Source organism: Amblyraja radiata, unplaced genomic scaffold, assembly GCF_010909765.2.
Source record: "Amblyraja radiata isolate CabotCenter1 unplaced genomic scaffold, sAmbRad1.1.pri S47, whole genome shotgun sequence".
NCBI lineage: Eukaryota > Metazoa > Chordata > Chondrichthyes > Rajiformes > Rajidae > Amblyraja > Amblyraja radiata.
The window spans coordinates 45001-98121 of record NW_022630153.1 but is presented as its reverse complement, the minus strand read 5'-3'; the positions used below and the strand labels follow the sequence as shown (position 1 = coordinate 98121).

Below are 53121 nucleotides of genomic sequence, written 5' to 3'. Positions count from 1 at the left end.
CCCCTCCCTTCACCTCCCCTCCCCTCATCCCACGCCACCACTCCCCTCCTCACCTCTCCCCAACTCTCTCCACCCTCTCTGCACGCAGAGTCCTTGCTGTGGCCATTCCCAGGCCTATTCTCACACTACATTCAACAGAGGGTCTTGCAGAGTGCCGCTGAGGGTGTGACCCCACGCTGCAAGCTCCAGCTGTTCCCAGCTGTGGTCTGCAGTTGGGTCAACCAAAACATCTGGGTGGCTGTGAAACAAACACCTGACATCGGCAGTCCTTCATGTCTGGCTGAACCTGTTCCTTCTGTCTTTGTTTCTGCAGCATTTCACAGCTGGGTCTGGGTAAAATGAAAAGTGTTCCGAATATGGCACCTTAATACGTTCAGTCCAAGGTACGTTTTTCTCCAGAGCCGGAGGCCCAGTGTCTCGTCTGCCCATACCCCTCTTCTCCAAGCACAGCCTCGGATGTATCTCCAGAATGTGGATGAGGAGGAATTTCTTTAGCCAGATGATGATGAATCTGTGGAAGTCATTGCCGCAGACGGCTGTGGAGGCCAAGTTATTGGGTATTTTTAAAGCAGATAATAATAGGTTTGTGAATAGTAAGGGTGTCAAAGGTTATGGAGAAAATACAGGAGCATTAGATCAGCACGATTGAATGTTGGAGTAGACTCAATGGGCCGAATGGCCAAATTCTGCTCCTATGCCTATGGTCTTATGGACTTAACATCCCGAGGCTTCACTGTCTCTGGTAAAGAACTGCCACCACCCGCATTGTCACTAACCACTGTGTGTAGGGAGCTTCCTGCAGGGGGCTGTGGGTAGTGGGCAGGGCTGTGATGGCCTTCTCTATAATGCCCAACACTGCTTCCAAGAGGACAAGGACCAAACCAGGCTGGGCATTGCTTCAACACTGCTGGAAACTCTGCTACTGATTGACAAGTGTTGGAGGGGCAAGTCATCCCTTGGGTGAGGGGAAGGGCCAGTGGAGCAGAAAGCCTCACAGGGGACTCATCTGACACCTCTTGAACTTATGTCCAGTGACAATCTGCTGAAGTGACATGTAGCCTCTGAGAATATGCTGAGTGGGAGAGATGGACACTGCGCCATGGAGTATTGTGTTCAGTTTTGGTCTCCTAATTTGAGGAAGGACATCCTTGTGATTGAGGCAGTGCAGCGTAGGTTCACAAGATTGATCCCTGGGATTGCGGGACTGTCATATGAGGAAAGATTGAAAAGACTAGGCTTGTGTTCACTGGAGTTTAGACGGATGAGGAGGATCTTATAGAAACATATAATTTTTTAATTATTTTAAATTATAAAATACAAGAAATCTTACTACCCTACGTTGATGAAGTTGTGTGGCACAGTGGCGCAGCTGGTAGAGTTGCTACATCACAGTGCCAGAGACCTGGGTTCGATACAGACCTCGGGTGCTGTCTGTGTGTGTGGAGTTTGCACGTCCTCCTTGTGACCTTGAGGGGTTTCTCTGGGTGTTCTGGTTTCCACCCACACTCATGGTGATGTGCGAGTTTGTAGGTGAATTGTCTTTTGTGCCAATTGTCCCGAGTGTGTAGGGGATGGAAGAGAAAGTGGGATAATATAGAACTAGTGTGAAGGTGATTAATGTCGGTGTGGACTCGGTGGGCTGCAGGATATGTTTCCATACTGTATCTGTGAACTATACTAGAACGAATGTCCATTCTTCCAATGTGGGATGAGATGAACATGTGTCTGCTTTGTTTCCTCAGACTATGTGGAGGAAGCATTGGCATGAAGACAGGTTCTTTGGTTATCAGTTCCTGAACGGATCGAACCCCATTACTCATCAAACAGTGTAAAGAGATTCCAGAAAAGTTCCCCGTTACAGAGCAAATGGTCGGCCCCTTTCTTGGGCCAAATACCAGTCTGCAGCAGGAAGTCCAGGTCAGTCACAACATGGCTCCGAACATCAGCGCGTACTTGGAGTACAAGCTCCGACGTTCCAGAGAAAACCAATCCTCGTCTATCCAACCTCTCCCTTGCACCTAAAACACTCTAATCCCGGCAACATTCCAGTGAACCCCCTCTGCACCCTCTCCAAAGCCTCCACATCTTTCCGGTAATGGGGTGACCAGAATTGCACGCAATACTCCAAATGCCTTCTCTGAATAAATGTCCTCTCTGAAGAAACCCGTTCTGAATCCATACGACCAAGTCATGCCTCTCATAATTTTATATACTTCTATCAAATCTCCCCTCAACCTCTGATGTTCAAGAGAAAACAATCTAAGTCAATCCAACCCCTAGTTAATCAAGAAATGTGCTAGTACTAATTAACTCAGCAGTCATTAACAAGATCATTTAGCAGCAGCATTTTAGGAACAAGACTGCATCCATCCTGGCTTTCTGTTGGATGTGAAACTTGCTTGCTGATACAGTCCACCAGTTATTTTCACATGTCTGGTCCTGTTCTCATTACAGAAAGGGAATATATACCTTGTTGACTACGAGATTCTGGATGGAATTAAAGCCAATTCGGAAGCTGGCCACAAATATCTTGGAGCACCAATGTGTCTTCTGTACGTGAATCCAATAAACGATCTACTCCCCATTGCCATCCAGGTACAGTCTCTTCCATCCTCACCAGCCCTGCTCCTGCATCCTTCAGCTGTTTTCTCTCTCTTCCTCCAGGGCTATTCTCAAAGTAACACCACTCTCACCTCTGCTGGTGAAGTTCTTTGGGCTTTGCATGTCTGAGACTTTCTTCTTCTGCCTTTCTCTGAATTGATCAATTCTAGGCCTCTATGGAGTCATCCAATGTGGAAACAGGTCCTTGGGCCCAACTTGCTCACACCGACCCACATGCCCCATCTACACTAGTCCTACCTGCCTGTGTTTGGCCCATATCCCTCTAAATCTATCCTATTCATGCACCTGTCTACATGTTTCTTAAACGTTGCAATAGTTCCTGCCTTAACTACCTTCGGCAACTCGGTCTATACACCTTTCATCCTTTGTGTAAAAAAGTTACCCCTCGGGTTCCTATAAAATCTTTCCCCCCTCACCTTAAGCCTACGCTGTCTGTGGCAATGAATTTCACAGATTCACCACCCATTGACTAATTAATGTTTTCCTCATCTCCGTTCTAAAGGTACGTCCTTTCATTCTGAGGCTGTGCCCTCTGGCTAAAGAAATTCCTCCTCATGCCACTGTCCTCAGTTTAGTTCAGTTTAGTTTAGTTTAGTTTAGTTTAGTTTAGTTTAGTTTAGAGATACAGCGTGGAAACAGACTTGGGTCTCTGGCGCTGTCAGGCAGCATCTCTACCGCTTTGTCACCTCTGCTCTCTGCTGTCATGTCACACTCATGTCATTCTTCTTGGCTTGGGTTTACTGCAAGAGTCACCTGTGAATTGTGTTATTAACAGAACACCCAGCACCCTGGGCCGGAGTGCCCGATATTTCTCCCGAGCGACAGCAAGCCGGATTGGAGTCTGGCCAAGATGTGGGTCCGCAACTCTGATGTACAGGTTCACCAGCTGGTCTCACACTTGCTCAGGACACACCTGTTTGGTGAAATCTTTGGCATCGCAACTTTACGCAGGCTGGCAAGTGCACACCCGATATTCAAGGTACTCCCAGGTCAACTAGCAGTGACCTTCTGAACAAAGCAGAGCTGTGGAGCAGTTGGTACAGAGAGCTATGGGCTTTGCCCCACTATGACGGTGAAGTTAACCTTCTCCACTCAAGCCACGGTCAATGTTCTTCCAATGTTTACAGCAGTTGTAGTCCAGAGTGAAGATTTGAATGTGGATCGTGCAGCACTGACACAGGCCCTTCAGCCCATCATATCTGTGCCGACCATGATGCCAATCTAGTCAATGCCCTCTGCCCTCACAAGGTCCATATCCCCCCCCCCCCATTCCCTGCATGACCGTGTGCCTGTCTAAGTGAACAGCAGAGCACATGAACAGGCCCTTCAGCCCAACACATCTGTGCTGTCCATGATGCCAGTCTTTGCCTGTACCAGGTCCATATACACCATACACCCCCCCCCCCCCCCCATTCCCTGCCTGAACATGTGGCTATCTAAATGACCAGTGCAGGAAAAGGCCCTGAAACCCACAATGTCTGTGCCAAACATGATGCCCAGACAAAATCTTATCTGCCTGCACATGATCCATATCCCTCCATTCCCTGCACTTCTATGAGCATATCTAAAAGTCTCTTAAAAACACTTTTGTATCTGCCGGCATCACCATCCTGGCAGCGCATCCCAGGCACCCACTGCCCCGCACAACTCCTTTCAACATTGGCCTCTCGCCTTCTTGCTTTGCCCTCTAGGATTTGATATTTCCACCTTGGGAAAAGGATGCTGAGTAAATAAAGCCTTTCACAATTTTACAAAAACATCCATCAGCACTTTTACATTTATTAATAAATAAATTAACATCTAGAATTACAAATGTTATATATCGAGGTACAGTCTTTGGTTTGTATGCGATCCAATCAGTTCAGATTTAAACAAAACATGAAAATCATCAAGTCAAACTCAAGAACAATGGCTGGAGCAAAGGGGAAGAAAATATTCTGATCTCTCCAATGAGAACTCTTGGTGTGGGGGGGGGGGAGAGTGTTTACCTTCCTTACAAACTGGAGAATGTAAAGGATCAAGCAAGCACCCTCCACCATGTTCCCCTCCCTTATTCCCCCATTCCCCCTCCCTCTACATGTCCTCACAATCCACCCCTCCCCCCTCATCCTTCATCAGAACGACTCTTGCACACGTCTGTGTGACGTCTCCACCAGTGGCAGAGTGTTCGCTCCCTCCGTCCCAGGCCCAGCGAGTGCACACTGGAGCACTTCACTTAATGGGGCCGGTTTGGGACGGCACTTCTCCCCTGTGTCCGTCCCTCTCAACGCGAAGCTTAACTGACTGGCGGTGAAGGACACAAAGTGCTGGAGTAACTCAGTGCCTTTAGGCAGCATCTCTGGAGGAACCTAGGTTGGTGACGTTTCACAGAGTGCTGGAGTAACTCAGCGGGTCAGGCAGCATCTCTGGAGTAACATTGATAGGGACAGCTCCACAGTGCTGAGGCCAGGCGCCAAATCTAAGACACCTCCATATACCCACCCCTTGACCGTGACCCATAGATGGCCCCAACACCAAGCCGTTATCTCCCAGACATCGACAATCTCATTGCCTCTGGCGATCTCCCCTCCACAGCCACCAACCTCATTGTTCCACAGACTCGCAAGGCCCACTTCTATTTCCTCCCCAAAATCTACAAGCAGGACTGCCATTGGCAGACGCATTGTCTCTGCCTGCTCTTTCCCCCACGGAGCTCATCTCCTTGATTCCAACCTATCTCCCCTCCCCAACCCCTTGTCCAGTCCCCTCCCACCTACATCCGAGGAGCTTCACACACCCTTCAACACTTTAATTGACGGTGAAGTTTATCTTTATCTTGCATAAAGTTGCTCAAAGTTACTTCAAACTTTTCACATTTCAGCTTTTGATGCCGCATGTGAAATATACGTTTCACATCAATATTGCAGCGAGGGATCTCCTTATCTCCAAAGGTGGCATCTTTGATCAGGTGAGCCTGATATTCCATATTTTTATTTGAAGTATTTAGGATATATTGGCTGTTCATAAATCCTTATTTCTCAGTCAGAGACTTGTCAAATGATACGACACAAAACAATCCTTTGACACAAGGAAGCACAGAATCTGGTCCACATAAAAAGACACAAAGTGCTGAAGTAACTCAGAGATCAAGCAGCATCTGCGGAGAACATGGAGATGTGACGTTTTGGGTCGTGACCCTTCTTCAGACTGATTGTGGTTTGAGGGGAGAGAGTTGGAAGAGAGGAGAGGGCAGGACAAAGCTTGGGTGAGGGTTTTTTATTAATTGGCAGATAGTTGAACAGAGATGAAAAGGCAGAAGGTGTGAAATTTCAAAGAGGATTGGAGTTGCGCATTGTAAAGTTAGAGGAATGAATGTATGTGGAAACAGAGGGGGTAAGACTCGTGAGAGCAGGTGGGGCCCGGGGGGTAGGGGATACGAGTGTGGTCTACATAAGACCATCAGATGTAGGTGCAGATTTGGGCTGTTTGGCCCGTTGAATGAATTACCCCCACACTTTTATAATGGCCGATCTGTCTTTGTCTTTCTCTCTCAACCCCATTCTCCTGCCTCTCACCGTAACCGTTGACACCCTTACCAATGAAGAATCCGTCAATCACCGCTTCAAAAATACTAAATGACATGGCCTTCCGAGTCTGTGGCAATGAATTTACGTTAACAGCCGACACGGATCAAATAGCATACTGCAGACATCGAGTTAAAGTTAATTTGACAGTCAGTTGGTCTTTGTTTGTGTAATGTTCATGGAATTTTCTTGAGTGTGTTGAGTAGTCTGATGGCCTGAGGGAAAAAGCTGTTTTTGAATCTGGTGGTTTTGCTCCGCATGCTGCGGTAGAGCTTGCCGGATGGTAGGAGGGTGAACAGTTTGTGTGCTGGGTGGGTGGTGTCTTTGATGATATTGGTTGCTCTCTTGCGACAGCGAGATGGTATAAGTCCTGGATTGCTGGTTGGGGTGATCTGGTGATCTTCTCCGCTGTCCTCACCACTCTCTGTAGGGGATATATAAGTATGATGACAGGGCACTCCTGGCACTATTGATGGCACTATAGCTCAACCCTTCATCAAAATATAGCGTTGACAGAAATTCTAGCACATCTGAGATCATCATCATCATCCTTTATTGTCATCATGCAAAGCAACAAATTTTACAGTGCAAAATGAAAAGACGTTTCTCAGGGAATATCGGAGCATCGCACATAAAGACTTAAACATTTCACATCTAAATAAAAACAATCCACTTCCTGATAAAAACAGTACGAATAGTTTAAAAAAATGTGCAGGTAAAAAGCAACATTAAAATACAATTTTAAAAAAGTCATAAAATGTCCAGGGCAGCTGATTTAAGTGACCTGAGCCAGTGCCAGAGTTATTACTCCGTGCCAGTAATTAAATTGTCAGTGCAAAAGCAGCAGAATCAGGTGGAGTGACTGTTTAGCAGCCTCACAGCTTGTGGCAGGAAGCTGTTTAGCAGTCTGGTTGTCCGGGCTTCTTGGTTCTTGGTAACTTGGTCCTCCAAAATATTCCAACTGGAATTTAAACTGGAGGTGGTGAAGGGAGGGGTTAAGCCAGAAAGGGTTATTGGGAAGAAAGTGCTACTTTAAATTTAGTTGCATCTGGCTGGGCAACCGTGGTTTGGTGGAGATTATTCCATGCTTTAATAATGCGTGGGAAGAACGAATTGCTGTACACATCTGTCTTTGTGGCTGGGATCACAAATTGGATCGAATGCCCTCGTCTGCTCCTAATTGATTTGGGTTTGGTGTAGGTCTTGTGATCTATGTCTAGCTGACCATTTAACATTTTGTAAAAACAGGTCAAACGGTGAGCTTCACGTCTGTCTTGGAGAGGGTTCCACCCCAGAGAATTCAGAAGTTTGGTGACACTCGCTTCTCTCTCATAGGTGTTTCGTAGCTTCGATGCTACGGTATCTCTTGCCTGATGGCAGGAGATCTAGATGTGTGTGGAGTGGGTGCAATCTGTCCTTTGCTATGCTCAGTGCCTTTTTCAGACAGCGGCTCTGGAACAGTTCTTGTACCGAGGGTAAAGGAGACGCCAATGATCCTCTCTGCTCCCCTCACTATCCTCTGCAGAGACTTCCTGTCTGAGCAGTTACAGTTGGAGTACCACGTGTTCATGCAGTACGTGAGTACAGACTCCACCGTGCCCCTGTAAAAAGTCCTGAGGATGTTGGTGGGAAGTGCGACCTGTTTAAGTTTCCTCAGGTAGTGCAGTCGCTGATGGGCCCGTTTGACAATCCCAGTGTTGTTCCTGGACCAGGTGAGACTGTCTGTAATTTTCACTCCGAGGAACTTTATGTTCTCCACTCTCTCCACCGTGGTGCCACTGATGTTGAGGGGTGTGTGTTTTGGCTGCGACCTCCTGAAGTCGACAATCATCTCCTTTGTTTTTTCTACGTTTAATTCTAGATTGTTGTTGCCGCACCAGTCCACTAGTTGTTTCACTTCCTCCCTGTACATTGATTCGTCATCTCCAATGATGAGTCCCACCACTGTGGTGTCATCTGCAAATTTTATAATCCTGTTGTCCCTGAATCTGGCAGCACAGTCATGTGTGAGCAATGTGAACAACAGCGTGCTGAGCACACAACCTTGAGGGGAGCCGGTGCTCAGCGTGATCGAGCCTGAGGTATTCTTGCCAACACGGACTGACTGCGGTCTCTGTGTCAGAAAGTCCAAGATCCAGTGACACAGGGCGGTGTTAAAGCCCAGCAGGATTAGTTTCTCCACAAGTCTCTGTGGGATGATATTGTTAAAGGCTGAGCTGAAGTCAATGTACAGGATTCTGGCGTAGGTGTTTTTGTTTTCCAGATGAGTGTGCACTGTGTACAGCATAGTGGAGATGGCATCTTCTGTAGAACGTTTGGGGCGATAGGCGAACTGGAGGGGGTCTAACGATGAGGGGAGGCTGGCAGTAATGTGAGGTTTAACCAGGCGTTCAAATCACTTCATTACTATGGGGATTAGGGCAGTAATCATTTAGGCAGGCCACAACTGATTTCTTTGCTATTGGGATTATTGTGGAAGTTATGTAATGTTCCCCCATAAGCAGAACACCTCCCATTTCCTGACATGAGAGATGTACTGTTTTTGGTACTATCCCTCCAGGCCGCAGTGATCACATCCACGGTATGATCGGATAGTCCAAGCCCCAGGTATGGCCTCCTCAGAATCTGCAAATTAACAGATCAATATGGTCATGTAAAGGATGTTGATCCCCAGTTACAGGGTGCACCAGTAGGTCACTATGTTTCGGAACAGCCATAAGAGGCTGTGTTATTATCTCCAAAACAAGTGAGAACCATGACTGTGTAGGCCAGTCGGGTACCACCAAAACTCCTGAGGCTGAGTCCTGCTTGATCTTGAGCAAGCACCGACTGATGAGGCAAAATGGGGAAATGCATATAAAAACATTCCACCCCAGTGTAGTGAGAATGCATGTACCGCGACTGCCCCTAGGTCTGGATCCCATGAAACATACTTGGGTAACTGGTGATTAATTCTGGATGCAAACAAATCAATATCTGGCATCCCATACCGGACAACAATATCATAATTCAACATCATGATTCAACATCCATTCTGTGTTGTCATAGAAAAATAAAACATAGAAAATAGGTGCAGGAGTAGAGGCCATTCGGCCGTTCGAGCCTGCGCCACCATTCAATATGATCATGGCTGATCATCCAACTCAGTATCCTGTACCTGCCTTCTCTCCATACCACCTGATCCATTTAGCCACAAGGGAAACATCTAACTCCCTCTTAAATATAGCCAATGAACTGGTCTCAACTAACTTCTGTGGCATTGAATTTGCGTGACCTGGTGTCTGCCACCATGTTGAATCTACCTGGTAGGTAGATAGCTGAAACCCAAATGTTTCTTGTAATACACCAATGCCAAATAAGATTAGCCAATCTATCACAAGATTCCGACTTGATTCCACCCATGTGATTAACATAGGCCACTGCCGTAGTGTTGTCAATCTGAAGCTGAACATGCAAGTGACGCATAGTAGTACAATAAGCTTTAAGCCCATAAAATGCCTCATGCATATTCCAACTGTCTCCACAGCTAGAGATGGTATCAGTAGCACCCCATCCTAGGGCACTAACATCAGTCTGTAAGACTACTGAAGGTTCCTCAATCAGAACTTTGCTGGAGCAACTCGAGATGTTCATTATCCACCACTGCACTTCAGCAATGGCTTCAGCTGGTAATTGCATGGGCCTGTCGAAATGACCTGCATGTATCCTGAGTGCCTTCTCCTTTGCACGTTGTAAATGTTGGTAATGCAAAGGTACAAACTGTGCAGCTGGAAAGGCAGCCACTAATTTGCCAATCAAGCTGCCCACATGTCTAATTGAAGGTTGTTGCTCCACCATGAGCTTGTTACAACCTTCAATTAAATCTAATCTCTTGCCCCTGGGCAGAGTCACTGACATGTGAGTTGAGTTAACAGTGAATCCCAAATAATCAATAACTCTAACTGGTATCAATTTGGATTTAACTGGATGAATGAGAAACCCCAATTTCTGAAACATGAGTTTAACAACTGAAACAGATAATTCAGCTGTTTTCCGAGTCTTTCCTATGATTAAGATATCATCCAAATAAGCCATTACAATATGACCCTGCTCCCAGAGAAGCCGCAGTACTGGTTTTAACAGTTTTGTAAATAATCTAGGGGTCGAGGTTTAGCCATTAGGCAGTGCTTTAAATTGTCATCATTGCCTCATCCAGCTAAATTTCAAATATCTTTAAGATCTATACATGCTATATAACATCCTCTGGAAATCAGTTGTGTGGCAGTAACAAAGGTTTCCATTTTGAAATGTTTATACTGCACAAAGGGGTTAAGGTTCGTCAAGTCAACGATGATTCGACATTCCTTATCCTTTTTTGATCTAGGAAAAATATTAGACATGAATTGGTGAGGTTGATAAACCGCCTTCTCAATTACACCTTTTTTGTATAATTTTTCAATTTCAGCTTGTACCTCCAAATTCTCTTTTTGTGGGGAAAATGAGTGCCCGGCTTGGTGTATGCTGTGTGGGTGAACGCAAATTGAGAAGGAATTCAATTCGAAACCCTTGTATACTGCGCAGTATAAACAGATCTGATGTTATCCCATACCGTTCCTTCAGAAACAAGTGTAATCTCCCCCCAACTAGTAGGTGATTCCCACTTAATATGTTCCGACAAGGACCAGACCCACCTACCTCCATGGTTACCGGTGGAATTTTCTGCCCCCGGTTTCTGGTGGGAAAGGACATGTTCGCCCGTGCCCCTGTTGGAGTGCGCCAGTGCGCATATTTGTGAATGGTTGGCTTGGTCGTTGACGGTACCCAGTTTCAGCAAACCGTTTGTAGGGATACTGCTGGTCATTGGTGCATAGATGAGTCCGACCGTTCTTGCCTCGTCGTCCAGTTCCTTGACTCTTTTTGCGAGGTCCTCAACGAACAGCAGATTTGGTGGCTGGATATTGCTGGGTTTGCACAGAGTCGCGAACTTTGGGTTGATGGTAGGGTGGATGGCGATCTTTCTCAGACAATTTACCTCAAAGTGTGCATTGCACATGAGGGCCAGGGCATCCTGCTGTACATCGGACAGGTGCCCTCCATCCACTGACCTGGTGAACGCTGTAATGCCTGAGGCGAGCAGCTTCAGTACCCTCTGAAGCCTCATTTCCTGAGCTCAGATGCCTACGCCCATATGACCCCAGATGGCGTGGTCCACAGCCGGCACTTTGAGCAGGACACAGTTAGCCGGGGTCTCATACTTTTTGGCAGTTTCATCCATAGTAAGCTCTTGAAGCTGGTGTGAAGCCACGTAGTTTATACTTGCGGCCAACTCATCACCCAACTCTTCCTGACTCTGTTGGGATGGCAAATCTTGCTGCCAGGAATGGTACCTCTGGCTCTTGCCCTTCATCCCTTGGGGTATGCTCCACGGCTATACCCTTCAAATTTCCTTTGAACTCCTGAAAAATAATCTTGACAAATACCAGCAAGCAGTAATATCTGCCAGAAATAAATATTTCCAAAAACGCGCAAAATTCCAAGGTCTTTTTTAGCACCATCGCCTCCATCATCTGTCCTGCCACCAGCACCAGCCTAACTGGGTCCCCTGCTAAGTGCGAGGAATTTACCACATTTTTCACCAGCAAGGTAAAGAATATAAGAACAAATATTTCCCCTCCAACTTGTGGCCTGGCTGTCTCATTGGTCTGCTCTTCAAAATTAGACCGTTTCCAACCCGTTACTCTACCCTCCCTTGTAAAACTGATCACCACCATGAAACCTACTACATGCCCCCTCGACACTGTCCCCTCTGCCCTCCTAAAGGACGGCATTACAACAGCTGGTCCCAGCATCCTCGCCATCTTCAACAGTTCTCTGGCCACTGGCAGTGTACCTACCTGCTTCAAGCATGCGGTGGCCCAGCCCCTCCTGAAAAAACCTAACCTCGACCCCACCTTGCCAAGCAACTACAGACCCATTTCTAAACTGCCTTTCCTCTCAAAAGCCCTTGAAAAGGTAATTTTAAGCCTGACCTTCACCAAAACACTATCCTGGAAACTTTCCAATCAGGTTTCAGGGCTCACCATAAGCACAGAGTCTGCCTTGTTGAAGGTACATAATGACCTACTGCTCACCGTTGACTCCAGCGACTGTGCAATCCTGCTCCTTCTTGACCTCAGTGCAGCATTTGACACTGTTGACCACACCATCCTAATTGACCGTCTCCGGTACGGGGTTGGTATTGATGGCACTGCCCTGAGATGGTTCATCTCTTACCTCAAAGGTAGGATTTCTCGACTAACATAAGCAACTCATTCTCCTCCCCCAGCAAATCTCTGCTGTGGGGTTCCACAAGGTTCCATCCTCGGCCCCATTCTCTTCTCCCTGTATATGCTCCCCTTAGGCTAAGTCATTGACAGGCACGGCATTTCCTTCCATTGCTATGCAGACAATACCCAACTCTATCTCCCCCTGAAGCCCAAAAAACAATCTAATCTGTTTAACCTTACCCACTGCCTCGAGGATATAAAGTGTTGGATAGCCCAGAACTTCCTCCAACTAAACGAGAATAAGTCTGAGGTCATCCTTCTCCGCCCCTCGGACTCAATGATAGCAGGCAGCCTTGGAAGCCTTACCCCACTACTCAAACCTCACGTCAAAAACCTTGGCGTGATATTTGACCCAGCATTGACATTTGACAAACAAGTCAATGCTGTGGTAAAAGCTAGCTTCTTTCAGCTTCGGACGATAGCTAAAATAAAACAATTCCTCCAGTTTGATGACCTGGAAAAGATCATCCACACATTCATCTCCTCCCGCCTAGATTACTGCAACTCCCTTTACACTGGCATCAGCCAATCTTCCCTGTCCCGCCTGCAACTGGTCCAAAACGCCGCAGTGAGACTCCTGACGGGCACCCGAAAAAGGGACCACATCACCCCGATCCTGGCCTCTCTCCACTGGCTCCCTGTGCGGTTCCGTATAAACTTCAAGACCCTCCTCTATGTCTACAAAGCCCTCGATGGGCTTGCCCCCACCTACATAAAAAGTCTTCTCACCCACCACTCCACCTCCAGGCCCCTCAGATCGGCCGACTTGGGGTTGCTGAATGTCCCGCGGTCTAGGCATAAACTCAGGGGCGACCGCGCCTTTGCGGTTGCAGCTCCTAGACTGTGAAACAGCATCCCCCTTCCCATCAGAACTGCCCCCTCCATCAACTCTTTAAAGTCAAGACTAAAGACCTATCTATACTCCCAAGCCTTTCCTGACGTCCTCTGAGTGAGGGCTACATGTATATATGTATGTAGTTTGTTTTGTTGTGCTATTCTTATAACAAATGTAAAGTACTTCGGCCAACAAGAGTTGTTTTTTAAATGTGCTATAGAAATAAATGTGACTATGGCGGACCAATTGAATAACTACTTTGGTTCCGTCTTCACTAAGGAAGACATAAATAATCTGCCGGAAATAGCAGGGGACCGCGGGTCAAAGGAGTTGGAGGAATTGAGTGAAATCCAGGTTAGCCGGGAAGTGGTGTTGGGTAAATTAAAGGGATTAAAGGCCGATAAATCCCCAGGGCCAGATAGGCTGCATCCCAGAGTACTTAAGGAAGTAGCTCCAGAAATAGTGGATGCATTAGTAATAATCTTTCAAAACTCGTTAGATTCTGGAGTAGTTCCTGAGGATTGGCGGGTAGCAAACGTAACCCCACTTTTTAAGAAGGGAGGGAGAGAGAAAACGGGGAATTACAGACCAGTTAGTCTAACATCGGTAGTGGGGAAACTGCTAGAGTCAGTTATTAAAGATGGGATAGCAGCACATTTGGAAAGTGGTGAAATCATTGGACAAAGTCAGCATGGATTTACAAAAGGTAAATCATGTCTGACGAATCTTATAGAATTTTTCGAGGATGTAACTAGTAGCGTGGATAGGGGAGAACCAGTGGATGTGGTGTATCTGGACTTCCAGAAGGCTTTCGACAAGGTCCCACATAAGAGATTAGTTTACAAACTTAAAGCACACGGCATTGGGGGTTCAGTATTGATGTGGATAGAGAACTGGCTGGCAAACAGGAAGCAAAGGGTAGGAGTAAACGGGTCCTTTTCACAATGGCAGGCAGTGACTAGTGGGGTACCGCAAGGCTCAGTGCTGGGACCCCAGCTATTTACAATATATATTAATGATCCTGGATGAGGGAATTGAAGGCAATATCTCCAAGTTTGCGGATGACACTAAGCTGGGGGGCAGTGTTAGCTGTGAGGAGGATGCTAGGAGACTGCAAGGTGACTTGGATAGGCTGGGTGAGTGGGCAAATGTTTGGCAGATGCAGTATAATGTGGATAAATGTGAGGTTATCCATTTTGGTGGCAAAAACAGGAAAGCAGACTATTATCTAAATGGTGGCCGACTAGGAAAAGGGGAGATGCAGCGAGACCTGGGTGTCATGGTACACCAGTCATTGAAAGTGGGCATGCAGGTGCAGCAGGCAGTGAAGAAAGCGAATGGTATGTTAGCTTTCATAGCAAATGGATTTGAGTATAGGAGCAGGTAGGTTCTACTGCAGTTGTACAGGGTCTTGGTGAGACCACACCTGGAGTATTGCGTACAGTTTTGGTCTCCAAATCTGAGGAAGGACATTATTGCCATAGAGGGAGTGCAGAGAAGGTTCACCAGACTGATTCCTGGGATGTCAGGACTGTCTTATGAAGAAAGACTGGATAGACTTGGTTTATACTCTCTAGAATTTAGGAGATTGAGAGGGGATCTTATAGAAACTTACAAAATTCTTAAGGGGTTGGACAGGCTAGATGCAGGAAGATTGCTCCCGATGTTGGGGAAGTCCAGGACAAGGGGTCACAGCTTAAGGATAAGGGGGAAATCCTTTAAAACCGTGATGAGAAGAACTTTTTTCACACAGAGAGTGGTGAATCTCTGGAACTCCCTGCCACAGAGGGTAGTCGAGGCCAGTTCATTGGCTATATTTAAGAGGGAGTTAGATGTGGCCCTTGTGGCTAAGGGGATCAGAGGGTATGGAGAGAAGGCAGGTACGGGATACTGAGTTGGATGATCAGCCATGATCATATTGAATGGCGGTGCAGGCTCGAAGGGCCGAATGGCCTACTCCTGCACCTAATTTCTATGTTTCTATGTTTCTATGTTTGACTTGACTTGACTATACCCACAGATACGGCGTCAGAATAAAACTGACACCTCATGCTCTCCTCGTCCAAGAGGGAGACATTAAGCAGCCCTGAAACAGGTACCGCTGGCGAGGCCCCCCGAGGAGATCCGCGCTGACACAACTCCTCCTGTTGGAGTGTATCTTGCTGGAGCATCCTCTCCATTAGGAGCTCCATCCTGGACAAACGTCCAAAGACGTTATCCATTACGGGAGGGGAACCCTCCCAGTTGACTCATCCGAGTCTACTGGCTGTGCAGACATTTTAGTGGCTTTCCGCCCCAATGGTGCAGCCACAGTGCTCTCAGACACCAAGTCTGCAGTCGCTGGTCGTACCGTTAGCAACTCGGTAGGTGAGCTAGGCGGCCGCCCGCTAACCACACTTCCACGGTCTTCCATAGCTCTTCTCCCGGCGGCTCACCTTGACTTCACCCTCGACGCTTTCTCCATACTCGAACTTGCTGAAACGAGAATTACCAGGCGCAGAAAACGACCTCTGAATAGGTTTTACACTTACCTGAGGGTTTTTAAAACTTACCGCTGGAGGAGCGACGCACCTCCCAGCCGGTCACTGCGCCATGCGTCAGACGTAATGACGGGGTTCTTCACGGAATCACTCACGTGACTCCGAAGTAAAATATGAGGTGCTGTTCCTCCAATTTCACTGGGCCTCACTCTGACAATGTAGGAGGCCCAGGTCAGAAAGGTCAGTGTGAGAATGGGAGGGGGAGTTAAAGTGCTGAGGAACTGGGAGATTAGGTAGGTATAGGCGGACTGAGCGGTGGTGTTCAGTGAAACAATCGCCGAGCCTGGTCCCACCATTAAACTTTTCCCCCTCCACCTTAAACTCTTATTCTCATCCTAACCTCTACTGCCCTCTAGTGTTGGATATTTCCAACCTGGGAAAATGGTTCTGACTGTCTAACTCTAACCTATCTCTGCCTCTCATAATGTTATGTACTACTATCAGGTCTCCCCTGAAACTCCAACACTGCAGAGAAAACAATGCAAGTTCCCTTGTAACTGACAGCCTCTAATCCAGGCAGTTTTCTGGTAAACCCCAAAGCCTCCACATCTTTCCTGTAATGGGGCGGCCAGAACGGCACACAACACTCCAAATGTGACCTGACCAAAGTCACTCTGGCCGGGCAGCTCAGTCACTCTGGCCAGGCAGCTCAGTCACTCTGGCTGTTGTGCGCTGAAGGCACTGGTTTCCAGAGGGCTAGTGTGGACATTGTAGACTGAATGGATTTTTGGACTTGCAGTTCAGTGAGTCATGGCTGGTGGGCTGGCAGTTCACCAAGTCATGGGTGGTGGGCTGGCACTTCAGTCACTTACAGCTGGTGGGCTGGCATTTCACTTACTCATGCCTGGTGGGCTGGCAGCCCAGTCACTCACAGCTGGTGGTGGCAGTTCACTCAGTCACCCCTCTTCCCTTCTCTCCCCACTCTGCTCCATGCCATTCCCCTCCCCCACACGCATTCAGTCCATCTCCCCTCAATCTTCCCCCATGCACTCTTAGTGGCTTTCCGACAGCGCAACCATTCCTGCCTATTAAGTTACTATTGTGATGAAGAGCACGCAGGCATGGCTAGTGGAAAAAGGATTTATTAAAGTTTAAAATGTGAATGACTTAAAATATAACAACAATTTAAATGTTAAAGATGAGATTTATTAAGTTATTTTTGTTGTGTCTCTTGCTGTGTTCTGCTGCTCACTGCCTCTTGATAACACTTTGGTTTTGATATAAAAAAAAGACAATTTTAATATAGAGAGATTAAGTGGTCAAATTTCAACAAAGAAAATCTGAGAATTTACTTCAAAAGTCATCATGGTGTGCAGGCCGCAAGTCCAACCTAACAGCACTCCTAGCCAATTTTACAGCATTTCAAGCACACACATACACACACATACACCCAAAGATCGTCCGGTTCTGGAAGGCGGAGGGGGGCTCTGAGCGAGGTGGGCAAAAATGACGGCCGCACGTGGCGGCGTTCTCTCGGAAATCACACCACAGCTAGTCAAAAACGGTAAAGATCAGACTTTTAGTAATATAAGATAGATAGGATCCTTTTAGAAACAGAGAAACATAGAAAATAGGTGCAGGAGTAGAGGCCATTCGGCCCTTCGAGCCTGCACCATTCGCCCTTCAATATGATCATGGCTGATCATCCAACTCAGTATCCTGTACCTGCCTTCTCTCCATACCCCCTGATCCCTTTAGCCACAAGGGCCACATCTAACTCCCTCTTAAATATGGTCAATGAACTGGCCTCAACTACCTTCTGTGGCAGAGAATTCCAGAGAATCACCACTCTCTGTGAGAATCACCACATCTCGGTCCTAAAAGACTTCGCCCTTATCCTTAAACTGTGGCCCCTTGTAGAACTGCATCATGACTTTCTACTGAGTTTTTTCATCTGTTGTTCCAGGCATTCTCTTCCGGAGGGACTGCCATCGTGCAGGTCTTGCAGCGCGGTCTGGAGCGCGCTACCTACGAATCTATGTGTCTCCCAGACAATCTGGCTGCTCGAGGAGTGGAAAAGATCCACAATTATTACTTCAGAGATGATGCTCAGAAGATCTGGCAGGCCATCAACAAGTGAGAGACCCCTAACCCTGCCTTGGATGTCTCCCCTGCCTACATCTGACACAGCCTCGACTATTAAAGCCATTTACAGTCATTGAGGGGACAAGGGGTTGGTAGAAATGAGTCCTGCTCCACACACACACCCCATCCACTGAGCAGTGACTAATACCTGAGGTGGTGCTGAGGCCATGTACAATCACTGCCTTTGAGTAGCATTTCTAACGCAGGGAAAATGCCAGCATGTAGCGGGCAGCATAGTGGTACAGCGGTAGAGTTGTCTGAGGGTGTTATCTTTGGGCATGGGGCATTTTGGTCATCTTGGTCAGCGTGGATAAGTTGGGTCAAAGGTCCGTTATTGTCACGTGTACCAAGGTACAGTTAAATGTGATTTACCATACAGTCATACAAAAAAAACAACAATGTACATAACTACATGAAGATTAAACATAAAGTTAAATGGCCATCACAGCGGTGTGTGAGAATCCCCAGGCACACGGTGTAAGCGGAGACTCACAGCCATCAGTTCAAAGGGTTTATTCCCGAGCTGTATGGATCTGTGTGAGGTGTTGCACTTTGTGAGGCCAAATATAAGTGGAAAGTATCCAGTCAATGGCAGGATCCTTTGGATCATTGATGTACAGAGGGATCTTGTGGATTCAAGACCATACCTCCCCGAAAGTGGCAACAAACGTATTTGGTAAAGAAGGCACATGATAAGATTGCCATAATTGTTGAGGGCATTGAGTATAAGAAGCAGGAAGTCGTGATGCAGCTTTATAAGACTTTGGTTTGGCGCATTGGGATATTGCATGTAATTCTGGTCGCCCCATTACAGGAAGGACGTGGATGCTTTGAAGAGGGTGCAGAAGATATTAGGGGCGGCATTGTGGTGTTGTGGTCGAGTTGACAGAGCCAGAGACCCGGGTTTGATCCTGATAATGGGTGCTGTCTGTACAGAGTTTGTAAATTCTCCCTGTGACCACGTGGCTTTTCACCGGGTGTTCCGTTTTTTTCCCACACCAAAGGCGAGCGGGTTTATAGGTTAATTGGCTTTGGTGAAGATTGTAAATTGTCCCTGTTGTGTAGGATAGTGCTAGTGTATGGGGTGATCGCTGGTCAGCGCGTTGGCAGAATTATTTTCCCATGTGTGAGGGCACAGGTTTAGGTAAGAGGGGAAATGTGCAAGTCAAGTTTTTTGATACTGAATGATGAGTGTTTGGGTCATGCTGCTGGGGGTGGTGGTGGAAATAGATGCTATATCAATATGTGAGAGGCAGCAAATGGAGGGCTTTGATTCAAGTGCAGGCACAAGGGGTTAGTTAAACTTGGCATCCTGTTCGGCATTGACAACAGTGTGGGCCAGGGAGCCGGTTCCAGTGCTATACTGGTCCATTTTCTAAACGTTAACAACGTTTCCACCTAATATTTAACTTTCCCTGTCCTTGCCTAATCACTATGCCTTTCCATATGCCCCGATGTTTCCTGCATCCTCGTCGACTCTCACCCCTACATGGCCTGTATCCTCCCTCCGTCTCCCTCCTGAGGAACAGCAGTTGGAGGGGGGTGGAGCAGATTTCTAGGCTGGAGTCGGGATGTATGAGGTTTGACGGGAGCTACACACAAGACTGGAACTGTAAGATTGGAGCCTGAGTCTCCAGCTGTTGTGCGGAGAGTGGCCCAACTGGGTAAACTGGTCACAATGCTCTCTTTGATCGTTACTCCAGCCATTTGTTTGATATCCTCATCCACAAGTCCTTCTATAAATCAGCCCATCCTGACTGACCTTTCCCACCCTCTGACCTGCCCTTCCCTCCCTCATTACCTTCCCTCTCCTCGCCCCTTGCATCTCGTCACTCACACAGCTCCTCGTTGCTTTCATCCGCTTGCTCCCCTGTACAGAAGCAAATCCAACAGTGGTCTCGAGTTTTCTACACCATCCCTCCATTAACGCTCTCCTTCCTTCCTTCAAAGGTTTACAGAAAACATCGTTGACCTTTACTATGAGAACGACACAAGTGTCCAGAGTGATCCAGAACTTCAAGCCTGGGTGAAGGAGATCTTCACCGAAGGATTATTGGCCAAGCAATCGTCAGGTACTCTTCAAATCTCGTCGTGTTGATCAGTGTCTATCGATCGACCGCTGTTGATATCCAGTTCTCATAAGGTCATAAGTGATAGGAGTAGAATCAGGCCATTCGGCCCATCGAGTCTACTCCGCCATTCAATCACGGCTGATCTATCTCTCCCTCCTAACCCCATTCTCCTGCCTCCTCCCCATAACTGCTGACACCAGCATTAATCAACAATCTATCTCTCTGTCCTGTCACGGAGCTCTGGGGCAGACAATCAGGAGGCAGTGCCCTCTAACTTCCTCTCCTCTCCTCATATCCCTGTGCCCTCTAGTTTTAGACTCCCCTACCCTGGGGAGAGATTGTGACCTCTCTATACCCCTCATGGTTTTATAAACTCGACATTAGTTTTGTTTAGTTTACTATTGTCATGTGTACTGAGGTGGAATGAAAAGCTTTTGTTTACATGCTATCCAGTCATAGTAAAGTCTATACATAAATACAATCAGGCAGTACACAGATAAACGGGACATCATCCAGAGCAAAGATATAACATTGAATTCCGATAGTCCGATTAAAGACAGTTCAAAGATCTCCAATGAGGTAGATGGGAGGTCATGACTGCACTCCTGTTGATGAGATGACCATCCAGTTGCCTAATTACAGCTGGGACGAAACTGATAGGGGGTAAAACATTTTACAAGATATAACATTACATGCACTGAACCTGGGACACATTTTTAGTTTAGCTTGGAGTAACAGCACGGAAACAGTTCCTTTGGCGCACGGAGTCCGAGTCGACCAGCGATCCCCGCACACTAGCACTATCCTACTACATACCAGGGACAATTTGCACTTCAACCAAGACAATTAAACTACATACCTGCACGTCTTTAGAGTGTGGGAAGAAAATCTCGGCGAAAAGCCACGTGTTCACGGGGAGAACGTACAAACTCCGCACAGACAGCAGCTGCAGTTAAGATCGAACCCGGGTCTCTGGCACTGCAAGCACTGTAAGGCAGCTGCACCACCGAACCGCCCCTATTGACAGAATTAGGCCATGCCGTTAGCTTTGTGTTAGCGACTCTCTTCAGATATCCCCTTGAATTCTGGATAGGTACATGGATGTGCAGGCAAATAAATATTGGTCTTTGCATCATATTGAGTACAGACATTATTTGCTGAAGGACCTGCTACTGTGCTCTAAGGTTCTATGTGATAGGAAATAGTAAGATTAAACGTGAACTTACCAGTTCGAAGTTTGATCATTATTTTATGAGGAGTACGTTGAGGGAATACGTGAAGAACCCCGCCAGGACGCATGCGTGTCATTCTTCAAAGCAGCGGTGTGAAATCACAGATAACTGTAATGACTAAACATAGTAAGATTAGAGAAGAAGATACCAGTTGAGTATATGATCAAGGGTGGGAGCGGAGGGCACGTATTCCCTCAACGTTACTCCTCATAAAATAATGATCAAACTTCGAACTGGTAAGTTCTCGTTTAATCTTACTATTTTACTTCGGAGTCACATGAGTGACTACGTGAAGATTTTAAAGCTTTGTGATTCCATGCCGTGGAAACGAGTCCATGCATCACATCTGTCTTGATTATGGGGAGAATAGTGTTACATAGAAACATAGAAACATAGAAACATAGAAAGTAGGTGCGAGAGTAGACCACCAGGTCCGTCGAGCCCGCACCGCCATTCGCTCATGGCTGAACACTAAACAGACACACTTACCCACAAACAGTAGACACAAGACACAGAACACAAGACACTACCCTCCCCTTTATACCGCTATCACCCCTCTCCACCCCAAGAACCTCGTGATCTCCTGGGGGAGGCAAAAAACCGGATAAAAACCCAGGCCAATTCGGGAAAAAAATCCGGGAAATTCCTCTCCGACCCCAATCCAGGCGATCGACACTTGTCCAGGAGATCACTCAGGTCTTACTATACTAACCATACCGAGGTCCATATCCCTGCCCTCTCCCCGTAGCCCCTTATCCCCTTGGCAGCTAAAAAACCATCTATTTTAGTCTTAAATATATTTAAAGTTTCTGCTTCCACTGCTCCCTGGGGCAGTGAATTCCATAAATTAACCACCCTCTGGGTGAAGAAGTTCTTCCTCATCTCAGTTTTAAAAGAGCCCCCCCTTATTCTGCAACTATGTCCCCTAGTTCTAGTTTCCCCGATCATTGGGAACATCCTAGGTGCATCCACCCGATCAAGGCCCCTCACGATCTTATATGTTTCAATGAGATCGCCTCTCATTCTTCTAAACTCCAAAGAGTAGAGTTCCAGCCTACTTAACCTTTCCTCATATGTCAATCCCCTCATTGCAGGAATTAATCTTGTAAACCTTCGCTGCACTGCCTCCAGGGCTAGTACATCCTTTCTTAAGTATGGACCCCAGAACTGTACACAGTATTCCAAATGTGGTCTCACTAATACTGTGTACAGCTGCAGCAAGACCTCCGTGTTTTTATACTCAATCCCCCTAGCAATAAAGGCCAAAACTCCATTGGCCTTCCTGATTGCTTGCTGCACCTGCATACTAACTTTTAGTGATTCATGTACTAATACCCCTAGATCCCTTTGCGTTGCATTACAACGCAGCTCCTCCTCCTTTAGAAAATAACTTGCCCTATCATTTTTTTTCCCAAAGTGAATGACTTCACATTTATTAGTATTAAATTTCATCTGCCAAGTTGTTGCCCACTCACCTAGCTTATCTATATCCTTTTGCAGACTCTTCCTATCCTCCTCATCCCCTACTTTTCCTCCCATTTTTGTATCGTCCGCAAATTTTGATATATTACACTTGGTTCCCTCCTCCAAATCATTTATATAAATTGTGAACAACTGGGGTCCCAGCACCGACAGTTAACATTATTAGACATCAATGCGATATTGAAAAACAACGATAAATTTATTAACACCAAATTATAGCCCCTATTTATGGGGTAAAATTATATTACAGAACTTAAAATTGTTTCTGCAAATGTTCCAGGTTCAATTACTGATTTGTTATAAAATCGTTGGAAAGTTTTCTCGGTTGACCATCCTGCTGTCTTGAGGATTTGGTCCATAGGAACGTCCAACTTCATAGCTGCCGATGTAGCTGCAGCCCTGGTGGAGTGAGATTTAAAAATGTTAGTGTCTACTCCAGCCTTTATTAGGACCTGTTTTAGCCATCTCGAGATGGTCTGGACTGTCACTTTTTTGTGTGGCTGTTTGTAGCTGATTAAAAGTGCCATTTCTTTGCCTCTGATGATCTTAGTATACTCCAATGCTCACATCCTATATTTGGGAGTACCTGGTTCTTGGGGGATTAACATTAAAAATGCCCCTCATGAGTTTAGTTACCAGGGGGTGTGTCCCAACAGAATGCTGCTCTGTTCCTTGCCACAGGTATGTTGACAGAGCACTTCTGGCGCAGTTGATGGCACTATAACTGAGCCCCTCATCGTAATGGAGGCTTGCCAGGAATTCAAGAACAGACGGGATGTTCATAGATCTGTGGGTGATGTTATTGTTGTGACAGTGCATTTCCCATTTCTTGATGTACACCAAGCACTGTTTTTTGGTGGACTGTCTGTGGGCCGCTGAAATAATATCCACTGTTCGGTCCGTCAGTCCCAGGTGTAGTAGAGGTGCTTTCAAACTCTACAAATTAATAGGTTTATATAATTATGACATGGGTGGCTTTCCCTTGTTACGGGATGAACCAGTAAATTAGGTCTATGATGGATGGTGATGCATGGTTCTAATACCATGTCGAGTATCACCGGGAACCATGGTTGAGTAGGCCAATCGGGTACTATCAAAATACCAGGCGCAGAGTCTTGCTGTATTTTCCTTAATACCCAACTGATGAGGCAGAAAGGAGGGAATGCATCAATAAACAATTTCCCCCAATGCAGCGAAAATGCATCTGTTACTGCTGCCCCAGGGTCTGGTTCCCATGAAACATAGTTCGATAACTGATGATTGAGCCTGGATGCGAATAGATCGATATCTGGTGTTCCATACCGTGCTGTAATTTCAGCAAATACTTTTTTATCCAACATCCATCGGTGTTTTCATTGAATTTGCGTGACCTGGTGTCTGCCACTAAATTTAGTTTACCTGGTAAGTAGGTAGCTGATATCCAAATATCTCTCTGGATACACCATTGCCAAATTGTATTGGCCAGATCGTCACATGATGTCGATTTGTTTCCACCCATATGGTTGATATATGCTACCACGGTGGTGTTGTCAATTTGTAGTCTAACATGTTGGTGATATAACCCAGAACAATATGACTTAAGGCCATGGAATGCACCTAACATTTCCAGGTAGTTTATGCCCAGTGTTTGTAATAATGATGTCTCCTGTGCATTCCATCTCCCTCCACAGCTGGAGATGGAATTGGTAGCACCCCAACCAAGTGCACTGGCATCAGTTTGTAGTACCATAGGCGGGTTGCTGGTAATGATTGGATTGGAACAATGCCCAATGTTATCTTTCCACCATTTTAGTTCCATTATGGCCTCTGTTGGTAGCTTCATTGGTCTGTCAAAATGACCACCATTAATTTTGAGTGCTCGTATTTTAGCCCTCCACTGTGGTTGAAGGTGTTAATTTAGATTTAACTGGATGGATGATAAACCCCAGTTTTTCAAATAATTGTTTTGTGGCTGTTACCGTTTGTTTAGCCAATTCCAAAGTTTTGCCCACAATAAGTGTGTCATCTAGATATGCCATTACCATGTGTTTTTGTTTCCGCAGAAACGCTAGGGCTGGTTTCAAAATTTTAGTGAACAGCCTGGGGGCTGATGTTAGCCCATTAGGTTGTGCCCTGTACTGCCAATGCTGACCCATCCAGTTGAATTTTAAATAACATCTGTGGTCACCTCTTATGGGTACTGTATAATAATAATAATAATATATCTTTTATTGTCATTGCACGTCAGTGCAACGAGATTTAGTGTGCAGCTCCACTGATGTACAAGAAAGGTATAGTAAGCATCTTTTAAATCGATGCTTGCCATGTAGTAACCTTTGGAAATCAATTGCTTAGCAGTAACAAAGGTTTCCATCTTGAAATGAATATATTGTACGAAAGTATTCAAATTAGTCAAATCTATGATGATGCGGCAACCACCATCTTTCTTGTTTATGATAAAGATTTTGGACACGAGTTCCTGTGATTCGTGTTGGGTTTTCTCAATTACTCCTTTTTTATAAAGCCGCTGTAGTTCAGCATGTGTTTTGATTTTTCTTTGCATGTAAGCACGAACATTCGGTTCGGTACACGCTGAACTGGAGGGTTATGTTTTTGTATAAATTCTATGGTATATCCCTGGATACTGCTTAAAATATAAGTGTCGGTAGTTAACTTATTCCATGCATCCAGATAGAAGTGTAATCTCCCACCAACCTCCATGCTCCCTTCAATTCGTAAGGAACCAGACCCACCTACCTCCATGGTTACCAGTGGTAGGTTTATTACTTTTTCGGGAAATCCTCCGTGGACGTTGAGGCGCCGGTGTCTGGGTCTGTAGTTGGGTTGTTGTTGGGGGTTTGCGCATTTTCCAGGAAGGCCGGTCTGGGCCATGGCCTAAAAAAGACCGATGTTGAGCGTACCTGGCCTTCGAGCTTTCACCAGTTTGTCTTGTCCGACTGGTGGGTGCGTAGGGGTGCTGTTTCTGGCCGAAGTAGTTTTTAGACGTTGCTTTAATGAGCCCCAGGGTTTTAGCCTCTTCGTCAAGTTCTTTTACCTGTTTGGATAAGTCACCTCCAAATAGTAATATTGGTGGTTTGGAGGTTTAGGGTTTGCACAGGCCTGCAAATTTGGGGTCTAAAGCCGGTTGGATGGCACTCTTCCTAATACTCTTTAACTCGTATTGGGAGTTGCAAAATAAAGCCAGTGCATCCTGCTGATCTTGTGTCATGTCTTTTTCGTTTATTGTGCGGGCGAAAGCCGTAATTCCCGCTGTTAGGACTTTCAGAACTTTCTGTAGTTTCAAGTCCCAGGCTCTGATTGATGCTCCGACATGTTTCCAAATACACTGGTTGACACTGGGAACATTTAGTGATTTGCAGTTCCCTGGTGATAAGTGTCTTGCTGTGGTGTCCAATAATGCCTGTCCTTGTACCTGATTGAATGACATGTAGTCGATACTTGCAGCTATTTTAGGTTCCAGGTTTTGGCCAGTTTGGTCAGGTTGAATGTACTGGGACACCATATCCAATAGGTTTTTGTTTTCTTGCACCCCATGCACACTAGGAGTATGTTCTGCACACCCCTCTTCAGGGTTAGCTCAGAATTGACCCCCCGTACTCCCCTCTGATGAGGGAGAAGCACTGTGCAGCCCTACAAGAGGTACTGTTGTGGGACTTACTAGCTGCCCACTGTGACTAGTCTCCATCTCCCGGAGCCTGTCACTTTGGAGCATTTACTCCATCAGCCGCTCCAACCGGCTCCAATGCTCTCGGGCACTGGCCGCTCGCGGCTGCTCCTCAAACCGCTCCAACCGGCCCCAATGCTCATGGGCACTGCCCGCTCGCGGCTGTTCAAAATTGGACTCATCGGAGTCAACGACTCTGTCCGTTTTTTGCTTTGCTTTACCGCCCGGCCGCGGTGTTGATTTGGCCGGTGCGGGGGCGAAGTCGGGCACAGCTGTTCCCATTACGGGAGATTGGTGTGCCGTTGGCTGCTGCTGGCTGCCCGCAACTCCGCGGTTCTCCCCCGCCAGCTTTTTCGCAGCCCTCTTGTTTTTCTTGGATCTGTCCATGCCTCCACCTGTGAAGTAAGTGGAAAGAATGCAGTCTCCTTACCTGCTGTTCCCGGCTTTTAAATTCTGCCGCTAAGGCCCCTGCTGTGACTCGATGCAATGCGTGTAGCGATATGACACGCATGAGTCCGGGCGGGGTTCTTCACGAAGTCACTCACGTGACTCCGAAGTAAAATATGTTGTTAAGCTGGAAAGAGAGCAGAGAAGTTATACGAGAATGTTGCCAGGATTAAAGTGCCTGAGCTATGGGGAGAGGTTGAGCAGGTCAGGACTTTATTCCTTGGAGCGCAGGAAGTTGAGAAGCAATGTTGCCGAGGTGTAAAAGATCACGAAGGTAATAGATAGGTAAATGCACAGTCTTGTACCCAGAGTAGGGGAATCAAGAACAGCCAAGAACAGTTGAAGGTGAGAGGGGAAAGATTTAATAGGAACCTGAAGGGGATTATTTTCTCTCACAGTGGGTGGGATGCTGACACTGCTCGGCAGAGAGTTGATGCATTCATTGCCGCAGTTCGCATTCTACATACTGAGTGCTTTGGTGGACTTCAGATCATTCTTGTAACATCTCTGATCTTTCTCACTAGGCTTCCCTTCATCATTTCACTCCAAGACCGAACTCATCAAGTTCCTAACCATGGTCATCTTCACCTGTTCTGGACAACATTCTTCAGTAAACGTTGGACAGGTCAGCTCGCATTTCATGGAATTGATGCTCCAATGCAACACAATGCACTGGACTATGACACAGCAGCAGCCTCCAGCGCAGTCTGGACCCTGACCTCAGGCAGGGGCGGAAAACCCGGGGGGGCCAGAGGGGACACGTCCCCCCCATGTTTTGAGGGTTGGCAACATCCCCACCAGGTTAACCTGCCTGGGCTTGCGGGAAATATGGCCAGCGCGGAGAAGCAGCGCTGGTATCCCGTCAGTCCAGACAGGGCTGTTAGTTAACCCGGTGAGACAGGCAGAGTTGAGCTGCATTTAGCGCTGGATTGAGACTCCGAAGCCTCGCGCACGTGTGTGAGTGTGCGCATGCACGCACGGCCACCAAAAAATTGAGTCCCTCGTCCCCTCCATGTTTTGATAGTGAGTTCCGTTCTTGACCTCAGGTGCTGTTTGTGTGGAGTTTGCATGTTCGTCTTGTGACCACATTTCCTCTGGTACTCCGGTTTCCACCCACATCCCAAAGATGTGCAGATTTGTAGGTTAATTGGCCCTGTGTAAATTGTTCCCTAGTGTGTAGGGAGTGGATGAGAATGTAGGATAACATGGAGCTAGTGTGCACGGGTGATCGATGGTCGGCACGAACTCGGTGGGGCAAAGGGCCTTCCATGCTGTATCTCTAAACTAAAACCATATAACCATATAACAATTACAGCACGGAAACAGGCCATCTCAAACAATGGTTAACCTTGAACACTAATGCTGCGTGCCCCCATCTCTTCCAATTCCTAATTTTATGAATCAACTCCAAGATGCCATTTCCCAACCCATCCTGCCACTTTGGTTGAACCCTGCAGAGGTTTCTGAATGTTCCCTTCTTGTGTCCTTCACTTTGTGTTCTTCCATTATGTTCTTCCGATCCAAGTATAAATCTATCGATCACCTGCCCCCCCCCCCCCCCCCCCCCCCCCACCCCCACCTGATTCCCACATTTGCATTCTACTGTGTTTGTTTTCCTAGTATGACTGGGGCTTCTGTGTACAAAACTACCCTTCCATGATGGGGAAACCTGCACCGACCAAAAAGGGACAAGTCACCGAAGCAGATATTGTCGACACTTTGCCAAGTGGAATAAAACAATACAAAGTGGTTGCAACCATCCATCTGCTCAGTCAACCAGCCCCCATTAACGTAAGTAGCAGAAAAACTGATCAGCCGAATGGAGAAATGTTGCACTAAAAGAATAAGAGTTGTATCTCTGTATCTCTGGCATTTCTTCTGTTAGTTGTATCTGTGTGTCTACATGTGTGTATGTGTCTCCTGGTGTATGACTGCCTGTCAGTCTGTATGTCTGTCTGTCTATTTATTTTTCTGTGTGTCTTAAGTGTGCCTGTCTGCGTCTGTGTCTGCATGTCTGTGTGCACCTGTGTATCAATATGTGTGTTTGTCAGTGTGTGTGCACGCGTGTCAGTATTTGCATGTGTCAGTGTGTGAGTGTCAGTGTATATATGCTCGTGTGCTTCTGTGTCTATCTGACTGTGTGTAAATGTTTTTGTGCGTGTCTGTGTTTGGTGTAAGTAGGGTGTCTGTGTGTATCAGAGTGCGTATGTGTGCTTGTGAGTCCGTATCTGTCTTGTGTCTGTGTCTCTATGATTTTCTGTGGCTATGTGTATGTGTGTGCACATTTGTTAATGTGTGTGTGGGTGTGTGCATGTGTGTGTGCACGTTTGTGTGTGTACCAAAGCCAGAACCGTGCTCTGTGCATGTGTGTGTGCTGAGCTGTCACCCTGGTTTGATCAGGACACCCGTCTCTTCACTCCCTGCAGACTGAGCTGGGCAAGTACGTGGAGGAGCGCTTCACTGAGCTGCCGGCAAGAGCTCACATCACAGAATTCCACACAGCCCTGCAGCAGATCGAGCAGGATATTATAAAGAGGAACCAGAACCTTTCTCCACCCTACACCTATCTCCTGCCCAGTTTGATCGACAATAGTGTGGCAGTCTAACCACGCCATTGCACCATCATCAACCTGCTTCACGCTTTGCTTCAAGATTAAAATTATAATTGCAAAACTTTTATTGCCAAATTAAACCAGCCAATCTCTCCCGCCCTCTGATCCACACCGCACGCACACAGCCTGATATTCCCTTCCCAATGAATTCCAAGGCCACTCTGCCCTTCCACCACCTCCACCTGGAACCTGAGTAGCAACTTGTTCACTCAGAGGGTGGTGGGTCTATGGAATGAGCTACCGGAGGAGGTAGTTCAGGCAGAAACTATAATAATGTGTAAAAGGCACGTGGATAGGAAAGATTTAGGGGGATACGGGGCAAACAAAGGCAAGTGGGACCAGTGTAGACGAGGCATGTTGGTCAGCATGGAATTGGGCCGAAGGGCCTGTTTCTGTGCTGTATGTCTGTATTCTGCCGTTACCTGATTTGCTGACAAGACTTTCCACACATGTGCCTTTCAGATGGTCTTCTTTACCCCTGTTTCTCCTCTGTCATATTTGATCTTCTCCACCGAGAGTGCCCTCGATCCAGTTCTCACGTACTCTGCTCTCGGTCAGATCAAGGGGACTGTTGATTTTGCTCCACCAGTCTCCCATTGAATAAAACCACTCCACCTCTCTGATCCAATCTGGGGTTTTGATCAATTCCCACCCTGAAGACCATGTTCATCAGACACAGGAACAGAATTAGGCCATTCAGCCCATCGAGTCTGCTCCACCATTCGATGGTGGCTGATCGATCTTTACTACCTTCTCCCCGTAACCTTTGATGTCCTTACTGATCAATACTGAAGGCTGTTTTATTGCTCATTGTTGCTCAGTTGCTAATCAGCAACACTCCCGTTCTGCCTGCAAGGAGGAACATGCTTGCTTTTCCCTCCCCCATGCATTGTCTCTCCTTCTCCAAAGACAATGCCAGCCAATGCAGCGTTCCTGGGTTTTGTTTCAGGTTTCTAACATCTACACTATAATCAATTGAAAATCAAAACGGTTATTTTTTATTGATTAAAATGAAATATAAATTCCAAAGTTGGCTTTCATTCTGAATTTTGTCTAAAGCTTGTAACTGCTACACCATGGAGGTGCATGCTTAATGTTCTTGTTAGGAACTGGGAATCAAATTGCAGAAGACCTTGACAAAACTCCTTGTTCTGCTGGCATTTGTGTAAACAGAATTGATACAGGCGCATGAGTTAAGTAAGATCCTTAAAATGACACAGTGCGACATGGTAATGTGGAAAATACTGGACCCAGGCTTACCGGAATATTGCATTAGATGGCAGATCTGATCTAGCATTCATCAGTAGAGATAATTAAAGTGGGTAGGAAGTAACTACAGATGCTTGTTTACACGGAAGGTAGTCACAAAATGCTGGAGTAACTCAGAATCTCTGAATAGCTGGAGTGGGTGACCTTTCATGTGGAGACCCTTCTTCAGTCTGAGTTTGAAGAAGGGTCTCAACTTGTAATGTCACAGATTCGTTCTACACAGAGATGCTGCCTGTTCTGCAGTTAAGATTGTTTCACAGACTCTGAACTTTAGAAAAGTCATCACAGGCCATTACAGTACACACACTACAGCACGGTGTAATGTAGTACAGTACAACATAGTACAACACTGTTCAGCATGGCATAGCACACACAGTGCAGCAGAATACCACATGCAACACTATAGGACAGTACCACACATTGCAACACAGTACAACATAGAATCTTTATCTCTGGGCACAAACATCCAAAACTAGAGGGCATAGCTATAAGGTGAGAGGGGGAAGTTTGTTTTTACACCGAGGTTGGTGAGGCATGGAATGCATTGCCATGGGTGTTAGTGGAGGCAGATACTACAGTGGTGTTTAAGAGGCATTTGGATCGGCACATGGAAGTGCAGGAATAGAAGGACATGGATCATGTACAGGGAAATGAAATCAGTTTAACTTGGCATCATGTTGATGGAAGCTCACAAAGGGATAGGAGAGTATGGCCAAGTGTAATAGGGATCGATGTGAAAGGTGAGATGCGTAAGGAATTAAAAGTATTGTATATGAATGCGCGAAGTATAAGAAGTAAAGTAGATGAGCTTGAGGCTCAGTTAGAGGTTGGTAGATATGACATTGTGGGGATTACTGAGACCTGGCTGCAGGAGGATCGGACCTGGGAACTTAATATTCAGGGTTATACATGCTATAGAAAGGACAGGCAGGTGGCCAGAGGAGGGGGGGGGGTAGCTCTGCTGGTGAGGGATGGAATTCAGTCCCTTGTGAGGGGAGACATTGGGACTGACGAGGTAGAGTCACTGTGGATTGAGTTGAGGAATTGTAAAGGCAAGAAGCCACTAATTGGTGTTATCTACAGACCCCCAAATAGTAGCCGGGATGTAGGGTGTAAGTTGCAGCAGGAGTTAAACATGGCATGTAACAAAGATAATGCCACTGTGGTGATGGGGGATTTCAATATGCAGGTAGACTGGGAAAATCAGGTCGGTTCAGGACCCCAAGAAAGGGAGTTTGTAGAATGCCTCCGAGATGGATTCTTTTTTTTTTTTTTTTTTGAAAATATTTTTTATTGGAGATAGGTACATAACCAAAATACATCATTACATGTCAATTATTATTACATTGTCTCCAATACTTTTTACCTTTTTTTTTTTAAACTAGATAGAACTAAAGAGATAGATGAAGTAAAGAAAGAAAAGAAAGAGAAGAAAAACAAAAAACAAAAACAACAAACAAAAAAAAAAAAAAAAAAAGGTAGTTAAAGAAGAATGGAAAAATTTGTTAAAATAAAAAAGACTTCATTCGAGATATATTCGTACATTTCAGAGTATAATATTTCATCCATTCTTTAGCCCGCGTGCTAGTCAGGTTCCTGTGCTGAACCATTCTGACCCTTTAAGTAATCAATAAAAGGAGACCATGTTCCAACGAATGATTCCTGTTTATCCAACAGGGAAAATCTGATTCTTTCCACGTTTAAGGTCTCCGTCATTTCTATAATCCACATTTTAATTGTGGGGGCCGTAGGGCCTTTCCAAAATTTTAGAATTAATTTTTTTCCTGTTATTAAACTATAATCAATAAAGTTTCTTTGTGTTGTTCTAAGTGTTTGATTTAATTCTAATATTCCGAGTATTATTAATTTTGGATCTGGGTCCAATTGTATGCTGGTTACTTTAGATATTATACTAAAAATATTTACCCAGAATTTTTTTATTTTTATACAGTTTGCAAACATATGAGATAATGTAGCTTCTAAATGTTGACATTTATCACATATAGGTGAGATATGTTGAAAAATTTTATGTAGTTTTGTTTTTGAATAATGTAACCTATGTATTACTTTAAATTGTATTAGAGAATGTCTGGCGTTTAGTGAACACTGATGTATGTGTTGCAAACTTTCTTCCCAAGTATCTTTCGTTATTACTTGATTTAATTCTTTTTTCCCATGTTTGTCTGTGTAAGTCCGTCGAGGGAATGTCACTGTCTAATAAAATATTGTATATATAAGATATTAATTTTTCTGTATTAGGATGTTTGTTCCAACATTCATCAAGAATTTCTGAATTTCTAATTCGAAAATTTTGGGAGTTCGATTTTACATAATCTCTAAGTTGAAGATATCTGAAATAATCATTTCCTCGAAGTCCATAAGTCTGTTGCAATTCCTGAAATGTCAGAAAAGTACCTTCCTTGTAAAGTTGTCCCATATTTTTAATTCCATAATTCTTCCATTGTGTAAAACCCCCGTCCAACCATGAAGGCTTAAACAAAGGATTATTCACAATTGGAAGAAAAAGTGATAAATTATCTAATTTTAATGTCTTTTTTAATTGTTTCCAGATTCGTATAGCACTAAATATTATAGGGTTTTCCCTATAAATTTTTTTGTTTAATTTAGACGTAGCAAATAATATCGAACCGATATCAAAAGGTAAACAATCTTCCTTTTCCATTTTTAACCAGTCTGGTTGATGATCTATTTCTTCCAACCAGAAATTCATATTTTTAATGTTAACTGCCCAGAAATAAAACAAAAAATTGGGTAAAACCAAGCCTCCATTTATTTTTGATTTACACAAGTGTCTTTTGTTTATCCTATGATTCTTATAATCCCAGATAAAATCATTAACAATAGAGTCCAATTTTTTAAAAAAGTTTTTTGCCAGATATATCGGAATTGTCTGAAAAAGATATAGTATTTGCGGTAAAAAAATCATTTTTATGGCATTGATTTTGCCTACCATTGAGATAGGAAGTGTTTTCCAGTATTGAATATTCTTATGTAGTTTGTTCAGTAATGGGGGGAAATTTGCTTTAAATAATGATGTATATATCTTAGTTACATAAATACCTAGATATTTAAATTTTTCATTTACTATTTTAAATGGAAATTGTTGTATTGTCTGTTTGTTATGTTCCCTTATTGGCATAATTTCACTTTTATTCCAATTTATTCTGTATCCTGAAAGTGAACCAAATTGGGTTATTAGCTTTAATAAGTTTGGAATACTAATTTCTGGTTTTGTAATGTAAATTAATACATCATCTGCGTATAGAGAAATTTTATTCACTGTGTCCTTTGTGTTATACCCATGTATTTCCGGATGCCCCCTAACTCTTTCTGCCAGTGGCTCAATAGCAAGCGCAAATAATAATGGAGATAATGGGCATCCTTGTCTACAACCTCTAGATAGGCTAAATTTAGGTGACAACCTTTGGTTTGTAAATATTCTAGCCGTGGGATTTGTATATAACAGTTTTATCCATGTACAGAATTTCTCCCCTAGCTGCATATTTTCCATCACCGAAAATAAATAAGGCCATTCGACCTGATCAAATGCTTTTTCAGCGTCAAGTGAAATTATTGCTAGATCTTCATTAATAATTCTCTTAGAATATATAATATTAAATAATCTTCTTAGATTATAATATGAGTATCGTTTCTGAATAAAGCCTGTTTGGTCAGGGTGTATTAATTTATTCATCACTGTACCTAATCTATGCGCTAGTATTTTAGTTAAAATTTTCTGATCTGTATTTAAAAGTGCAATTGCTCTGTATGATCCCGGGTCTTCCAGATCTTTATCAGCTTTAGGAATAAGTGTTATTATTGATTCATTTAAAGTGTCTGGAAGTTTCTGTTGAGTATAGATATCCTCATACAGTCTTTGTAAACGTGGGCTAAGCAAATCATAAAACTTTTTATAAAATTCGGAACCTAAACCATCTGGTCCTACTGCTTTACCATTTTTTAAAGAGCCAATAGACTCCTCAATATCCTTTATCGTAATCTCCCTTTCTAATAATTCTCTATCGTTTGAATCTAAACCTTTTAAATTACATTTTATTAAAAAATCTGCTATTCCTTCTGATTGTGCTACGGTTTTAGTTGAATAAAGGTTATGATAGTATTGGAGAAATCTATCATTTATATCCTTGGGCATTTTTAATAATTCTCCTGTCTCTGTTCTAATTTTATGAATTGTTTTTTCCCCTTCCATTTTTCGTAACTGACGTGCTAATAATTTTTGTGGTTTGTCTCCAAATTCAAAATGTAGTTGTTTGGTTTTTTGATAAAGTTTTATTACTTGTTCTGAATACATTTTATTTAATTTATATTTCAATACAGCAATTTTATTATGTTTTAAAGTAGATGGCATTCTCGCATTTTCTATATCTAGTTGCTTGATTTCAATTTCTAATGTTTGTTGCTTAATCCTGTTCTCTTTATTATAAAATGCTTGAGCAGAAATTAATGTACCTCGAACATACGCTTTAAACGTTTCCCACATAAGAGAAGTAGGTGTTTCAGGGTTGTCATTTACCTCAAAAAATATTTGAATCTGTTTAATAATATATTCCTGGCATGATCTTTTGTTCAAAATTTGTGGGTTAAATCTCCAATATGCTTGTTTCTCGGACATTCCATTTAATTTAATCATGAATGTTACAGGTGCGTGATCTGAGATTATAATGTTATGGTATTTTGAATTATAAATAAATGGGATAAACGTAGAGTCAACTAAAAAATAATCTATTCTTGAGTATGTTTTGTGTACTGGTGAGTAAAATGAATATTCCCGTCCCGTTGGGTTTTCTATTCTCCAGATATCCTTAATATTAGTGGTATTAATAAATGAATTTAGAAATACACTTGATTGAGATTTTACTTTTTTTTGCCTTGATGATCTGTCTAAGTATGGATCTAGTGTACAATTGAAGTCTCCTCCAATTATTAATTTATATTGTGTAAATTCAGGAATTTTATTAAATGTTTTATTAAAAAACTTGGGGTTATCAAAATTAGGCCCATAAACATTAAGAAGAATCACTTTTTCTCCATTTAACTCTCCAACTAATATAATATATCTACCATCAATATCCACTATTGTTGAAGAGTTCTTAAAAGGTATTCCTTTACGAATTAGTATTGCAACTCCTCTGGACTTATGGGAAAAGGAGGAATGATATGATTCAGCGATCCACTTAGCTTTAAGTCTATGTTGGGATTCCTTTTTAAGGTGTGTTTCTTGTAGAAATATTATATCTGTTTTGATTAAATTTAGATGTGCCAAAACTTTACCTCTCTTAATTGGTTCATTAATTCCCTTGACATTCCAACTACAAAATGTTATTCCCTGACCCCCTCTTATCATATTAACATCTTGCATATTGTTTCTAAGGTGGTCTATAACCGAGCAGAAGGTACAACACATAGAACCTGACCCTGCTCCCGAACCTCAAATAGATGAATTTAAAATCATATACATCGCTCTTCCGAACACATCTCCTTGTATTAGTCTTATTTTTCCATTCAAACATTAAATTATAAAAATATTTAAAGTGAAAAAAGTGATAGAGTTGGTTAGTATAGGGTGAAAGAGAAAGAACTACATCTACAATTAGTGTAGTTAGTGATAGCCACACTAACGTGGCTAGAATTCTAAAGACTTCCGTAGCCTTTGTAAAAAAAAAAATTTCCAGCTCCGTGCCCGAAGAAAAAAAGATTATTTCTAACATTCAAATAACTTCTTTGGGAGTAACAAACTTATTTACATATCCATACGTACACACACACAATATGCACACATATATATATATATATACATATACATATATATACATATATACCCATATGCATACATACACAAACACGTGACCCTGCAGAAAAGTTCAAAAACAGCAAAAATTCCCAACGTTATTATTCTCACATATCATATTAATTTTTTCGCTAAATCTATAAATTTAATTTTAAATCGAAAAATAAAGAGAAAAACCGTTTAAACTTTTTAATGACGTAATCTAATTTACCTCTTGCATATCTTCCTATATAATATAAGTATGTAATTCATTTCTACGTTAATCAAAGACTAATAATTATTAATCATTGTTATCAATCATATACAGTATTAAATTTTTATGAGAAATGTTAATGTTAATAATTTTAGTGGTAATATAGATATTTAATAAGTATTAGTTGTTACATATATAGTTAGGCATGAATATACAGATAATAATATTGATTAATAAACAAAAATACAAAGATCACGGTTTTATCCAATGTCCTCCGTCCATTTCGGTTTCCGAATGTCCTTAAAGCTCTTAAAGAACTTTAAAGGTCCTTTTAGATCTGGCTTGACTCCTAAGGGTAATGTAAATTCTTCCGTCTATGGTCGTGTTATTGACTTTTTTGGCATATTCCAGTGCTTTTTCATGGTCTGTAAAAAAGTGCTCCTTGGACTTGTAGAAGACTCTTAGTCTTGCGGGGTAAAACAAACTGTATTTCAGATCAGGTACCTCCTTCAGTATTCTCTTTGTCTCAGTGAACAGCGCTCTTTTCTTGAAGACTTCTGCCGGATAATCTCGATAAATACTGAATCTCGCACCTTCAAAAAGGAGCTGTCCACCTCGAACAATTTTCTTCATTAAATCATCAAATTCATGATCCAATTGTACCTTTACGATAATTTGTCTTGGACGGCCATCATCTTGTATACGACGTCCCTGCGCTCTATGAGCTCGACCGAGTGAAGGTTTGTGATCCAATTTTAAGGCTTTTTGTAGTAGGTCTGCCACAAAATCCCGCGTACCCATTTCCTTCTCACTTCCTTCTTTCACCCCTACAATTCTTAGATTCTTACGTCTTTGACGCCCCTCCAAATCAATACACTTATCATTTAATTTGATCACCATATCGGAGAGGCGTTGATTTTCAATAAGGAGTCGACTTACTGTTTCCACACTTGTCGTCACCGAATTCTCAAGTTCGGTTATCACTGTTCTATGCTGATCAAGTATGTGATAAATGGGGTCCACCTTCGTTTCCACCGAAACAAGCCTGGTTTCCAGCACTTCCATCTGATCCTTGATCTCTTCCTCCCTCGTCTTCTTCCAGATTTCCAGCATTTGTTTAACGGTAGAAAGCATTTCTGCTTTAAAATCTACCTTAAAAGAGTCAAGTTCCTCTTTAAACTTCTCTCCAAACTTCTCTCCAAAGGTTTTCATTTCGGCAGAGAGAAAAATTTTAAGCTCCTCCATTTCAGACTTTTTCGGTTTCGCTTTCTTCGAAGGGTCTTCCTGGGCCGTCGTTGTAACTGAGGTCGAGGCCTCTGTAAGGCCTTCCTCTTCCTTCTGCGGTCTCCCTTTACCGACTTTTTTTGTCCCACGGGGGGGGGTATGTTGTACCGACGACATATCTTAAAGTCGCGCGCCTGATGACGTCACGCAGGCAGCCGTTCAGATCGCGATCGCTGCAGGTAAGACCCGATTTTCTCCCGTTTTAAATTTCTTCGAGAGCAGCTGGTAATGGAGCCGACCAGAGAAAAGGCAATTCTGGATTTAGTGTTGTCCAATGAAGCAGATATAAGAGTTAAATGAACCGAGGTAAAGGAACCGCTTGGAGGTAGTGATCATAATATGATTAGTTTTAATCTGCAATTTGAGAAGGAGAACGTTAAAGAGGAAGTGGCAGTGATGCAGTTGAACAAAGGGGACTAGGAAGGCATGAGAGGGGAGCTGGCCAAAGTAGACTGGAAAGGGATCCTAGCAGGAATGACGGTGGAACAACAATGGCAGGAATTTCTGGGCATAATCCGGAAGACGCAGGATCATTTCATTCCAAAAAGGAAGAAAGATTCTAAGGGGAGTAGGAGGCAACCGTGGCTGACAAGAGAAGTTAGGGATAGAATAAATCTAAAAGAAAAGATGTATAACACAGCAAAGAGTAGCCGGAAGCCAGAGGATTGGGAAACTTTCACAGGACAACAGAAGGAAACAAAACGGGCAATACGTGCTGAAAAGATGAAGTACGAGGGGAAGCTGGCCAGGAATATAAAGAAGGACAGTAAAAGCTTCTTTAGATATGTTAAGGGAAAAAGAGTAGCAAAGTCAAATGTGGGTCCCTTGAAGGCAGACACGGGTGAAATTATTATGGGCAACAAGGAAATGGCAGAAGAGTTGAACAGGTACTTCGGATCTGTCTTCACTAAGGAAGACACAAACAATCTCCCAGATGTACTGGAGGACAGAGGATCGAAGGGGGTAGGGGAACTGAAAGAAATTTTCATTAGGCAAGAGATAGTATTGGGTAGGCTAATGGGACTGAAGGATGATAAATCCCCGGGGCCTGATGGTCTGTATCCCAGGGTCCTCAGGGAGGTGGCACTAGAAATAGTGGATGCATTGGTGATCATTTTCCAATGTTCAATAGATTCAGGATCAGTTCCTGTGGATTGGAGGATAGCTAATGTTATCCCACTTTTCAAGAAAGGAGCGAGAGAGAAAAGAATAGAATAGAATAGTAGAATAATTTCTTTATTGTCATTGTAACATGAACCATGTAGAATGAAATTTAAAAATGTCAGCCAGTCAGTGCACCATTCAAACATTTCTTAAAGCTAATGATACATACAAGGTAAAATATTTAAAAAAAGATAAACAACTAAAAAGGAGGAATTACAGACCTTACAGGAATTACAGACCTTTAAAGATGCTGGAGTCAATTATTAAAGAGGTAATAATGGGGCATTTGGATAGTAGTAAAAGGATTAGTCCAAGTCAACGTGGATTTATGAAAGGGAAATAATGCTTGACTAATCTTCTAACCATATATAACAACCATATAACAATTACAGCACGGAAACAGGCCATCTCGGCCCTACAAGTCCGTGCTGAACAATTATTTTCCCCTAGTCCCATCTGCCTGCACTCAGACCATAACTTTCCATTCCTTTCCCATCCATCTTCTGGAGTTTTTTGAGGATGTGACAAGTAAAATGGACGAAGGGGTGCCAGTGGATGTAGTGTATCTAGACTTTCAGAAAGCATTTGATAAGGTCCCGCACGGGAGACTGGTGACTAAAATTAGAGCACATGGTATTGGGGGTAGGGTGTTGACATGGATAGAAAATTGGTTGGCAGACCGGAAGCAAAGAGTAGGAGTGAACGGGTCCTTTTCAGAATGGCAGGCAGTGGCGAGTGGAGTGCCGCAAGGCTCGGTGTTGGGGCCGCAACTGTTTACCATATATATTAATGATTTGGAAGAGGGAATTAGGAAAAACACTAGCAAGTTTGTGGATGACACAAAGCTGGGTGGCAGTGTGAACTGTCAAGAGGATGTTAGGAAGTTGCAGGGTGACCTGGACAGGTTGAGTGGGCAGATGCGTGGCAGATGCAGTATAATATAGATAAATGTGAGGTTATCCACTTTGACGGCAAAAACAAGGGGGCAGATTATTATCTCAATGGGGTTAGGTTAGGTAAGGGGGAGGTGCAGCGAGACCTGGGCGTCCTTGTAAACCGGTCACTGAAAGTTGGCGTGCAGGTACAGCAAGCAGTGAAGAAAGCTAATGGAATGTTGGCCTTCATAACAAGAGGATTTCAGTATAGGGGTAAAGAGGTTCTTCTGCAGTTGTATAGGGCTCTGGTGAGACCACATCTGGAGTATTGTGTACAGTTCCTAATTTGAGGAAGGACATCCTTGTGATTGGGGCAGTGCAGCATCGAGATTGATTCCTGGGATGGCGGGACTGTCATATGAGGACAGATTGAAAAGACTAGGCTTGTATTTACTGGAGTTTAGAAGGATGAGGGGGCATCCTATAGAAATATAAAAAATTATAAAAGGACAAGCTAGATGCAGGAAAAATGTTCCCAATGTGAGATGGGTGAGTCCAGAACCAGGGGCCACAGTCTTAGAATAAAGGGTAGGTCATTTAAGACTGAGGTGAGAAAAAACGTTTTCACCCAGAGGGTTGTGAATCCACAGAGGGCAGTGGAGGACAAGTCACTGAATGGATGTAAGAGAGAGTTAGATAGAGCTCTATGGGCTAGTAGAGTCAAGGGATAGGGGGAGAAGGCAGGCACGGGTTATTGATAAGGGACGATCAGCCATGATCACAATGAATGGCGGTGCTGGCTTGAAGGGCCATTTGGCCTCCTGCACCTATTTTCTGTTTCTATGTTTCAGCACAAATATTGTCCCATTCCAAAGCTGTACATTTCTATAGCAAGGACTACACAATCAGCGCTGTACAATACCATACAGCTTAACATAGCACAGATCAGCACAGTACATCACTGCATGGTAGAGCAGTGTCCAACACAGGATATAACCATATAACAATTACAGCACGGAAACAGGCCATCTCGGCCCTTCTAGTCCGTGCCGAACACTTACTCTCACCTAGTCCCATCTACCTGCCCTCAGAACATAACCCTCCATTCCTTTCCCGTCCAAATACCTATCCAATTTATTTTTAAATTCCACCACCTCCACTGGAAGCTCATTCCACACAGCTACCACTCTCTGAGTAAAGAAGTTCCCTCTCATGTCCCTTAATTCTCAAATCATGTCCTCTTGTTTGAATCTTCCCTACCCTCAATGGAAAAAGCTTATCCACATCAACTCTGTCTATCCCTCCACAGGTGGCGGAGGTATGCGTTGGGGAGCACTTCGGGTCCAGTGATCACAATACCATTAGTTTCAATATAATTATGGAGAGGGTCAGAACTGGGCCTAGGGTTGAGATTTTTGATTGGAGAAAGGCTAACTTTGATGAGATGCGAAATGATTTAAAAGGAGTGAACTGGGACATTTTGTTTTATGGGAAGGATGTAGAAGAGAAATGGAGGACATTTAAAGGGGACATTTTAAGAGTACAGAATCTTTATGTTCCTGTTCGGTTGAAAGGAAACAGTAAAAATTGGAAAGAGCCCTGGTTTACAATATCTACAATAATTATAGGCAGCATGGAGTAAATGAGGTGCTTGAGGAGTATAAGGAATGTAAAAAGAATCTTAAGAAAGAAATTAGAAAAGCTAAAAGAAGACATGAGATTGCTTTCGCAAGTAAGGTGAAAGTAAATCCAAAGGGTTTCTACAGCTATATTAATAGTAAAAGGATAACGAGGGATAAAATTGGTCCATTGGAGAGACAGAGTGGACAGCTATCTGCAGAGCCAAAAGAGATGGGGGAGATATTGAACAATTTCTTTTCTTCAGTATTCACCAAGGAGAAGGATATTGAATTATGTGAGGTAAGGGAAATTAGTAGAGTAGTTATGGATACTATGAGTTTCAAAGTAAAAGAAGGAGGAGGATTGGCTTACTGCGCATGTTGTTCCATTGTTTAAAAAGGGTTCTAAGAGTAAACCTAGCAATTATAGGCCTGTTAGTTTGACTTCAGTGGTGGGCAAATTAATGGAAAAGATACTTAGAGATAATATATATAAGCATCTGGATAAACAGGGTCTGATTAGGAACAGTCAGCATGGATTTGTGCCTGGAAGGTCATGTTTGACTAATCTTCTTGAATTATTTGAAGAGGTTACTAGGGAAATTGATGAGGGTAAAGCAGTGGATGTTGTCTATATGGACTTTAGTAAGGCCTTTGACAAGGTTCCTCATGGGAGGTTGGTTAAGAAGGTTCAACTGTTGGGTATAAATGCAGGAGTAGCAAGATGGATTCAACAGTGGCTGAATGGGAGAAGCCAGAGGGTAATGGTGGATGGCTGTTTGTCGGGTTGGAGGCAGGTGACTAGTGGGGTGCCTCAGGGATCTGTGTTGGGTCCTTTGTTGTTTGTCATGTACATCAATGATTTGGATGCAGGCGTGGTAAATTGGATTAGTAAGTATGCAGATGATACCAAGATAGGGGGTGTTGTGGATAATGAAGAGGATTTCCAAAGTCTACAGAGTGATTTAGGCCATTTGAAAGAATGGGCTGAAAGATGGCAGATGGAGTTTAATGCTGATAAATGTGAGGTGCTACACCTTGGCAGGACAAATCAAAATAGGACGTACATGGTAAATGGTAGGGAATTGAAGAATACAGTTGAACAGAGGGATCTGGGAATAACTGTGCATAGTTCCTTGAAGGTGGAATCTCATATAGATAGGGTGGTAAAGAAAGCTTTTGGTATGCTAGCCTTTATAAATCAGAGCATTGAGTATAGAAGCTGGGATGTAATGTTAAAATTGTACAAGGCATTGGTGAGACCAAATCTGGAGTATGGTGTACAATTTGGTCGCCCAATTATAGGAAGGATGTCAACAAAATAGAGAGAGTACAGAGGAGATTTACTAGAATGTTGCCTGGGTTTCAACAACTAAGTTACAGAGAAAGGTTGAATAAGTTAGGTCTTTATTCTCTGGAGCGCAGAAGGTTAAGGGGGGACTTGGTAGAGGTCTTTAAAATGATGAGAGGGATAGACAGAGTTGATGTGGATCAGCTTTTCCCTTTGAGAATAGGGAAGATTCAAACAAGAGGACATGACTTCTGAATTAAGGGACAGAAGTTTAGGGGTAACATGAGGGGGAACTTCTTTACTCAGAGAGTGGTAGCGGTGTGGAATGAGCTTCCAGTGGATGTGGTGGAGGCAGGTTCGTTGGTATCATTTAAAAATAAATTGGATAGGCATATGGATGAGAAGGGAATGGAGGGTTATGGTATGAGTGCAGGCAGGTGGGACTAAGGGAAACAAGTTGTTCGGCACGGACCTGTAGGGCCGAGATGGCCTGTTTCCGTGCTGTAATTGTTATACGGTTATATGTTATATGGTTATAATTTTAAAGACCTCTATCAAGTCCCCCCTTAACCTTCTGTGCTCCAAAGAATAAAGACCTATCTTGTTCAACTTTTCTCTCTAGCTTAGGTGTTGAAACCCAGGCAACATTCTAGTAAATCTCCTCTGTACTCTCTCTATTTTGTTGACATCTTTCCTATAATTTGGCGACCAAAATTGTACACTGTACTCCAGAATTGGCCTCACCAATGCCTTGTGCAATTTTAACATTACATCCCAACTTCTATACTCAATGCTCTGATTTATAAAGGCCAGCACACCAAAAGCTTTCTTTATCACCCTATCTACATGAGATTCCACCTTCAGGGAACTATGCACAGTTATTCCGAGATCCCTCTGTTCATCTGCATTCCTCAATTCGCTACCATTTACCATGTACATCCTATTTTGATTTGTCCTACCAAGATGTAGCACCTCACACTTATCAGCATTAAAATCCATCTGTCATCTTTCAGCCCACTCTTCCAAATGGCCTAAATCTCTCTGTAGACTTTGAAAATCTACTTCATTATCCACAACACCACCTATCTTAGTATCATCTGCATACTTACTAATCCAATTTACCACACCATCATCCAGATCATTGATGTACATGACAAACAACAGTGGACCCAACACAGATCCCTGAGGCACTCCACTAGTCACTGGCCTCCAACCTGACAAACAGTTATCCACCATTACTCTCTGGTATCTCCCATTCAGCCACTGTCGAATCCATCTTGCTACTCCTCCATTAATATCCAACAATTGAACCTTCTTAACCAACCTTCCATGTGAAACCATGTCAAAGGCCTTACTGAAGTCCATCTAGACAACATCCACCACTTTACCCTCATCAATTTCCCTAGTAACCTCTTCAAAAAATTCAAGAAGATTAGTCAAACATGACCTTCCAGGCACAAATACAAGATAACATGGAACCTTTTCCCCAGGGTGGAAATGTCCAAGACTAGAGGGCATTACCCGAGGGATGTGCTGTGGGGGTGGGGGGGAATCTGTCTATCACTGCCTTAAAATATCCATTACTTCAAAGCCGTCTGTGGCAATGAATTCCACAGATTCACCACCGTCTGACTGATGAAATTCTTCCTCATCTGTTTCCTGTAGGAACGTCCTTTAATTCTGAGTCGGGTTGCCAAATGTCCAATACCGGTTCATGAGTTGGATGGGGTGCCTCCAGTGCCCTGGTCGAAACACCTCAGCATTTCAAAATACCCACCACCAACCATTATTTACAGTGCAGCATTTCAAAGCAACTTCCACCAACCACCATTTACAGTGCAGCATTTCAAAGCAACCACCACCAATCACCATTTGCAGTGCAGCATTTCAAAGAAACCACATTTTCATTTTCAAACCACATTAAGGGCACTCACAGTTGAGTAGACATGTGTTCAGTGTTATTCACAGCTCAGTGAGACATGACCCTCTCGTTTCCTCCATCTTGTAGAGACTGACTGAGGCACAACACTTCCGGGTTTTATAGTCCCTCCCCCTCCCACCAGCAGGGGCAGCAGAGAGAATCTCAACATTTAAAAAACATTAATAACTCTTTAATTTTTCATCGATGGGAAAAATCCTCTTGTCCTGCGCAGCGGAGGGGGACTCTAAGATGGCCAAAAATCATAGCCGTAAGTGGCAACTTTTTTTCAAAAATCATGAAACAGAAAAAGAGGAAGATCAGAATTTTAGTAATATAGATACACACTTGAATAAATAAACAGATCAAGTGCAAATAAACAGATAATGGGCTATTAATGTTCAGAGTTTTGTATGAGATGAGTTTAATAGCCTGATGGCTGTGGGGAAGCAGCTATTTCTGAACCTGGACATTGCAGTCGTCAGGCTCATGTACCTACCTGAATGTAGTGAGGAGATTAGTGTGTGGCCAGGATGGTGTGGGTCCTTGATGATGCTGTCAGCCTTTTTGCAGAGACTGTGATAAATCCCCTCGATGGAAGGGAGGCCAGAGCCGATGATGGACTGGGCAGCGTTTACTACTTTTTGCAGTCTTTTCCGCTCCTGGACACTCAAGTTGCTGAACCAAGCCACGATGCAACCGGTCAGCATGCTCTCTACTGTGCACCTGTAGAAGTTAGAGAGAGTCCTCCTTGACAATCCGACTCTCCGTAATCTTCTCAGGAAGTAGAGGGGCTGATGAGCTTTCTTTATAATTGCATCAGTGTTCTCGGACCAGGAAAGATCTTCAGAGATGTGCACACCCAAGAACCAAGAACCAAGAAAACCCAGGAATTTGAAGCTCTTGAACTTTTCCACCATCGACCGGTTGATATAAACTGGACTATGGGTCCCCATCCTGCAACTTCCAAAGTCTACAATCAGTTCCTTGGTTTTGCTGGTGCTGAGGGCCAGGTTATTGCGCTGGCACGATTTGGTTAGTCGCTCGATCTCTCTTCTATTCTCTGACTCGTCCCCATCAGTGATACATCCCACAACAGTGGTGTCGTCAGCGAACTTGATGATGGTGTTCGCACTATGACTGGCTACACAGTCATGAGTATAGATTGAATACAGCAGGGGGCTGAGCACTCATGAGTATAGAGTGAGTACAGCAGGGGGATGAGCACTCATGAGTATAGAGTGTGTACAGCAGGGGGCTGAGCACGCAGCCTTGAGGTGCTCCCGTGCTGATTGTTATCGAGGCTGACACATTTCCACCAATACGAACAGACTGTGGTCTGTGAATGAGCAAGTCGGGGATCCAATTGCAGAGGGATGCGCAGAGACCCAGTTCTGCGAGTTTGGTAACCCGCTTGGAGGGGATGATTGTATTAAATGCCGAGCTGTAATCAATGAATAACAGTCTGACATATGAGTTTTTGTTGTCCAAGTGGTCCAGAGTTGAGTGGAGGGCCAGCGAGATTGCATCCACCGTTGATCTGTTGAGGCGGTAAGCAAACTGCAGTGGGTCCAGGTTTTTGTCGAGGTAGGAGTTGATTTTCGCCATGATCACCCTCTCAAAGCACTTCATCACCACCGGCGTTAGTGCCACTGGTCGATAGTCATTGAGGCACGTCACCTTACTCTTCTTGGGCACCAGGGTATAATTGATGCCCTTTTAAAGCAGGTGGGAACCTCAGACCTCAGAAGTGAGAGGTTGAAAATGTCCGTAAAAACTCCAGCCAGTTGGTCTATACAGGTTTTTAGAACACGACCGGGTATACCATCAGGTCCAGGCGCTTTTCGAGGGTTCACCCCTCCGAAGGATTTCCTGACGTCGGCCTCTGTGCCTGTGACTGAAATACCATCACAGCGAATGGGGGCTCGGGAAGGCACATCAGTATTCTCCCTATCAAAGCGTGCGTAAAACGCATTGAGCTCGTCAGGGAGTGATGTTTCACTGACATTCGAGCTGCCTCCTGGTTTTGCCTCCTGATTGCATTCAGGCCCCGCCACCACTGCTGAACATCTGTCTCAACCTCCAGTTTGGAGCAGAAGTCCCTTTTGGCCTTTTAGATGGCCTTACCAAGGTCGTATCTGGACTTCTTGTAGACCACTGTATCATCAGACCTGAATGCCCGGTGTCTGGTCTTCAGGAGAATGCGGATCTCAAAGTTCATCCAAGGCTTCTGATTGGGAAACACTCGGAAAGTTTTTGTAGGGATGCAGTCCTCCACACATTTCTTTATGAAGTCTGTAACGACTGTGGCGTATTCGATCAGGTCCATTGCTGAGTCCCTGAACATTGCCAGTCTACAGACTCCAAACAGTCCTGGAAGAAGCAGTATGGTCGGATTTACCGAAGTGAGGGCGGGGATAGTGCGATAGGTATTATTAATGGTGGTGTAGCAGTGGTAGTTCTAGTGAGGCCAGGAACAGGGAGATAGGGGACCTGAATGTGTGGTTGAGGGGCTGGAGCAAGGAGCAAGGATTGAGATTTATCGACCACTGGGATCTCTTCTGGGGTAGGAGTGACCTGTACAAAAGGGACGGGTTACACGTTAACTGGAGGGAGACTGACATTCTGACAGGCAGGTTTGCTAGGGCGACACGTGTGGGTTTAAACTAAATAGTGGGGGAGGAGGGATTGACAAATTGGGAGTATAAAGATGGAGTTGAGGAGGAAGTGACTACAGGAAAAATTACAAAAGTTTGTTGAATTAATAGGAAGGCAAGCTCGAGAAGGGGCAACAGAGTAAGGTCAGGGCCAATTGCGAGCAGTGCGAGGGGGGAAGTGAATACATAGAAACATAGAAACATAGAAAATAGGAGTAGGCCATTCGGCCCTTCGAGCCTGCACCATTCGCCATTCAATATGATCATGGCTGCTCATCCAACTCAGTATCCTGTACCTGCCTTCTCTCCATACCCCCTGATCCCTTTAGCCACAAGGGCCACATCTAACTCCTTCTTAAATATAGCTAATGAACTGGCCTCAACTACCTTCTGTGGCAGAGAATTCCACATATTCACCACTCTTTGTGTGAATTTTTATCATCTCGGTCCTAAAAGACTTTCCCCTTATTCTTAAACTGTGACCCCTTGTTCTGGACTTCCCCAACATCGAGAACAATTTTCTTGCATCTAGCCTATCCAACCCCTTAAGAATTTTGTAAGTTTCTATAAGATCCCCTCTCAATCTTTTAAATTCCAGCGAGTACAAGCCTACTGTCTCCGTGATCCCAATTATATAATAATAGTAATAATGGATGGGAATTATATAGCGCCTTTCTAGAATACTCAAGGCGCTTTCCATCACATTATTCATACACTCCTCAGTCACACTCGGTGGTGTTGAGCTACTTCTGTAGCCACAGCTGCCCTGGGGCAGACTGACGGAAGCGTGGCTGCCAATCCGCGCCTACGGCCCCTCCGACCACCACCAATCACTCACACACATTCACACACACAGGCAAAGGTGGGTGAAGTGCCTTGCCCATGGACACAACGACAGTATGCACTCCAAGCGGGATTCGAACCGGCTACCTTCCGGTCGCCAGCCGAACACTTAGCCCATTGTGCCATCATAGTCATTAATTGCTATCTGAACATTCAACTCATCCACCTTATTATGAATGCTCCTTGCATTGAGACACAAAGCCTTCAGGCTTGTTTTTACAACACTCTTACCCCTAATACAATTATGTTGAAAAGTGGCCCTTTTTGATTTTTGCCCTGGATTTGTCTGCCTGCCACTTTTACATTTCACTTTGCTACCTATTGCTTCAACCCTCATTTTACACCCCTCTGTCTCTCTGCTCATGCTCCCACCCCCCTGCCACATTAGTTTAATTCCTCCTCGACAGCACGAGCAAACACAACCCAAGGACATTGGTTCCATTCCAGCCCAGGTGTAGACCGTCCTGTTTGTACTTTTCAACATCATTGTATAAGGGGTAAGATTGTTGTAAAAACAAGCCTGTAGGCTTTGTATCTCAATGCAAGGAGCATTCGTAATAAGGTGGATGAGTTGAATGTGCAGATAGCTATTAATGACTATGATATAGTTGGGATCACGGAGACATGGCTCCAGGGTGACAAGGCTCCAGGGTGACAAGGCTGGGAGCTGAACATCCAGGGATATTCAATTTTCAGGAGGGATAGACAGAAAGGAAAAGGAGGCGGGGTAGAGTTGCTGGTTAGAGAGGAGATTAATGCAATAGAAAGGAAGGACATTAGCTTGGAGGATGTGGAATCGATATGGGTAGAGCTGCGATACACTAAGGGGCAGAAAACGCTAATGGGAGTTGTGTACAGGCCATTTCTGGCTAATTTGTACGCTTCATCTTTTGCTTTCATACTATCCCTGATTTCCCTTGTTATCCACGGATGCACTACCTTCCCTGATTTATTATTTTTCCAAACTGGGATGAACAATTGTTGTAGTTCATCCATGCAGTCTTTAAATGCCTTCCATTGCATATCCACCGTCAACCCTTTAAGAATTAATTGCCAGTCAATCTTGGCTAATTCACGTCTCATACCCTCAAAGATACCTTTCTTTAAGTTCAGAACCATTGTTTCTGAATTAACAATATCACTCTCCATCCTAATGAAGAACTCAACCATATTATGGTCACTCTTGCCCAAGGGGCCACGCACAACAAGACTGCTAACTAACCCTTCCTCATTACTCAATACCCAGTCTAAAATAGCCTGCTCTCTCGTTGGTTCCTCTACATGTTGGTTTAGAAAACTATCCCGCATACATTCCAAGAAATCCTCTTCCTCAACATCCCTGCCAATTTCATTCACCCAATCTATATGTAGATTGAAGTCACCCATTATAACTGTTTTACCTTTGTTGCACGCATTTCTAATTTCCTGTTTGATGCCATCCCCAACTTCACTACTACTGTTAGGTGACCTGTACACAACTCCCACTAGAGTTTTCTGCCACTTAGTGTTTCGCAGCTCTACCCATATCGATTCCACATCCTCCAAGCTAATGTCCTTTTCCTTTCTGTCTATCCCTCCTGAATATTGAATATCCCTGGATGTTCAGCTCCCAGCCTTGGTCACCATCGAGCCATGTCTCCGTGATCCCAACTATATCATAATCATTAATAGCTATCTGCACATTCAAATCATCCACCTTATTACGAATGCTCCTTGCATTGAGACACAAAGCCTTCAGGCTTGTTTTTACAACACTCTTACCCCTTATACAATTATGTTGAAAAGTGGCCCTTTTTGATTTTTGCCCTGGGTTTGTCTGCCTGTCACTTTTACTTTTCACCTTGCTACCTATTGCTTCTAACCCCATTTTACACCCCTCTGTCTCTCTGCTCACACATTTAAGAACCCCTGCTTATTATTGTTTTCTTCTTTCTCCCCTACATGTTGGGTCTGAGTGCTTCCCTTCTCAGCCTCCTGCCTCACACACTGTCTACTAGCTTTCTCTATTTGAGTCCCTCCCCCCAACTGTTCTAGTTTAAATTCTCCGCAGTAGCCTTTGCAAATCTCCCCGCCAGGATATTGGTCCCCCTCGGGTTCAAGTGCAACCCGTTCTTTTTGTACAGGTCACACCTTCCATAAAAGAGGTCCCAGTGATCCAGACATTTGAATCCCTGCCCTCTGCACCAGTCCCTCAGCCACGCATTTATCCTCCACCTCGCTCCATTCCTACTCTCACTTTCGCGTGGCACAGGCAGTAATCCCCAGAGTGTTAACTTTGCGGTCCTTTTCCTTAACTCTCCTCCTAACTCCCTAAATTCAGGACCTCTTCTCTTTTTCTACCTATGTCATTGGAACCTATATGTACCACGACCTCGGGCTCCTCTCCCTCCCATTTCAGGATATCTTGGACATGTTCAGACACATCCCAGAACCTGGCGCCAGGGAGGCAAACTACCATCCGGGTCTCCCGACTGCATCCACAGAATTGCCTGTCTGACACCCTAACTATAGAGTCCCCTATTACTAATGCCCTCCTCTTCTTTTCCTTACCCTTCTGAGCAACAGGACTGGTCTCTGTACCGGAGGCCCGGCCGCTGATGCTACCCCCAGGTAGGCTGTGGGGGCCCCCCCCCCCCCCCCCCAACAGTACTCAAACCGGAGTACTTATTGTCAAGGTGTACAGCCACCGGGGTACTCTCTAGTCCCTGCCTGTGCCCCTTGCCCTTCCTAACCGTGACCCACTTGTCTGCCTCCTGTGGTCTTGGAGTGACCACCTCTCTCTAACTCCTCTCTATGACCTCCTCGCTCTCCCTGACCAGACGGAGGTCATCGAGCTACTGCTCCAGGTTCCTAATACGGTCCCTTAGGAGCCCCATCTCGACGCACCTGGCGCAGATGTGGACGTCTGGAAGGTTATCAGATTCCTTGACCTCCCACATCTGACATCCTGAACAGTAAACTGCCCTTGGCCGTCATTCTCCCCCCTTACCCAATACAAAGTACAATACAATACAATACAATACAATACAATGCAATACAAACTGCTGGAAGAAATCAGCAGGGATCTGTCTCCCAATCAGCTGCTCATCTTGTCCGCTTCCACCAATCAGCGGCTTCCTCAAGCCCACTTGTTTTGAAATGCGGTTCCACTCCAACGGGTGTTGCTCCTCCCTCTGCGACCGCTCCAACGGCTCTCGGGCCTCTGTCAGCAAGGCTCGGTGCGGGGACCGCAGCTATTTACAATATACATCAATGATTTGGATGAAGGGATTCAAAGTAACATTAGCAAATTTGCAGATGACACAAAGCTGGGTGGCAGTGTGAACTGTGAGGAGGATGCTATGAGGATGCAGGGTGACTTGGACAGGTTGGGGGAGTGGGCAGATGCATGGCAGATGCAGTTTAATGCGGATAAATGTGAGGTTATCCACTTTGGTGGCAAAAACAGGAAGGCAGATTACTATCTAAATGGCGTCGTTGGGAAAAGGGGAAGTACAACGGGATCTGGGGGTCCTTGTTCATCAGTCTATGAAAGTAAGCATGCAGGTACAGCAAGCAGTGAAGAAAGCGAATGGCATGTTGCCCTTTATAACAAGAGGAATCGAAAATAGGAGCAAAGAGGTCCTTCTGCAGTTGTACAGGGCCCTAGTGAGACCACACCTGGAGTATTGTGTGCAGTTTTGGTCCCCTAATTTGAGTAAGGACATTCTTGCTATTGAGGGAGCCCAGCGTAGGTTCACCAGGTTAATTCCCGGGCTGGCGGGACTGTCATATGCTGAGAGAATGGAGCGGCTGTGGGCTTGTACACTCTGGAGTTTAGAAGGATGAGAGGAGATCTTATTGAAACATATAAGATTGTTAAGGGCTTGGACACACTAGAGGTAGGAAACATGTTCCCGATGTTGGGGGAGTCCAGAACCAGGGGCCACAGTTTAAGAATAAGGAGTAAGCCATTTAGAACAGAGACAAGGAAACACTTTTTCTCACAGAGTTGTGAGTGTGGAATTCTCTGCCTCAGAGGGCGGTGGAGGCAGGTTCTCTGGATACTCTCTTGGAGAGCTAGATAGGGCTCTTAAAGATAGCGGAGTCAGGGAATATGGGGAGAAGGCAGGAACGGGGTACTGATTGGGGATGATCAGCCATGATCACATTAAATGGCGGTGCTGGCTCGAAGGGCAAAATGGCCTACTCCTGCACCTGTTGTCTATTGTCTATTATTGTCTTGTTCTCCCCTTCTCCCTCTCTGCCCCTCTCTCTCTCTCCGTCTCTCTAACTCTCTTCCCCATCTCTTGCTCGCTATCTCTCTCTCTCTCTCTCTCCCTCCCTTTCTTCTCTCTCCCCGTCCTCTCTCTCGCCAGTCCTGTGGAGATCAGCGGATCGGTGGCCCGATGTGTGTGCGTGGGTCTTTGTTAATATGCCTGAGGGGTGATCACAGTGTGTGTGTGAGAGAGAGAGTGAGAGAGCCTGTATGTCTGAGTCTGTGTGTGTCTGTGTCCACATCCGATTGTGTGTGTGTGTGTGTGTGTGTGTGTGTGTGTGTATGTGTGTGGGTCTATGTGTTTCGGTATGTGGGAGTCCACGTGTCCTTTTATATATGTGTGTGTGTGTGTGTGTGTGTGTGTGTGTGTGTGTGTGTGTGTGTGTGTGTGTGTGTGTGTGTGTGTGTGTCTGTGTGTGTGTGTCTGTGTGTGTGTGTGTGTGTGTGTGTGTCTGTGTCTG

At 44.5% G+C, this 53121-nt stretch overlaps 1 protein-coding gene across 1 annotated transcript; it reads left to right on the top strand.

Annotated features, from left to right (window-relative positions):
- Window positions 1-1514: 1514 nt before the first annotated feature.
- LOC116969463 (arachidonate 5-lipoxygenase-like) lies at window positions 1515-30578 on the top strand. Its single transcript, XM_033016356.1, is given in 12 exon segments — window positions 1515-1526; window positions 1743-1808; window positions 1810-1917; window positions 2455-2595; window positions 3398-3601; window positions 5483-5569; window positions 17772-17941; window positions 19901-20022; window positions 27372-27472; window positions 28468-28638; window positions 29274-29734; window positions 30145-30578. Coding segments are annotated over 11 exon segments (1362 nt in total). The 3' UTR covers window positions 29454-29734; window positions 30145-30578.
- Window positions 30579-53121: the final 22543 nt, after the last annotated feature.